The sequence below is a fragment of the Mustela lutreola genome, chromosome 9 (genome assembly GCF_030435805.1).
Source record: "Mustela lutreola isolate mMusLut2 chromosome 9, mMusLut2.pri, whole genome shotgun sequence".
In the NCBI taxonomy this organism is placed as follows: domain Eukaryota; kingdom Metazoa; phylum Chordata; class Mammalia; order Carnivora; family Mustelidae; genus Mustela; species Mustela lutreola.
In genome coordinates, this window is record NC_081298.1 from 84,224,567 (window position 1) to 84,296,655 (window position 72,089).

Consider the following 72,089-nt stretch of genomic DNA (forward strand, 5'->3'; position numbering starts at 1 on the left):
GATATAGACTCTATTATCTCCATATAAAATTATGGAGAATAGAGACACTGAAGAAAAGAGAGATAAACAACTACTGGATCACAAGGGGAGGATTCGAGAGATCACAAATACCATAAAGTGAAACAATATTAAAATAAAGAGATAAAGAGAAAAGAGGGAGATGGTATATTTGTACAGATTATAACTGGGAACTTCCCTAATCTGGGGAAGGAAACAGACATTCAAGTCCAGGAGGCACAGAGAATTCCTCTCAAATATCAATAAAAATAAGTCAACAACTAGATATATAATAGCAAAGCTTTCAAATTTCAGCGTCAACAAGAAAATCCTGAAAACAACTCAGGATAAGAAGTCCTTAACCTACAGAGGTGGAAACATAAGGCTGGCAGCAGACCTATTCACAGAGGACTGGCAGAGCAGAAAGGACTGGCATGACATATTCAGGGTGTTAAAGGAGAAAAATATGCAGCCAAGTATACCAGAATAAAAGAGATTAAGAATTTACAGAACAAACAGAAACTAAAAGAATCTGTGATCACTAAACCAAGCTTGCAAGAAATATTAAAGGGGATCCTTTAAGTGAAGAGAGGGACCAAAAGTAACATAAACCATAAAGGAACAGAGACAACATACAAAAGCAGTGACTTTACAGGTAATATAATGGTACTAAATTCATATCTTTGAGTAGTTACCCTGAATGTAAATGGGCTAATTCCTCCAATCAAAAGACACAGGGTATCAGATTGGATTAAAAAAAAAAAAGGGCAAGACCCATTGATATGCTGTATATAAGAGATTCATTTTAGACCTAAAGACACCTCCAGATTCAAAGTGAGGGAATGGAGAACTATTTATCATGCTAATGGACACCAGAAGAAAGCTGGGGTAGCCATTCTTACATTAGAAAAATTCAATTTTAAACCAAAGACTGTTATAAGAGATGAATAGGGATACTACATCATACTTAAAGTGTCTATCCAAAAAGAAGATATAAAAATTATAAATATTTATGCCCCTAACATGGAAGCAGCTAATTATATAAACCAATTAATAACAAAATTAAAGAAACACATTGATAATAATACAATAATATAGGGGACTTTAATACCCCAGTCATAGCAATAGACTGATTATCAAAGCAGAAGATGAACGAGGAAACAAGGGCTTTGAATGACATACTGGACCAGATGGACTTTACAGATATATTCAGAGCATTCTGTTCTAAAGCAGCAGGATACACATTTATCTTGAGTGTATATGGAACATTCTCCAGAATAGATCATATACTGGGTCACAAATCAGGTCTCGACTAATACCAAAAGACTGGAATTATTCCCTGCATATCTTCATACTACAATGCTTTAAAACTTGAACTGAGTCACAAGAGAAAATTTGGCAAGAATACAAATGCATGGAGGTTAAAAAAAAAATCCTACTAAAGAATAAATGGGTCAACCAGGAAATGGAAGGAGATTTTTTTTTTTAAAGATTTTATTTATTTGTTTGACAGAGAGAAATCACAAGTAGACTGAGAGGCAGGCAGAGAGAGAGAGGGAAGCAGGCTCCCCGCTGAGCAGAGAGCCCAATGCGGGACTTGATCCCAGGACCCTGAGATCATGACCTGAGCCGAAGGCAGTGGCTTAACCCACTGAGCTACCCAGGTGCCCCTGGAAGGAGATTTTTTAAAAATCATGGAAACAAATGAAAATGAAAACACAACTGTTCAAAACCTTTGGGATGCAGCAAAAGCAGTCCTAAAAGGGAAGCATATAGCAAGTAATACAAGCCTTTCCCAAAAAAACAAGAAAGTTCTCAAATACACAGCCTAACCCTACACCTAAAGGAGCTGGAGAAAGAACACAAATAAATCCTAAACCAAGTAGGAGAAGAGAATTAATAAAGATTAAAGCAGAAATCAATGATATAGAAATCAAAAAACAATGAGGGGAACAGATCAAGGAAACTAGGACCGAACTCTTTGAAAGAATAAGACTGATAAGCCCCTGACCAGATTTATCAAAAAGAAAAGAGAAAGGACCCAAATTAATAAAATCATGAACGATAGAGGGGAGATCATAACCAACACCAAAGAAATACAATTATAAGAACATATTATGTACAACAATATGCCAACAAATAAGGCAATCTGGAAGATGGATGCATTCCTAGAAATGTCTAAACTATCAAAACTGAAATAGGAAGCAATAGAAAACCTGAATAGACCCACACCCAGCAAGGAAACTGAAGCAGTAATCAAAAATCTCCCTACAAACAAGAGTCCAGGGCCAGACAGCTTCCCAGGGGAATTCTGCCAAACATTTAAAGAAGAATTAATATCTATTCTTCTGAAGCTGTTTCAAAAAATAAAAATGGGAGGAAAACTTCCAAACTCACTCTATGAGGTCAGCATTACCTTGATCCCCAAAACTGGCAAAGATTCCACCAAAAAGGAGAATTACAGAACAATATTCCTAGGGAACATGGATGAAAATATTCTCACCAAGATACTAGTCAATAGGATCCAACTGTACATTAAAAGGATTTCACGACGACCAGGTAGGTTTAGTCTTGAGCTGCAAGGATGGTTCATCATCTGCAAATCAATCAATGTGATACCCCACATTAATGAAAGAAAGGATAAGACCCATATGATCCTCTCAATAAATACAGGAAAGCATGTGACAAAATACAGTACAATTTCTTGGTTAAAATTCTCCACAGTGTAAGGATAGAGGGAGCATACCTCAATATTATAAAAGCCATATATGAAAGGCCCACAGCAAATATCATCCTCAATGGGAAAGTCTGAGAGCTCTTTCCCTAAGCTCAGGAACATGACAAGGATGTCCACTCTCACCACTGTTGTTCAACATAGTACTAGAAGTCCTAGCCTCAGCAGTCAGACAACAAAAAGAAATAAAAGGCACCCGAATAGGCAAAGAAGTTAAACTTTCATTCTTTGCAGAAGACATGATACTCTGTGTGGAAAATCCAAAAGACTCTACCCCCAAATTGCTAGAATTCATACAGGAATTCAGCAAAGTGGTAGGATATAAATCAATGCATAGAAATCAGTTGCATTTCTACACACTAACAACAAGACAGAAGAAAGAAATTAACGAATCGATCCTATTTATAATTGCACCAAAACCCAGAAGATGCCGAGGAATAAACCTAACCAAAGAGATAAACAATGTATATTCAGAAAACTATAAAACACTTGTGAAAGAAATTGAAGGGTGCCTGGTTCAGTGGGTTAAAGCCTCTGCCTTTGGCTCAGGTCATGATCCCAGGGTCCTGGGATTGAGTTCCGCATCAGGCTCTCTGCTTGGTGGGGAGCATGCTTCCACTTCTCTCTCTCTCTGCCTGCTTCTCTGCCTACTTATGATCTCTGTCTGTCAAATAAATAAATAAAATCTTTAAAAAAAAAAAAGAAATTGAAGAAGACATAAAGAAATGGCAAAACCTTTCATATTCATGGATTGGAAGAACAAATATTGTTAAAACGTCTATGCTGCCGAGATGGGGCACCTGGGTGGCTCAGTGGGTTAAAGCCTCTGCCTTCACCTCGGGTCACGATCCCAGGGTCGTGGGATCAAGCCCCGCATCGGGCTCTCTGCTCAGCGGGGAGCCTGCTTCCCTTCCTCTCTCTGCCTGCCTCTCTGCCTACTTGTGATCTCTGTCAAATAAATAAATAAAATCTTTAAAAAAAAAAAAAAGTCTATGCTGCCTAGAGCAATCTATACGTTCAAAGCAATTGCTATCAAAATACCATCAACTTTTTTTCACAGAGCTGGAACAAATAATCCTAAAATTTGTATGGAACCAGAAAAGACCTCAAATAGCCAGAGGAATGATGAAAAAAGAAAACCAAAGGTGGAGGCACAATAATTTCAGATTTCAAATTCTATTACAAAGCTGTAATCATCAAGACAGTATGGTACTGGCCCAAAAACAGACACATAGATCAGTGGAACAGAAAAGAGAACCTAGGAATGGACCCTCAACTTTATGGTCAACTAATCTTTGACAAAGCAGGAAAGAATATCCAATGGAAAAAAGACAGTATCTTCAACAAATGGTGTTGGGGAAATTGGACAGCCACATGCAGGAGAATGAAACCAGACCATTTCTTCACACCACACACAAAAATAGACTCAAAATGGATGAAAGACCTCAGTGTGAGACAGGAATCCATCAAAATCCTGGAGGAGAACATAGGCTGCAACTTCTTGCTAGACACATCTCTAAAGGCAAGGGAAACAAAGGCAAAAATGAACTGTGGAGACTTAAAGATAAAAAGCTTTTGCACAGCAGTGGAAATAGTCGTCAAAACCAAAAGACAGCTGACAGAATGGGAGAAGATATTTGCAAATGTCGTATCAGATAAAGGGCTAGTATTCAAAATCTATAAAGAACTTATCGAACTCAACATCCAAAGAACAAATAATCTAATCAAGAAATGGGTAGAAGCCATGAACAGACATTTCTCCAAAGAAGACATGCAAATGGCAAAGAGATACATGAGAAAATGCTCAGCATCGCTCAGTATCAGGAAAATAAACTCAGAACCACAAGGAGATACCACCTCACCCAATCAAAATGGCTAAAATTAACAAATCAGGAAATGACAGATGTTGGCAAGGATGCAGAGAAATAACAGTCAGGAAACGACAGATGCTGGCAAGGATGCATCTCTTACACTGTTGGTGGAATGCAAGCTGTTGCAGTCACTCTGGAAAACAGTATAGAGGTTCCTCAGAAAGTTGAAAATAGAGCCACCCTATGACTCAGCAATTGCACACTGGATATTTACCCCCCAAGTTACAAATGTAGTGATTCAATTTATAGCAGCAATATCCACAATAGCCAAACTACGGAAAAAGCCCAGATGTCTATCAACAGATGAATGGATAAAGAAGATGTGGCAATGGAATACTATTCAGCCATTGAAAAATTGAAATCTTGCCATTTGCAACAACGTGGATGGAACTAGAGGGTATTATGCTAAGCAAAATAAGTCAACCAGAAAAAGACAATCATCATACACCTTCACTCATGTGTGGAAATTAAGAAACAAAACAGAGGATCACCGGGGAAGGGAAGGAAAAATAAAACGTGATGAGATCAGAGAGGGAGACAAACCATCTCCCTTAATCATAGGAAACAAGCTGAGGGTTGCTGGAGGGGAGAAGAGCAGGGTCTGGGGTAACTGGGTGATGGACATTAAGGAGGTCATGGGATACGATGAGCAGTGGGTGTTATATAAGACTGACAGATCACTGAACTCTACCTCTGAAACTAATAATACACTATACATTAATTAATTTAAATAAAAATAAAATAAAATCTTTTTTAAAAAAAGGCAAGCAAGAAATATCATCAGTATGTTAAAGCAAAGCTATCATGTCTCTTACTGCCAGGAATGAGGCATAGCGTTATTCGTATACATAACGCTATGTATACGAAACTGCATTGCAAAATATTAGACCTGAAGGGGATTTCTTTGATATGAAGCCTCTTTGAGAGAGAATCATCAAGGTCCAGCATATTTGTGTACATGACAGAAGCTCACATTGAAGAAAAGCTGCAGTGGAATGGAGTCTGTGTTCCTCAGTTCAGAAGACAGAATTAGGAGCTCGGAGTAGCAACTACCTCATCTAAAGAATTTACTCCAAAATCTGAATTAATTTTCACCATTCCATCAGATAAAGGCTATTTTGATTCCGTAGCTACGAAGAATGAGCATAGCAGCATCCTTTGTAAAAAAAAAAAATAAAATAAAATACTTTGGAAGCATTCCTAATTTATTTAAAATGCGAGGGATGCATTCAGCAACAAAATGCTATGACAAATCATGACAAAGAACCTAAAGAATTGTCACCAGAGACTTTCGTGAAATCCAGAGCAGCAGCAATTCCTGGTAGGACTGTCTTTTCCTGCATTGTACCTGACACTGGACAAGGAAACTATATACCTGATCGATTCAGGAAATCAAAGTAGTAAAACTGCCAGCAACAATGCGGCCAAGTGATTAAAAGAAGGCTGCTTGAAAATTTAAACACCCTCTTTACTCATTAATCTCCAACTGCTAAAGACAAACAAAAAGCAAAATTAACATGATTGTAAACTAAGCACTTGTGTCCTGTGGCTACCGTGTTAGCCTGCTGAGAGGGAATGGGCTGATCAAAGCCGGGGAGTCGGCAGAGAACTGTGGATAAGAGCTGCTTCAGGGAGCGCACAGCCAGGATCCATTACCGACCTGGTTCAGGAACAGGTGAGGACCGTAATTAATCCTGCCTTCAATTTGGAGAGAAGCAGGAAACCTACATGCTCTGTCCACCGAGTTTATATGTTAATCCCCCGAGCTCTGGGAAGAAGTTTTTAAATTGGCGTAAAGACTTTTCCTGCCTTTCCGAACATGTAGGAGAGAAACAGCTGGGAGGGGTTGCTGAGGTCCCTAACTTTAGGCAGTTAAGCCGCATCCCAGGAAAGCCATAGATTGCTACCTTGTTTGGTTTGCCACTCCTAAACGCATAGAGTTTAGGTTCTTCCAATGAAGCTAACAGGTTTTATAATGCAAGAAAAAACTTGGAAACACAGGGGACCTCACCCCACAAACATAAACCATGAAAATCCAGATACTTGGAATTGGAATTGCTCTTCAGAGCAAACTCATCTAATCAATGGACTCTTGAATTGCTTAAAGCATATCCAGGACTTTACATATTATTCTAGATACAGAGAAATGAACATGTACCTGCCTTGTCTTATCTTTGGATCAAATTCATATTTAAAAAAATAAATTATACAAACAAGAGGTGCCAGGGTGGCTCAGTTGGTTAAGCGTCTGCCTTCCGCTCAGGTCATGATCCCAGGGTCCTGGGATTGAGCCCCACATCAGGTTCCCTGCTCTGTGGGGAGCCTGCTTCTCCCTCACCCTCTGCCTGTTGCTCTCCCTGTTTGTGGTATCTCTCCCTCTGTCAAATAAATGAATAAAATCTCCTTTAAAAATTGTACAAACAAAATATCTGCACTGGCAATAGATATTTCACATTAAAAACACTGAGGACTTAAACTAGTAGCAAAATAAAGTGGAACCACAGAAAGAAATCTTTCTTCTACAAGCAGGCAACAAATTATGGTTGTAAGCAGAAGATGCTAAAAGATGCCCTCTGACACCCCTAATGTGCAGTAGTAGAGGTCACTCTGTGACAGAAGGCTGAAAGCAAAGAAGTTTGAGAGGTCTGTTAGAAAGGGCAATGCTTGGGTGCCCGTCCCTCTGAGACATCCTCGGTGATGGGCTGAGGCCCCAACAGGGCATCAATTAGCTATCCAAGCACAAGACCTTAAAGAGTAAGGTCCTTTTCCCAAAGAAACTGCACACAGTGGTAGAGATGAAGCTTCACTAGGACTACATCCCCCATTCTTCTCTGCCACCCCCCGCACAATCCTATAACAAAATGATTCTACATTTTTGAGATATCATTACTGCCAGCTTCTTTCCTCTTTATCAGGATCTGATGTCCTACTATTAATAATTTGGTTGGGATCTGTCTTAATTAGTTTGGTCTTTTGTAACAAGACCATACACTGGGAGGCTTAAAACACAGATATTTGTATCTCACAATTCCGGAAGCTGGGAAGTACAAGATTAAGGTAGTGGCAGATTCAGTGTCTGATAAGAGCCCTCTTCCTGGTTTTACAGATGGCTGTCTTCTCACTGTAACCTTGTATTGCAGGGACCAAAGACAGAAGCAAGCACTCTCCCATCTCGTTTTAAGCGCATAATCTCATCATAAAGGCTCTACTCTTGTGATCTAATTACCTCCTGAAGGCTCCATCTCTGGAATTGGAGGTCAGGGTGGGGAGTGGAATCAAAAAGGCACTTTGTAACATGACCCATGTCAATTTCTGAAAACTTCCAACTCCTATTTGTTCAAAATCAATTGAGCAGGACTGGACATGATGAATTCATTGACAGCAAATTCAACCACCTACTTTATTTTTGTTGTTCAACGTGGGTAGGAGTCTCTGCGTGGTCACTATCTACCACAAGACAGGGCTTAGGGTGAATTCCACATGGTCATTCAGCTTAAGTTAAGGAACAGGCGTTAATGGGGGAAATTATAAGCCAAGAGTCAGAAAGAGAAGATAGCATAGTCTAGGGTTTTCCAAACATCCCAGAGAGAGGGATGCTATGGCTAGGCGTTCTGTGTGTTCCGATGGAAGAACGTGTCCCCAAGGTGGTATCTTCTTAGAGTAAACTTGTGAGAAAGCAGCCTCGTCAGAATTCAGAGCCAGGGTAACTGAGCTTAGGGGCTAGCTGCCCAACACCTGGGGATCTCAGGAGCCCTTAAGAAGTTGTAGCCCCTTTTGCAAGGGGTAAAAGCCCTCCTGGGAAGCTGAGTGTGGGCACAGCCGCTCCTGCTGGTAGAAGGGTAAACCCTAGTTCTTTCTGGCACAATATGTGGGCCTCCCCAGCCTCAGTCCCCAAGGTCATTTCTGGATGATCCTACCTGAAGTACCATACTCTTTAAGTTATATTTTATTAGGTATTAGTCATAACCTGCTGATGACCAGTGTGAACAATACTCTGCTACAACCATCTGCCAGGTTGAGTTAATAAAGGTGGTTCAGAGATGAACGCTTTCCAACGGAATACTTACATAACATTCAGAATATTAACTTAGAGACAAAAGGAAAAGTGGAGATTGTCTACCAATTGGGACAAAAAGATGAAGAGATGATGAGATGAATAAAGACATAAGGGAAAATAATACTGGAAATCAATTCCCTCAACAAATCTTTATTAAAACTTAAGTTCTGAGGATGAGCTGGTGAGGAAGACTGATATGCCCTACTTACTTGTTCTACAGGCAGCCCAATAGATGTTTAAAAAGCTAAAATAATAATTTTGAAAGATTTTTCCCCTGAATTACTTGCATGAACATGTTAACATTCTCCCAAGTTGCAATTCTGTTTACCTGAACAAACAAACAAAAGAGCTGACTGATGGATGGAACAGAAGAAATTTTTAAAGTAAAAAAAAGAAAAAAGGACTTAATCTGATCTTTTAAAAAGTACTCAGAAAAAAAAATTTGATGTTTATTATGTTCGAAACACATTTTAGGGAAAAGACAATCATACAAAGGCCTATCTGAACAGAATTTTTAAACTTCAAAAATAAGAATTTTACAAGTGTTTAAGACTCACCAGGTAACAATAAAGCACCATCTACTAAGCTTTGAAGGACATGTTTTCAAATATGCCAAAACTAGGAAAATGCACCTCTTTTCTGAATAACCTATTTTAAGCTCATTCTAGAGCAAGAGATGATCAGAAGGAAAAACTCAAGCAAAGGGAGGTTGCAGCTGAAAGAGACCAGCAATAAGTCACGAGAATATTTCATTTGTAGGGGCGAATCTGGATTACTGGTGTAAAGACAGTTATGCTACAAGGGAAATGGACAAAACATTTGAATTCCCTGAGTAAGAAATATAAATGGCCAGTGATATACCACTGATCAGGGATGTGTGAAACCACAAAGAAATACCACTTTCCAAGCTATCATACTGATTTAAAAATAATTTTTTTTTTTAATACTAGCCAAGGAACCAGCTTGACAGAGGAACCCAAAGAGCAAAGTTGGGCCAATTTTAGCATCAAAAGAACCATGACTGTAATTGAAATATGCCAACATATTAGAAAAAGGAATAAAATAAGCTAGCAAATAAATAAGAACTTCTTTGAAGGTGGCCATTAAATAACAACAACAAAAAAGGAATAAAATAAGCAAGCAAACAAGTAAGAACTTCTTTGGAGGTGGCCATTATACCAAGTTCTTAACTCTGGAAGGGAAAGGACTGTTTTTCCTTTGCAGTAGGAATCATATTGCAGAATAACCTAATAGTCCTAGTCAATGAGGAAAAGCTCTTCTCTCCAGAAAAATGCCCCCTATAAATGTAGACAGAGTTGGAAACTCACAATTTGCAACCCCTAAGGAAATGATTAAGGTAATATTATCAACAGGTGATGAAACCATTAGGTGAATGGTGGATGGACATCAGGATATTCACCTAGTGTCAAAGTTATCACCCCACGGATTACTATGTAGTTCCAAGATGACTATCAGCACATAAACCCTGTGGTCAATCTTACTATCATCAATGATGAGATTACCAGAGGTTCATAACGTGACTCTTGGTGTGATGCAGTGTTTAGCCTGAGTCTAATCAAGTCTTCAGATTCAGCTTCCAATAGGTGGTCCTCTTTAAGCTTCCCCAAATCTCTTGGCCCCAACTATATTTCAATGATCTCTGTGTATGTTTGTCCTCCTCCACTAGACTGTGAACTGTGAAGGGCAGGAATTAAGTATCCCTAGTGCCTGACACACAGTAGGTATTTTTAGTTCTACAACAGAAGAATATCATTTATATTTGATTGTTTCCTCACTAAATTCCAAACTTCGTAAGGTTAAAGATTACATCTGGTTTTAGGCTCCATTAAAGCACTGGTGCCTAATAACGTTTGGTTTTCAATAAATATTTTTGAATGAATGAATGAATGAATAATTTTATAAGTAATCGCCTCTATGGCTCTGAGTCACATTCCGAGAAAAGGCAGCTTCTTGACATCCTTTTCTTTGTAATGATTTAGTATATTAAATTATTTCTTGGATTAATCCTCCTATCGCAAACTGCTAGCGATTGTCCTTTCAACCCCCACCTCAACTGCCAGAATGTCATAAATCAGGGGGAGGTAGAGATGAAATGAACAGATTAGCCTCCCATTTACAAGCTTGGTTTTCCCTGGGATGATTGTAAAGTCACACGTTCCTTGGTGTGACCCTATCACGACAAAATCTCCACGAGTTGATTGATTACGTATGATTATGACTAATTAAAGGTGAAAGATAACGGAAGAGTTAAACTAGTATTTGCTAGGCAAGGTTGTGATCTTTTAAAAAACATAGTCTTTCATTAGTGAAACAAGGAAAATATGTTCCTAATCACATTCCAAGCGGTTTGCTTGGATTGACAGTCCCACGGACAAAGGAGGGAACGAAACGCTCCCTTTCGACCGGCGTTTGCAGCCAGAGCTCGCGCCCCCTGTGGGCGGGGCCACCGAAGCCTCCCGGGACCCAAAGGAGGAGGGGGCGGGGTCGAGGGCGGGTCCAGGCCTCCAGGGGCGGGGCCGCAGCGGGCGAGGGGCAGGCTGGGAAGCGGCGCCATATTGGCGTCGGCCGCGCTGTATTGTCATAAATAGAGCCGGTTTTGTGGTGTTTTCACTACTCGGTTGGATGCCTCGGCCGTAGTAAGTGAGAAAGTGAGCGAGCAAGCGAGCTACAAGCGACCGGGGGAAAGTCGACAAGAGGAGAAGGGAAGAGCAAGAACTTGACTCCAGAGAGAAAGATACTCGCCGGTGTGGGAGACGCAGGAAGCGATGAAAGAGATGTCTGCGTAAGTGGTGGGGGACGGCGGTTGGGGGCGAAGCAGAGAGGGGTGGGTTGGGGTGGTCGGCCCGGGACCCGGTGTCCGTTCCCTCCCCTCGCGCCTTGCCCGGAGCTCGCCCGAGTGGTCTCCTTCCCCGCTTCTGGCCGGTCGGCAAGGGCACCTCCCCTACACCCGGCGGCTCACCTGGCCACCCCTGCACAGACACGGGGACTCCTGGAGTCCCCATCTGCCTTCTCCTGTCCCACCTTGGATGACGCCCCCAGACGGGGGAGCGGCCGGAGAGACGCGGGTGTCCGCGGGGAGAAATTGTCGGTCACTCTCCTGCCCCCAGCACTGTCTGAGCCCGTCTCTGCTCCTGTCTGCATTGGCGCAAATACCATCCCCCTACCTCCCCCTCCTCCCTCCGGACCGGCTGTCTCCTGGTCTTCAGGAGTGAATGACCTATCCCAGCCCATGCGTTTCGTTTTAATAAAAAGCTAGGATCTTTTCGCCCTCCCAAGCTTCCCCCACCGACCCACCGTATATCTACTAGCGGTCTATACCTCCTGCTCACACTTTGATAAGTCAGAAACGGTTTCCGTGTTTGGCAGGATTTTGTTGTCGCTCCTAATATTTTGGTTTATTAGGAAATTATTTAATTTAACCAGAAAAATGCAGAGAATAACATAATCATCATTTGTGTAGCCACCATTCATTCTATTCCCAAAGCATAGAATTCTTTATGTGTGTGGGGGTGTGTGTGTACATACATATCTTTATTTAAAAGAACTCAAGCATTACAGATACCGTTTTAAGCATTCTCTTACCTCCTCCTATTCCATTCACCTCTCTTCCCAGAGTTCCACACAGTCTTGAACTTGATGTTTATTACTGCTTTTTAAAAAATGCTATTACAACATATGTAAGTGTCCATAATAATGGCATTGTTTTACTTGTTTTTAAGCTTTTTATAGCTAGTTTCATACTTGTCATTTTGCAACTTCTGTAGTGCAACATAGTATCTTTGAACTTTGTCCGTGTTAATATTTTCAACTCTCATTAATTCATCTTAACGACTGTATTGTATTCCATTGTAGGGATACACTTTAGCTTAGTCCCTTTTCTGTTAGTGACTGTTTGAGGTTGTTTCTGAGTGTTTACTGTTACAGTATGGCAGTGAACAATCTTGTACATGTTTCCTTGTACACTTGTACTAGAATTTCTCTAGGGTGTTTACTTATAAGTGAAATTGATGAGTTGAAGGGAATGTGGGATTCTTTTGGTCGGCTTTCCCTCCTATTCCCCTCCAGATGAGGGAGGTTCAGAACCATAGATTTGGAATTTATGCGCTATCTAGTACCGGTAGGGTAGGAAGCTTGATAACCAATTTTTTCATCACATAGATAAGAAAGGGGGACCCAAGATCATAGTAGCAGAACAGACATATTTGTTGAAGGGAGAATGGAGTGGTAGAAAGATCTTCGGTCTTGGAGTTCAGATTTTGGCTCTTCCTATCTCTTGGATCTTGGGTGCTTACCTGTAAAATGGCACTTATAATCAGTCTGTCCCATCCATTTACCATACATATTTAAACACACACAGACAATACTAAAATAGCTCTCTTAGAGGCAAAAAGCTAAATCTTTAAAAAGAAGTTACTTGAAATAGCTAATTGAAATTTTGTTTGTTCCACAGGAAGATTAATACCAGAAAGAAATTAAAGTCACTGGTATTGGTGTTTCCCTTTTGTTTCTTTGAATCCTTTCAGAGGATATATAGGTTATTTTATCTTCCATTTGATTCTCCCTCCTTACCTAATGAAATCTTTAGCTAAAGAGCATGCCTAAGAACTTCGTAGCAATAAGATTTTTGACCAGTTAAAAATTAAAAAATAATCACTACTGTATTTTTGTGTGTTATTTATTATTATTATTATTATTTATTATTTTTGTGCTAATTTATTCATTTAAAAGACTTCTTTTATATTTTGAGATTACATTCTTACCGTTGTTAATGGTCCTCAGCATCTAATGGTGAAGATAGATGGTAGGTTTAGTTGGTTATTGCGTATGTTTATTTTTGCTTTACTTTCTTAGCAAAATAAAAAGTTTTACTAACCCATGTTGGTCCCAAAATTTATTTGGAAATTATTGAAAGCGATTGTACTTTATTCAAGACTATAATTTCCTGATAGCTAGAATGTTTTGGAGGTTGGCTTGTATTGTGCCGATAAAAGTATAAAGAATATCGTAGTTATTTAGTGTGAAAATGGTCTGAGTACCAATCTAAATGAAGAGGACAATTAACTAGAGTTACAAAATGTTAGGACTATAAATTCTGATTTGAGCAAAGGATGTTAATATAAGTTTCTAAAGGACAAATAGAGTCGCGATTTCTTTTTAAAAGCCAGGATATTTCACAAGGACCTTCTAATGGGATGTTTTTGTTTCTTTCCTGAGGGGGAAAGAACATTGTTATTACTCAGAGCTTTCTTTCAAGCGGCTGACTGCTTTTCAAAGATTGAATATAGATGGTACTTGACTTAAGTCCACAGGGTGTAGTGGAGGTGGCCCTGGCCCAGCTCCCATTCAGGCTTTTTGCATTTGAGCTAAGTGGTGCTGGCACAGTTGTCCTGATGCCAACACATGCTGCTTTTGGCTTGAAAAGACATCCTAACCATGAAAGCTGGAGGCAGTATGAATAGCCCTTCATCAAAATAAACACAAAATACCCTTTTTTCCCCTTAAAAAAAAAAACGCCTGCTGCAACTGTTAATACTAAGTAAACTTTTAAGGTAGCTAAATTAATGAGTGTATTGAGAGATTAACTATATCAGTATGATATGATACTTTAAATTTTTTTCTGCTGTTTCATTTTTCTTGAACAGAAACACCATGCTGGACAGCCAGCGTCAACAAAAGCATTATGGAATCACTTCTCCAATTAGTTTGGCATGTCCCAAAGAAATTGATCATATTTACACACAGAAATTAATTGATGCTATGAAACCATTTGGAGTGTTTGAAGATGAGGAAGAATTGAACCACAGGTATGTCATTTAAAAATGCAAAATATTGGGGCGCCTGGGTGGCTCAGTGGGTTAAAGCCTCTGCCTTCGGCTCAGGTCATGATCTCAGGGTCCTGGGATCGAGCCCCGCATCAGGCTCTCTGCTCAGCGGGGAGCCTGCTTCCTCCTCTCTCTGACTCCCTCTCTGCCTACTTGTAGTCTCTGTCTGTCAAATAAATAAATAAAAAAAATTTAAAAAAAAATGCAAAATATTTCATAGTACGTTATTTAATCATTAATTCTGCAAATGTAAAGTACTTCCCATGCCCCTGCCAAGGGATGCAAAAAAATGACAAAATGAAGAGAAATTTTGGCCCACTTAGAGCTTATATTTTAGGTGGAGGTTATGGGAAAAGACTGACAATAAGCCAGATAAATAAAATAAACAATGTTACAGATGACATATGCTGCTGAGAAAAATGAAGCTGGAAGTGGAGGTTATTTGAAAGGCCTTATTGACATTTAAGGAAAAATTTCAAAGTGAGAGAGGGAACTATATAGATACCTGAGGGAAGAGCACTCTAGCAGAAGATGAGAGGCAGGAGTGTACCTGCTATATGTAAGGAATTACCTAGTAAGGTAACCTGGGTATCCAGAGCAAAGTAAGTAAACGGGTGAATGTGGGCTCAAAGAACTTGAGGTGGGAAGTTGTTTGGAGGGAGAGCTAGGTCACTTAGGACCTTGTAAGTCACTGTATAAGTTTTGGCTTTTAGTCTGAGTGAAATCAGAAGCCATTAGGTTTTTGAGCAGAAGATTAACATGATTTACTCATGTTTTAACGCAGTCACTCTGGCTGCTATATTGAGAATAGCCTGAGAGGGATTGAGGGCACAAGTCAGGAGACTGGTTAGGAGGCTATGATAAAAACCCAGGGAGGAAAGGATGGAGGGTTAAATTAAGGGGGATATTAGTGGAGGTGATAAGAAATAGAATTCTGGATATATTTTAAAGGTAAGGTTGTTTAATGACTGGAATATATGTGAGAGACAGAGGTTAAGGATGATGCCAAGGTTTTGGATCTTAGCACCTCAAGGGATAGAGTTCCATTACCCGGAGAAGGCTGAGGGAAAAGCAAGTTTGGACATCTCAGGAATTCCATTTTTCATATGTTATCCTTGAGATGTCTAAACTCTACTTTTCTTCCTTCTTCTTTTTTTTAATGTGGATTTAGATATGCTATTGGTTGAAAGTTTGGTTTAATATCAAACTGCTGTTTTTAAGTAATATTTTTTTCTTTTTTTTAAAAGATTTTATTTATTCATTTGATAGAGAGAGAGATCACAAGTAGACAGAGAGGCAAGCAGAAAGTGGGGGGGAAGCAGGCTCCCTGCTGAGGTAGAGAGGCCCAATGCAAGGCTCTATCCCAGGACCCTGACATCATGATCTGAGCCGAAGGCAGAGGCTTAACCCATTGAGCCACCCAGGCACCCAAGTAATATTATTTCTTAAAAATTAGTCAATATTTGAAGCCGGGGTGGCTCAGTCCGTTAAGCGTCTGCCTTTGGCTCAGGTCATGATCCCAGGGACCTGGGATCCAGTCCTACATCAGGCTCTCTGCTCAGCAGGGAGGCTGCTTCTCCCTCTCCTTCTACCCCTCCCTCTATTCATGCTCTTTTTCTCTCTTAAATAAACAAATAAAATCTTTTTTAAAAAATTAGCCAATATTTAATTTACCTGTTTTCATTATCCAAAGATCTCTGACTATAGATGGGAGAATGCTAACCTCTATCACCACATTGAGTTTATTTTATTCCATAGTAAGGGCAAGAAAGTTGACAATTCAGTTGGCCTCTGCAGACTTATTGAAGGCAATTTTGATTTTTTATTAAACTTCTTGAATTTTCAGGGTAGCTCAAAGACCCACATAGTATCACAATCGTCATTTCTTTGGAACTCTTGGGGACCCAAAGCATCAAAGAGATGTGCCATGTATTGACAGATGTGACAGCATTAGCCTATTTATAATGTGCTTTTACTCTGGTGCCAACATAAAGATTCTGCCTACAGTTTAACTACTTTTTTAAATACTGTTTTTGGGTTTTCTTAGTTTTGATCTAAAGCATGTTGTTTTTTATTATAGGCTTGTTGTTCTTGGTAAATTGAATAATTTAGTAAAAGAATGGATTTCTGATGTCAGTGAGAGTAAGGTAAGACTCTAAACTCGTTGGATTCAGTTTCATTATGTCCTGATCATTAGTCCTAGTAATAAGATGCAGGAGTTGAGAATAATCTGAAATAGACTTTTTGGTATACTTGGTAATGAATTGTTCTAGACAGTTAAGTCTCTAAATAATGATAATGAGATAAATAAATGAGAATTTACCCCAGTGTCTAGCTACAATCCTACATAGATTTCCTGCTTGAATTACATGTGGTGTACCAAAATTTAAATATCAAGGGATTTTACTTTAAAAGCCAGATTTCAGACATCTTGTGAAATACCAGATCTGGCAACATTGGGCCTGCCTTGTGCAAGGCAGGAATAGGCTTGAATGGTTTTGGGCTCCTGCCCTCCAGTCCCTTGTGGCCCCACCAGTCCTGCTCTCTCTGACATAGCACCTGTCATATATCAGTCAGTTTCTGGGTTTCTTATGTGTACCCTCCATTTGCATACTTGCCTGACCCCTGAGATATAGGAGTTTGCAGATCCTAATTTATAATTATGCAACCTTTTTTCCCTCTAGTAGCTTATTTTTCTTCTAAAACAAGTTACATATTTCCTACTTTCTTAGAGATTTTGGATGTAATTGAATTTTCATATGTTTGGGAATCATCACTGAATATTATTTTAGTGGCTGTACTTAATCAAAGTAGGGTGTATGCAACTGGGTGATACCATTTGCCCCTTCACTGAGTGACCCAAACTGTTGTATTTTAAGTTTTGTTTGCTTTTTATCATTTTTATAGTTTTCCCATCTTTTTCCCTTAACAGTTAGCTGAAAGTTAATATATCACAGCAGTCAGTGTGTCTCTCTGTAAACTCTCTGCTCCTTAATCTACCTGGATTTAGAAATTAAATAAACACCTGTTAGAATTCTTTCTTTTTCAAATTTTAGTATTTCTTTCTGTGCCTATGGCACATGTTTAAAATTGGTTCTTTTCGACAGAATAAGGTCATGAGGGACTCTGCTAAGTCTGCAGTCATCAGGTTTAAATAAATGGTCTTTATGTTGTTTACTTTTGCTGCCAAACAGCTCTCTGACTCATTTCTGAACTCTCAGCAGGGTTATCAGTAGTTGAGATTTTCAGATAACTTGAATTCTGAGCAGGTGAAATGCTAGTCATGAGAAACAAAAAAAAATTCATGTTTGTTTTTCTGCTACTAGGTAATCAGCTCCATAAGAAAAAAACCTGTCTTGGTCACCTACATAATCTCAGGACAGAGCTCAGGCATTAAATAAATGTTAAAGAAATCTGTTGTCCCTCTCTGATCAGCCCGTAAATACTATGGGTGTGCAAACACTCAAATTGCTAGAATTATTTTAAAATCATAAGCTTTATGACTTTGTGTGGTCTTTATGTCAACTATTTTGGTTCTAGCAAGGTCTTTGCTTCCATCCCTATTCTAGAATGCATTTGAAATAAATGAAGTAGTATTATTCACAAAAGAGACTATATTAATTTGTTGAGAGATGTACCTAACTAATTTTATTCAGGGTTTCTTCACACTTAACAGAAAATTCTGGTAATATTCTGTTTCAAGGTCAAAAGGTGGTTTTTTTTGTTTGTTTTTTGTTTTTATTAAATTGCTTTTTCTCCCATGTTACTCATATTAATACTTTAATCTGCAGAAGGCAATCGCTGGCTTACATTTAGTTTCTAGGCATAAAAATTTAAGACTTTGCCATAATTTGGATTTTCTTTTTAAGCAAAGTGAATAAAATATCATTAAAAATATTTTTTTGTTTTTTAATCTTCCACTGTGGATAAAGTCATTTTTTTTTCACTTTCTGTATCAACTATTCCTTTGATTTGTGCATATTTTAGTCCAGAAAATATCAGAAGGGTTTGAGTTAGAGCAAAGATCATTTGACTGTTACATGTACAACTGGGATATTTAAGCTATAAGCCATCTACAACTCAAACAGATCATTTTAGTTAAATACTGTGGTTTGTGGTAAAAATATTTTACTTTGATCGGTGTACCACTTTCTCATTAATTATGCAAGAATCTTGCTTTTCAAAGTAGGAAAGTAAACTAAGATAGAAATTAGGAAGGTAAACCAAAAGGTCCTATCTTCTCTATCCTTTTGATTCATATTAATACATTTACTGACTTCTTTCTAGTTCTAAAATCATGTGTGGTAGTCATAAACATTAATATCCATTCAACAGAAGAAGTAACAAATATAATATCCTGTTACATAGTTAGTTTTATTAAGTTAATTAAGGGATATTATTCTTTGAAGCTCGCACTGGGCATTATAAAAAACAAGTGAGATAGTAGATACAGTTCTTATTTTCAAGGAGTTTAAATATAGTTGAGGGGATGGAACATGTATTCAGGGGGATAAGGTCAGTAATAAATGTAGTATAAAAAAGTTAAAGATAATAGTGCAGGAGCACAGAAGGAAAAGAGCTTCTTACGGAAGGGGTGGATCATCAGAAGGCTTCATGAAAAAGGTGGAACTTGAACTTTGAAAAAACAGATGGTATTGAGATACCCAGAGAAGATGGGCAAGCATTTGAGGTGGGGAGAATGGCAAGTGCGGTGGAAAGGATACTGGATTATGTAACTTGTCGGCAGTTGGAGATTCAAAAGGGAGTATCAGGAGACAAGGCAACAAAGATCCTGTAAGAGTACATTGTGGAGATTCTCAGGATCCAAGGATCAGTTAGTCAGAGAAGTAGTCAGAGAAGAATGTGTTAGCAGTGTTTGAGCAGAAGTCAGAGAAGAATGCATTAGCAATGTTTGAGCAGAAGAGTTATATAATAGAGTAAGAACATCAAGTGAATTTTCTAAAAAATGGAATAGGAGAAAATAAATGAGGTCAAGAAGGTAGCTTAAGATTCTATTAAAGCCTAGAATTAAGGGCACAGTAGTTGAATAAAAAGGAGGTGACATGTAGGGATATAAGCTAAGAATTGGTAAGCCAATAAGAATAATGACTAGGTACAGGTATTAAGGAAAATGAGGAACAGAAAGAGAAATCAGAAGAGATACTTGGTTTATCATAGGAAGAATATTTTGTTTTAAGCAGGATATTGAAGTGGACCAGGATGTATGAGTAGAAAATACCTGATGGGAAGTTAGAATTGGCTCCAGAGAAAAATGAAGAGTAGCCTTATAGTTCTGGTACAGTCCAAAAGCTTTCATTAAAGATGTTAAATTACCTCGTACAAGGAGGTCTTTTCAAGATGACCACTTTCTTGCAGAAAGGTTGCATAAGTTCAATCAAGAAATTAAGTGTATTTTTCCCAGAAACTAATGGGGAAGTGGAATGAGTTAAGTGTATGATACTATAGAGAACTGAAAGTGCATTAGTTTGGTAGTTAAGAGCTCCTTGGTGACAGAAGGATGGAGTCAAAGACAGGCAATTGGAAGGGGACAAGTAGGGTCAAGTGATAAAAAATGGTTTTCTTAAGAGAGATGTGTACATGTATAGTAGGTATGAATTTGTTTTGTCTTCCCTCTAGGAATACTCTCATTACTTCAAGCTGCAGCCCAAAGAGCTCTGAAGTACTTTCAGAAATCTCAGTTTCCCAAAGTTGACAAATATATTATATATTGGTAGTATTTAGGCAATTTTTATGCTAAATAATTTCAACAATCAAATGCCATTTGTTTAATTTAATTTAATTTAATTTAATTTTAGAATCTCCCACCTTCTGTTGTGGCTACTGTTGGTGGTAAAATTTTCACGTTTGGCTCCTATAGGCTTGGAGTACACACCAAAGGTAACTGCTTTTCTGTGTTCTGATAAAAACTTTCAGTAACAAATTCTTGTTATTCATAATTAGAAGTACAGAAGAAAAACCCATCATCTCACTACTCAGAGCTAATCATTGTTAATATTTTCCTGTATTCATCTTACATATTCTGAACATAATGTTTTTATGTGTTTTAACAAAAATATAATGCATACTTAATATAGTCTTAATTAGAAATACTTTGATTTACAGGAGCTGACATTGATGCACTTTGTGTAGCTCCAAGACATGTGGAGAGATCTGATTTTTTTCAATCTTTTTTTGAAAAACTGAAACATCAAGATGGCATTAGAAACTTAAGAGTAAGTATCCTCTGGTATTTAATATTTTGAACTTGTTAACAAAAACTTGGGCTTATGATTTTTGATATACTTAAGAAGTTGCTATATCTTTTTAAAATAACAGATGGTTAAGAACATGGACTTTATAGTTAATACAGACCTGGGTTTGAATCTAGAATCTACGACATATTAGCTCTTAGATTTTAAGTTACCTGTGTTTTTTGAGCCTGGTTTCCTCAAAGCTGTAAGATGGAGATGTAGTGATAAATTTTTTAAAGGTTTTTCTGAGGGTCAATGAGATAATTGACATTAACATTGACTAATATTTGATAAGTGGTTGATGCATATCAAATGATAGCTATTAGTATGTGTAAGATTCAGTTACTCACTCTCTGTGTGCATATCTAGCCATTCATTTAGTAAATGAAATTTCAACACCAGTGATTTGTCAGATACTGTCCTTAGTCCCACAAATACAGTAATAAACAAGACATAGTTTATGGGAGGGAGAGATTAGGGAAACTAAACAAACATAGCTTTAACGCAGTCTAAAGTGCTAGGGTAAGTTGAAAGGATCTGCATTATTTGGGCATTTGGGAATGGAGAAGGAGGTTAAGAATTTGTTAGGTTGGGGGATTAAGAAAGCTCAGAAAGAGGACATTTCTACTGATTCTAAATTACATTGTATTAATAGATTAATCATGAGCTCTGATTATATTTTAATTTCCAACACTATTTTTTTTTGTAAATATTTGGTGTTCAGGTTTAATCTCAACAAATAGTGAGTACCCAAATGATAGCAGTTCTGTCTGCCAGTTTCTGATGAGTATCTTTAGGAGGATAAATAAATTAGTTAATTACTGACATGACATTTTCTCTATCTGAAGTAACACAGTCACAGGGTAAAAGCACTTATTTACTTGGAATGTGATACCAAGAACATTTTCTTTTTAGCAAAGGTATTCACATCATTGGCAGTTAGGAAGGATAGAGAAAGGATTACACCTTTAGAGGATTATTTACCTGTTTTAATTGTTGTCTTCTTTTGTAGGCTGTAGAAGATGCCTTTGTACCTGTTATAAAATTTGAATTTGATGGAATTGAAGTAAGTGTTTAATATTTTTTCTGACTTTGCAACTGAATTAATACATAAGGCTTTTTTCAGTTTTGTTTTGTTTTTTTTTAAATCAGACCAACAAAGACACATATTTTAAGGAATCAAATTGTTTTTAAATAGTTTCTTACCTTTTTTTCTCCTGTATCTATTGACTTCTCACTATAGAAAATGAACCAGCTTCCATCCCTACCCCATGATTTTTATAGACACCCTTCTGGTTCCTATAATCTAAAATAATTGTGTTATAATTTTGATTGGATTAATATTCAGTGTTTACATTATTATCTTATAAATAATGTTTGAAACTGAGCACAAAGTATACTAGATTATTGTTCTTTGTGGCATTTTGTTTCTTGGGAGTTAATAATTGTTTTGCCTTTTGTTTGCTTGGTTTTTATACGTAACACTAATTAAAAGTCAGTCTCTGCTAGCTGTCTGAATCTTCTCTAAATAGATTTAGATTTTTCAGGTGTTCCATCATTATCATCTTAAAAAAATATGTGAGTCTTCTCACATGTTGGATTCCACACCAGTTGTTCTCGATGAAGGAGAAACAGCTGGCATCCTGGATCTTTCTTTACTATCATCCTGGGATTTCATTTTGCCTTTGTCTAGAGTTCTCTTCTTTTTTGACTTACTGTCATTTTAATGTCATTCATCCACTAGCTTCCTGTGAAAGGCACATATTTTTGAGATCCTGTGTGTTTAAGTAAAATGTCTTCATTTTGTTCTTACACCAAAATAATAGTTTGGCTGAGTATAGAGTTCTAGGTATCAGAATTTTGAAAGCCTTGCTTCATTGTCTTCTACCTTTCATGCTGTGTGGGAAAGTGTGATGCCATATTGATTTCTCATCTTTTGTGACCTGTTTTGTCTCTTTGGACACTTAATATCTTTTTATTCCTGGGCTTCATAGTTGTAAAATTCATGGTAACGTACGTTGGTATATGTCTTTTCAGCCAAATATGCTAGGCACTCAGTAGTCCTCTTCCACTTTGGAAATTCCTGTCCTTTCAATTATGGAAATTGTATTGAATTCTATTGGATTTCCTGCCTTTCTTTTCTCTCTTTTTTCTATATATTGAACAGCCACATCTCTATATTTCTGCTTTGGGGGGTTTTCTCATCTTCCAAGCTTTCTAATGTTTTCCATTTCTGCTGTCATGTTTTTAATTTCTAAGAATAACTTTTTTATTTTTCTAAATGTTCCTTTCTATTTATGTATGTATTTATAGCTACCTATCCTTTCCTGGATATAATATTTTTTTATCTCTGCTTTCTTAAATCTGCTAAGTCTGTTACCACTTATCCATCTTCTTCCATAGTTTTTGCTGTCGTCTCCTTTTATTCCCTTCATCCTAGTGGGTTATGCCTTTAGAAAACAAAATTAAATTTAAAAAAAAAAAAATTTTACTGGTGTTTTAGTGGGGTTTCAAGAGGGAGTGAATGTAAATGTGTGTTGGATCTGCCATCTTTATCTGGAAATTCATTCATAAGATTTTGATGTTCTTTTTAATGCTTGGCATATATGCTAAAATTAAAATGCTTTCCCTTAATTTGTGACTTTAATTACTGTCACACAACTTTGCAGTGATTTTCCCATGTGAGATTGCCTACATAATCTTTTTGAAGTTTTGTTAGAACTTCCCAAACTAATAATTAGAACTTTATACTTTTGAGGTTGGGTGGGTGGGGGGAGAATGGACTAGAAGGAGAAAAAGTAATATTTTTCTCTTTTTTTGCATCTTTCCAAAGATTGATCTAGTCTTTGCAAGACTGGCAATTCAAACCATATCAGATAATTTAGATCTAAGAGACGACTCTCGACTGAGAAGCCTTGATATAAGGTGTATTCGCAGCCTAAATGGTAAGCTTCTAAAAAGAAATCTCAGATATCTGCTTGAAAACAATTAGATCTATTTTGCAGAACTATTAATGGACTTTTTAAGGGATTGGATTAACTCAGTTAAAAAATGATGTGATTTTCTTTATATAGATAATCTGAGCACATTTAGGCATTTTAAAAGACACACATTTATTTGAAATGTTTATGTTTATAGTGATGGTGCGCAAACTAAAAGGTCTCAGGATGCCTTTGCGCTCTAAAAAGTTTATTGAGAAACCCCAAAGATCTTCCATTTATGTAGGTTCTATCTGTCAATATATACCATATTAGAAATGAAAACAAAATTTTAAAGCATTTATTTCAAAATAACCCATTCTAAGTGAATATAAGTATGTTTTTGTGTGAGACTGGCTTTTTTCTTTTCTTTTTTTTTTTTTTGGCATGTTTGCAAAACTCTTTGGCTTAATGGAAGATAGCTAGATTCCTGTATCTGTCTTTTCAGTCAATTCATTTCTTGTAATGTTTTGATTGAAGCACAGGTAGAATCTGACCGCTTAAAGATACATAATTGGAAAAGGGAGGAGAATTTTAATAGCCTTTTCAGAAAATTGTGGATATTCTTTGATAATACAGCAAAACTTGACCAGTGACAGTATCCTTTTTCTTTTCATCAGCTTTATTGAGGTATAATTACATGTCATAAAATTTGTTCTTTTTTAGAGTCGTATTCCCAGAGTCGTATGCTACAATGCAATTTTAGTCGTATTCCCAGAGTCGTATGCTACAATGCAATTTTAGAACATTTTATCTTCAAAAGATCCCTCTTACACATTTACAGTCATTCTCCTTTCTAACCCCAAGTCCTAGGCAACCACTATTCTACTTTGTGTCTATAGATTTGCCTTTTCTGGACATTTCATGTAAATGGGATCATGCAATATGTGGTATTTTGTGTCTGGCTTCTTTCACTTTACATAGTGTTTGTGAGGTCTGTCCATGTTTGTAGCATATATCAGAAGTTTGTTCCTTTTAATTGGTTAGTAAAAGTGTTTTTTTAAAGGTTAATTTGAATATTGACTCTAAAGCCACATCAATTAACTTTTTATACTCTTACGTTAAAATCTATTGGTCTCTCTTGTTCTTTGAATAGATCTTTTACCCATGCGTGATTTTGTACTGTCATGCCTTGGTCATTAGGAAATTGCTGGTTTACAAAGTTATTTGGATCTTCAAAATGTTAACACACATTTCATTATAAAATATCCAGGAAAATCACATTCATTAATATCACCCAGTCTCATCAGAAAAATCTTTAAATATTAGAAAGATGTCAGTCTCACAGTAGCAGATACTAGTTGTCCAGAATTCTAATTTTACTTGAAAGCTCAAATTTTATTGGTAACAAGTTTTGTCATTTGTTTTCCTTGAAGTGAGGGGCTCACTTTGTTCATTTTTTAGGATTCTTCTAAGTAAAACTGGTGTTCCTTGAAAAAAACAGGTAGTTCAGCTTTCTTTAACTTGCTCAAACATTGGATGGGTTCCTTTCCTGTTTTCTAACTTAAAATGTGTGGTGGTGAAAATAATTATTTACTAGTACAGTTTGTTGCTAAAGCTTTGGTACCAGTAAGTTTTAGCTACCACTGCTTTTGCACCACTAGCGCAAATGTTAACACAGAAAAGAGGCAAAGCTTTATTGTTATTATAAAAATAGGTTTGACAAACTTAAAAAAAAAAAAAATAGGTTAACCTAGCATTCCCAAGGGTCCAAGACTTCTCTCTGAGAACAAAACACTGGCTTAAAGTGTCTTTTATCACTGCATTTTTATTGTACTTTCAGAGTACAACAGTAAATCACAGTGTTTGTGAAATAAGGTGGATGTTAAAGCAATTGTTATTGCTTTATTGTTTTGTTTTATAAGTTGGGGACATTTGATTAGCAGTAAAGACAAATGGTGAAAAAAGTGAAACTTACTCAGATCCATCTCTTATTTTAATATTGAATTACATTAGCCATGTACTTTTTAATTCTTTAAAAGCAAAGTAATTTCTCATATATGTGCTAAATTTCAAATACATAGATAGAGAAAATAAGCCCAAATTTTATTATCTTTGGTAGTTTTAGCATTTGAGAATCTGGAAATTAGAAGTATGTCTGAATTAACTAGATTTTGTTGCATAATGATAAATGAATGCTTTATCTTTTTCAGGATGTAGAGTTACTGATGAAATTTTGCATTTAGTGCCAAATAAAGAAACTTTTAGACTCACCCTAAGAGCAGTCAAATTATGGGCAAAACGTAAGTATCCCACATCTTTTTTAAGTTTGCACTATAAAATTACAGTTTTCAGTTACTAATGATAGAAGCACATATGGAAACTCCTGAGTCTTTTTATACTGTTGGGAATTGAGGTCCAGTAGATTTTGGAGAATCCTGTTTTTCACGTACAGTGGTTATGGTCCTCTGAGGGGTGACTACCCTCTTATTCCTTGGTTGAAAACTAAAACCTCCTGACTTTTCATCTCCAATTTTATTTTATTTTATTTTATTTTTTTTTTTTTTTAAAGATTTTATTTATTTATTTGACAGAGAGAAATCACAAGTAGATGGAGAGGCAGGCAGAGAGAGAGAGAGAGGGAAGCAGGCTCCCTGCTGAGCAGAGAGCCCGATGCGGGCCTCGATCCCAGGACCCTGAGATCATGACCTGAGCCGAAGGCAGCGGCTTAACCCACTGAGCCACCCAGGCGCCCTCATCTCCAATTTTAGCCAGGCAATCAGAAGGAGTTAGAACTGAAAGAGTGAAACCCTTACTATTCTTCAAGTCCTCTGTGGGCAGGACCATCTTACTCATTTTTGTCTTCCCATTACCAGCAGCATGTAGTTTGTAGTAGGTATGCTGTAAATTTATTAAATGAAGAACCTACAGTGATAGTTTCAACTTTTTTTTTAATGTTAAGACTTTTTTCTAATAAAGCCTGGAACTAATTTATATACACACATAGGATATGGTTCATAAAAGGCCCAATCCTGAGCTGGCATAGCACATTTTCTATTATTTGTAACTACATTTAAGTAGTGCTATACTTCTGGCACCAGGTTTTACCTAGTCTAAAACCACACTCTCTAGTAAAACTTTTTGTGATGATGGAAATATTTCATATCTATGCTATCCAAAAGTAATCATGTAGCTATTGAGCACTTGAAATGTGCAACCAAGGAACTGAATTTTAAAATTTAGAATTTAAAATTAAACAGCGTCTTAGAGAAGTAAAAGCATATGTCCACACAAAAATTTGTGCACACATAGGGCTTATGGGTGGCTTAGTTTTGTTAAGCGTCTGACTTCTTGATTTTGGCCCAGGTCGTGATCTCAAGGTCTTGGAATCAAGCCCTGCTTTGGGCTCCATGATCCGGAGAGTCTGCTTCTCTCCCTCTGCCTGTGTGCCCCACCCCCACTCACATACACACACACACACACACACACACACACACACACACACTCTCTCTCTCTCTCTCTCTCTCTCTCCCTCTCTCAAATAAATCTTTTAAAAAAATTATGCACAGATATTTTTAGCATTCTCAAAAAGAGACAACCTTATGTTTATAAACTGATGAATAGATATCCATTATATGGAATGTTGGAATATTACTTAGCAATAAAAGGGACTGAGGTAAATCCATTTATGTGAAATGTCCAGAATAGGCAAATCTATAAAGATAGAAGAATAGTCCTTGCTCTCAATCCTTGGGAGGATTGAGAGCAAACAGGAGAGGAGTGACTGTTAACGGTTTCCCTTTGGGGTGATGAAAGTGTTCCAGAATTGATTATGGTGGTGGGTACACAACTCTGTGAATATACTAAAAGCCATTAGTTTTTAACATTTTACGTTGATGAAACCTGTGCTATATGAATGATATCTCCATAAAGCTGTTAACCAAAAAAATGCTACATGTGATTTGTGGCTACCATATTGGAAGTACATATCTAAAAAGACCTTTAAGCAAGTAGGATTTGTCCTTGGGCTCAGTTAACCTTATATAGTCAGGATAAAGTAATTTGCAAGAAAGGGATATCACAATTTTTCTTCCCTTACAGATTAGATTAAATACCATGTCTTGTCAATTCTTAGATGCATATTTTACATACTTTAACATATCTGAAATTGACATTTTTCTATCTTTCTTGATTAGTGGGACATAAAATAATGCTGTATTATGTAATTGAGGACCCAATAGGTTTGATGAAATATGGTAATACTTTTTTATAGATTGCTCTAAGAAACAATTTAAGAGAAATGACTAATACCAATGGTATATTGTACTTTATGGAGAGAGATTGAAATTGTGCAAAATACTGAAGTTAGTCCAGCTTTACGCTTGATTTTAAAATGCCCATGAATATGATTACTAATGAAATGTTTATTCCTTGTACTTGTAAACCCTCTAGATATCTTTCCTCCTTTCTTTCATTTCTTTCTCAACCATAGCTATTGAAAAGAGGGAAATTCCAGTGTTATATCAATAGAGCCTGGTTCGGCAGTCAGAACTGAGGCAGGGAACTGAGGTGTCTGTTTTGGAGAAGTAGGGGGACGAGATGCAGCTTATAGTTTACTAATAAAAGGTCTGCTTATTGATTGTATAATGTTATTTCCAGAGGGGAAAGGATAACAAAGAACAGTTGTAGGAACTAAGTTATCCCATTACTTGTGGTTGAATGTCATGGATGGTAGATCCTAACAATAATTAACAAATATATTAATTTTCTAGGACGTGGTATTTATTCCAACATGCTGGGATTCCTTGGCGGTGTCTCCTGGGCAATGCTAGTTGCAAGAACTTGTCAATTATACCCAAATGCAGCAGCTTCTACTTTAGTTCATAAGTTCTTTTTAGTTTTTTCCAAGTGGTAAGTATTCATATGCATACTTTATTTACTAGTTTCTGCCTTTACATAAATTTGTTCAGCAATTTAAGAGAGATGCATAGACTTTTTCTCTTGTCTTCCGTTCTTCTTAAATTAAAAGTTTAAAGACATCAAATTTGAGACAATGATGAGACACCGCATGGTGCTTTCTCCTGGGGTTGGGAGGGATCTGTAAATGTAGGCTTTTAGCTTGAGAGTGGTCGCAATTTTTTGCCTTTGATGACTAGCTACATATAGATTAATGTCTTATATGTAAAACGGAAGTGATAATCATAGCTACTATGTGGATTTATTAGTATTTTCAGTAAAGTTAGCCCTGTTGCTATTAAGTTATCAGAGTTAGATCCATGTAAGCAAATAGAAGGAAGGGGAAAACTCAGATTTTTTTTTTTTTAATTTATCTATTTATTTTAGAGTGGGGAGTGGGCAGAGGGAGAGAAGGAATCTTAAGCAGTGTCCATGCCCAGCGCAGAGCCTCATGGGCTCAATTTCATGACCCTGAGATCATGACCTGACCTGAGCCAAAATCAAGAGTCAGACACTTAACTGACTGAGGCACCGAGGTGCCCCTGGAAAATTCAGATTTAAATTAATTACAGCTTAATGAGCTAAACAGTATTTGCCCTTTCAGAAGACACATTTAAAATATAACCACTTTGTATACTTGCTTCCCTTGCCTGTTTGTTTTTTTCAATACCAAATACCCATCCACAATGTTTGCTCTATGAAAGTTAAGAGAGATTCTGATGATTTTTATGTTTCATAGAGTTCCTGAAGTGAGATCCTTTGTGAATTAATTTGCCTTATTTATGTTAGGGAGTGGCCAAATCCTGTGCTGCTGAAGCAACCAGAAGAAAGCAATTTGAATTTGCCTGTTTGGGATCCTCGGGTATGTGACTTATTACTGAAACTGAACCTTCTAGGCAAAGGATGATTCTCTAAATTGCAATCTAAAAATAATTCTTCTTATTCCTGCTCATCTTCCTTCTGTATAGCTATAGTTCTTTCTGTCTGCTGTGTTTTTTGGTGCAAGTGATTGGTATTTCAAATTCTGATCCAAATGTTATGTCATTAAAAATCACCCATATGAAAGTAGATGAGTGGGTGTATCAACCAAAATGTCATAATCCATTGTTAAAAACTCTTATAAGTAATTAGAACTAATAAAGTGCTGAAGTATATAAAAGATTTACTTTGCCCTGCAATTTAAAGCAGACTCGTGGTTCTAAGCTAGCATAACTCTCACCTTGCATTTCATTTGCTTTTAGAGTGCTCCTTCCTCTGAGTTACCTATAGGGAGTTGCACATTGAGTGGGTGCAGAAAGAAGATTAAGAATCATTGGATTAATAATGCTTTTTGCAGCTATGATACTGTATTTTCTTGGTTCTAAAAGACCATTATGTATAAGATACACCATCAGTTTAACAGCTTTTCAGAGGAAAAATGCACTTTTACAGAGGTGCCTTTGAATATCAGACATACCTGACTTCAGAAATAAATGTAGTTGGGGAGGGAAAATGTACTTCTTAGAATTGGGGAAATGTAGTATTAAATTTATATTTCATATTCTTCAGACTTTTGGGGAAATGAAGTGAGGACAACTGAAATAGGAGAATAGATCAATTATTCTGCTTCTAATTTCACAGGTAAATCCATCAGATAGGTATCATCTCATGCCCATAATCACCCCTGCCTACCCACAGCAGAATTCTACGTATAATGTGTCCACCTCAACTCGAACAGTAATGGTAGAAGAATTTAAACAAGGTAAACCTGTTGGCCCTTTCCCACAAGTTTTTGATTTATAACAGTTTTATTCTAAAGTGCAGTTATGCCTGTTATTTCTAAAAATTCTTTCAAATATGTATTTATTCTTCCAATAATGGTTTTCCAAAATATAGTAAGTCCAAAATGGAGCCAGCCGAATCTGTTTGAAATTGATTTTTGTGTTCTGAGAAATATATATATATTTTTTTCCCTTAAGAGTTTGGTAGAGTTTGATTTTGGGATAGAGTGATACAGAAGCTGGTAATAAAATAGCCCGTTTTCAAAATCAGTCTCTCTCTTGTTTTTAATTTAGGTCTTGCAGTCACAGATGAAATCCTTCAAGGAAAATCAGACTGGTCCAAACTACTTGAGCCACCAAATTTTTTTCAAAAGTATAGGTATTTGAAATTTTGTATTTTTTGTTTGTGTGTTTAAAGAAGAATGCCAAACTTACAAAGTTAATATGTGGTGGGTGACTTGGTCACATATATTTCTAGTGAGGTAGAGAATAGGTTAGCAGAAATCCTAAATGTTGAGTTTGTGTTCTCTAGTAGTATCTAACCCAGTATTAGTGGTGTTTGTTTTAGTGAATCGTTTTTAATTGTAGGGTCTAGAATTAATTTTTTGAAAATTGAAGCATGTTCTAATTTTCATAAGCTGTGTGCCTGCATTAGTTCTTTTGTTCAGTGGGAGGAAGAAAGAACAAGTAATGATGGAAGAGCAGACCCTAACTATGTTTCTGGCTTTTTTTCCCCTCTAATTATGGCTAAAAATTCTTCATAGACATTATATAGTATTGACTGCCAGTGCATCAACAGAAGAAAACCATCTAGAGTGGTAAGACCTTGATATTCAAGTTGTGTTCTTACTTTGTAGTGATAACATTTTTATGATGTTTTACCATTTACAAAGCATTTATCCTTAAAATTATTAAATCATATTGTTTACATGACTGTGTAGCATCAGCGTTTAAGAAATGCTGTCAAATCATGTTTCAGACTTAGAAGTAACATAAAATAACGGTATGTGTATAGTCTTTGCCTTTTGCCACTTCTCAGTCAGATTTAAGCAAAATTGTGAGGCACTTCGAATGATTCTGTTACCTCTTACTGACTTCCATCCTTGCCATCATGTTTCCCCATCGAAACTAGAAGGAAAATACATTTTTTATATTCTTTTAATTTAGGAGATTAGTGGCATGAAAGCTTCTGTCAGCAGATAAGGGAAGCATTTTTGGTCAAGCAGCAGTGCATTATTTCTAGTGAATCCAAATTCATTCCCTCTGCCTCCAGTGTACTGACATCCCTAACTCTTTATCAGGCAGCTTTTAGGCAAGCCAGCAGAAATGGTTTTGCTTTCCTCAGGTGTGACCTCTGGGAAGGGAAACATGATACTGTTTTATTTTTGATTCCAAAGTTTAGTGCTTATTTTATTGGTAATTAAAGAGACACTGAAAAGAATCCTTTCTCCAAAATGGAGTATTTCATTTGTAGGGGTGCCTGGGTGGCTTAGTTCGTTAAGCTTCTGATTCTTGGTTTTGGCTCTGGTCATGATCTCAGAGTCATGGGATCAAGCCCCTGGTTGGGCTGCATGCTCAGTGTGGAGTCTGCTTATCCCTCTCCCTCACCCCCACTTGAATACAGCACTCTCACTCTCAATAAATAAATAAAATCTTAAAAAAAAAAAATTTCATTTGTCTATATTGGAAATTGGGAAACTATGGTCTGGGCCAAATCTAGTTTGCCACGTGTTTTTAAAATAAAGTTTTATTGAGAGGGTGCCTGAGGGGGCTCAGTCGAATGAGCATGTGACTCTTGATTTTGGGCTTGTGAGTTTGAGCCCCATGTTAGGTATAGAGATCCCTAAATAAAAAGTAAATGAACTTTAAAAATTTTAAATAAAGTTTTCTTGAAATAGAGCCATGCTTACTCATTTATATATTGTCTGGCCCCTTTCCTGCTATATGGCAGAGTTGAATAGTTGCAACAGAAACTGGCCCACAAAGCCTAAAATATTTACTATCTGCCCCTTGTTAGAAAGTTTGCCAACCTCTCATTTAGATAACACTGAACAGTAACCCAACATCCCATATATGTGCTGTTGAAGCACACACAGTTAAAATGTATAGGCTTTTTCAAGCGTTTGAATAATGTAAAAATGTCCTTGTAGTTATTCTAATTAATGAAATTATTGTAAGTTAATATAACCGACACTAGTCCACTTAGAAAACAAAATTGCAGAAACCTGATGAAACTTTCCATGTTTTAGTAGTATCTGATCTGATTTTACTGAAACTTTTATAAGTGTAATATCTAGTACCAATTTAATGAAAATATGAGCACATTTATCATGAATTAGGTGCTAGTTATTAGCGCTTTTCCCCCCCATGTTATTTAAACATATCTTAGTTTTAGCATATAGACATAATATTTGAAAGTGAAAAAGTATTTAGAACCAGATTAACCAACAGTTTTTCTTCATGCTCCAATCATGACTATTTTTATGGTCTTAACAGTTTAGATCGGGAATTCACTGAATAGAGCAGTTCTTTTAAAAGGGGAAGGGGAAACACAGAAATTGACTATGTAACTTATAATTTACTTAAATGGTATTTTAAACAGTCCGTAATATATTGGACTAAATTTTTTTAATGAACATGTAAAGCATCATAGCTAATATGCTTTTTGGGTTACTTAGATGTAGTTTCCAAATTTAAAAAGAAAAATTTTGTTCACTGTTCTATTTCAGGGTTGGATTAGTGGAATCTAAAATTCGTGTGCTTGTTGGAAACTTGGAACGAAATGAATTTATTACTCTTGCCCATGTAAATCCCCAGTCATTCCCAGGAAATAAGGAACATCATAAAGAGTAAGTTAATTATTAATTATTGTTTAGTACTGTATTTCTTAGATAATGTTATTTAACAAAATATGCACGGTTTCAGATCAGTTGTAAGATTGACATTTAACTAGCACTGATGGGGGAGGATGATACATTATTTGAGCATGAGTGGTGATGCATTAAAACTAGTAGATGCTGTGTTGGTAGCCCACAGACCCCAGCAGAAAATCCATCGTAAAATTTGGAGCATCTTTAAGTAGAATTTTAGTATGTAGTTTACAAAGCCATTTAATCCTCTTTATAACAACACAGGATAACTGATTGGTACTGCTGTGGTCAGTTTTAAGAATTTAGCCAAACCATTACAATTTGTATTTATGGTGCCAAGTTTGAATTACCAAATAACATCTGTAAAACTGTGAAAAAAATTAATACAAATTTAAAATTTTTATTTTATAGCAACAATTACATATCAATGTGGTTCCTTGGAATAATTTTTCGGAGAGTAGAAAATGCAGAAAGTGTTAACATAGACTTGACCTATGATATACAGTCATTTACTGATACAGGTAAGACTTTGTCATCATGGAGCTGTGGTTCTCAACCTCGGCTGTATCTGCCATGTATCTGCCAACCTCTAGGTATCTGCTATGGACCTGGCTAGCTCTGTTTTTCATTGGTTAAATGAATATGGTACATCCCTATTATGAAAACCTGTGCTGCTATTTAAAAAAGTAAAGGCATGGTGAAACTATCTCTAAGATATTAAGTGGGGGGAATGTTGCCAAACAGTCTGTATGGTGCACTACCATTTCTATAAATAAGTAAAAAAAATAAATAAATAACATACTTGTGAGCATGTTTGCTTATAAATACATAGAATACTTCTGGAAGGATATATAGTTTTTAAAAGAGAAGCTGACAGAACTGGTTGCTTTAGGTCAAGGGGCCAGGTATGTCTAGGGGATAGGGCAAGGAGACTTCACTCAGTGCCCTGAACTGTTTGAGTTTTGTACCAAATGATGGTATTATCTATTTAGAAACAAACAACAAAAAAAAAAACTCATACAGGTGATTTTTATTCTCATTCTGCACAGATAGAAGCACAATCATAAAGATGATTTTTGTATTTATTACATGTACTAACAGTTGTACAGCTTGCTGATTATGTTTCAGAATCAGTGAAAGAGTGTCTTTCACGTGTAGCTCCCTAATGACACCTTTCTGGAATATCTTAATGTATCTTATAAATTTGGAGTTGTCTTAATCTGGAATAGTGTACATTCATACTATTAATATTTTTGGCTTGGCTCATCTGAGTTTTCTAAATTCTTCTAAACTAGCTTTCACATTTATCATGAAAATGCAGATTCCTATACATCACATCAGCTCTACTGTGTCCCCCACTCTGGGAGTAGAGCCAGAGAATCTTCAAGTTGAACAAGCACTCCTGGTGATGCTTTTATACGCAATCTGGAATGCAAACATAAATTTTTCCATTCTAATTTGGGCTCACTTTTCCAAAAGCAGGAGGTTGGGAAGCTCTGTTTATTATAGATTTATAGAATGTTCTTCTTTAGAAAACTAAAGATAACTGAGACCCCCAAGAGATTAGATAATTTACCACATGTCACAGTAGTTACTGTGCAAAAGAAGCCTCTTATATGTGTCTTCAGTAAGCTTATAATCTAATTTGGTATTCATGGTTGAACATACATTACACATTATGCATGCATACATAATTTGTGTGTTAGTAAACTGACATTCTTACAAGATCTGAAAAGCACTAGAAATGGCACTCTAGGTCAGTGTGTGTTTCAGTCTCAGTAAGTTGTTCAGGGCTGTTGAGCCTCATTTCCCTGCTTGTATAATAAGGATGTATTTCTAGGTAGTTCTTGACAGTCTGACATCCTGATTAGTGTAGTAAAAGAAGCTTCATAGAGGAGAAGAGCTCAAATTGCATCTAGGATATTTAGTGTAAGGATTAGCTTAGACTTGGGCAAGTAATTATGAGAAAGAGATGGTCTTTTGGGAAAAAAACAGAAAACAGGATTTGGAAGAAATTCATGGGTTTATTTTGTTAATGAGATTGAATTATTGGAAAATTTTAGAAGTTGGACATGAGAAAACTAGTTGGTTCTTATATTTTTCTAAGACTTTATTTCTTTAGAGAGAGAGCGCGCACTTAGATGCACATGTGCACTAGCAGGGAGCAGGGAGGGAGAGAGAATCTTAAGCAGGCTCCACACCTGACACAAGCTCAATCTTAGGACCCTCAGATCATGACCCAGGCTGAAAGAGTTGGATGCTTAACCAACTGAGCCACCCAGGCGCCCCTAATTGGTACTTAAATAGGATTGGGATATGGTAAAAATGTTTGAGAAATAGTTGTTTGAGCAGGGTGGGTATGTGTGTTTGTGAGATAATGGGGAGATACCAAATGCATTTTAGAGAAAGAAAACAAACCTTTCCGTTCAGGAAGAACTTGCCCATTTAACATATTAACATTGTTACAGTGTACAGACAGGCAAATAATATAAACATGCTAAAGGAAGGAATGAAAATTGAAGCAACTCATGTTAAAAAAAAGCAGCTTCATCACTACCTTCCAGCAGAGATTCTTCAAAAGAAGAAAAAGGTGAGTTTGTAATCTTAACTTTCCAGTGTATGGTTCCACTCAGACACATGATCCTAGGACTAGATTTGCATTTATAATAGCCTCCCAAACCTATTGAGAAAAAAGGAAAGAAAGGTACTATTCAATCAAGAACTAAAATCCCTCCTTTATTAGTCACAAAAGCTAATTCATTTTATGTACTTCTGAATTGAAACCACTAATTATTTTCATTTGCTTTTTGAAATCCTAACTGCTTTCCCCTCTTCCAGCAAAGTCTGTCTGATGTTAGTCGAAGTTCAAGTGGACCACAATCCAAAAGATCATCTCTAGATAGCAATTGTTTGGATAGCTCCAGGGACACTGATAATGGAACACCTTTTAATTCCCCAGTGTCTACAAACAAACCTTCCAAGCCTGACGTTCCTCCTTCAGGAGAAACAGAAAGGTCTGTCTTTCAGAATTTTCAGTCTTCAGTTTGGGGATGATGTAAACTTTTCTGTACCTTTAGCTAAATATCTTGTTAATATATTTTATTTTACCAAATGCTAGTCACTTTCTGGCTAGAAATACTTGGCAATTTGTTGTAATCCTTGGGACATGGGGTAGGCTTATGAAGATATAGGATTAGATCAGTACACAGAAATGCACAGGTTTTTCTCTTTTCTCACTTTTTACTTGGTCCTCTGCCTTTCTTCCCCTTTTCTCATCCTCCAATGAAATGTTAAAGTGGAAGTACTTGAAGAAATAATCCTGAATGTTAAGTGTTTTCAATAAGTAACACAGATTATTCAATGGTAATTCAAAACTTTTAATAGGAGTAATGCTGAGCCTGCTGCTGTCATTGTGGAAAAGCCACTGAGTGTCCCGCCAGCACAAGGACTATCTATCCCAGTCATTGGTGCAAGTAGGTATCTGTACTTGTGTTAGTAATTATTTTACTACTACATATACATTTAAGGACTAGAATTTTTCTTTCCTTTTCAGAAGTTGATTCTGCAGTAAAAGCTGTATCACCCCCAGCTGTGTGCACCATTCCTACTGTAGTGGGACGAAATGTCATTCCTAGAATCCCGACACCCCACAACCCTGCCCAGGGACAGCCACATCTTAATGGAATGTCAGCTAAGAATGTTACACACAAGAGATCCCGTTCGCCATCTATAGATGGGTCTTCTAAGAGGTTGAAAGACATAGAAAAGGTAAAGCTACAACCTTACTGGTAATTCTGTAGTTCTTTTATTGTTTGTTTGTTTGAAGTTAAACTAGCACTAGAGAAATTAACAATTCTCCATAGCTCAGTGCTCCTTAGGACTGTCTAAAAAGAATATTTGCCCAAACCTTAAAGGAATAATACTGATTGTTCGTCCTAAATTGAAATTAGTAATAGATCTAATAGATCTTGACTGATTGGTCTGAGTTTCTCCTTGACTTACCCAGAGGTCACTGTTGGTAACTAATGATATTTATTAGGTTAAAATGTTGAGGTCTTCTGCCTCCAGTAGGTGGTGGTAAAACTACTTTGTTACCATCTGCTTTGAGTTAACCAAAAAGATCACTCCAGAAGTTAATGGCAGCAGCTGAATTTAGTCTAATTTAAATTCTTTTCCCTCACCAGCCCTTGTTTGCAATATTTTTGACGAAAGCCTTGTCACTAGTTTCTCAGCTTATATAGATTATATGGTTTTTGTAGGTAATAGTCGCAATTCATCTTAACGTTTATATTTTAGTTTATTCGGCTTGAATCAACGTTTAAGGAATCACGTGCTCCTGAAGATCGAAAAAGAAAAGCAATGGTAAGTGTATTAATAATGTGCCTCAAAATATTATTTTCAGAGAGCTATGTATCAGGAAAAGTACTGCATTTGAAAGAGGATCAGACAGGTCTGTGAAGTTTGGGTTGTGTTTTTTGTGGGTAGAAATAAGCGTACAAAGGAAAGAAAGTTTTCATTTGAATATAATTTTGTTTTTAGGATGCCATTGGAGGAGAATGCATGCCTATTCCAACAATTGATACATCACGCAAAAAGGTAACAAAGTCTTATTCATAGGTAATCTTTCTACAGTTACAAAAAGCTTATGATCCTTGTACTGAGTGAGACAACAGGATAAGATTTTGTCCCTGTCCTCAAAGATCAGCAGTATAGTTGGGAGTTGGGGTGGAATTGCAAACAGTGTCTGGTCATTAAATATATGTATCTCAAAAGGGAGGAAAAGAGGAGGTAGTTTAAGACTTCATTACTTATTTAGCCTTTATTTTTAAAGAAGTTTAGTGCTCAGCATAGTAATTGCTTACCAACACTTGATGGTATATTTTTGTTGTACATCACTGCTTACTATTAAAACTTGGGCTTGGTACTTATTAATATTTTGGAAGAGCCAAATATATCAGTATTCATAGTAAGTATCTTTAAAACATGAGCTAAAGAGTCCCTAAATCTCAATTTAAAAATTTATTTTTCAAAGAATTACCACTGAAACTAATAACATGCTGTTATTAAGCATGGTAAGTTAATAAGCAGGTGCTCAAAAATCAGCTGTGTGTGTATGTTCATGTGTTCAGAGACAGCTCTTTTCTGAGAGTTCACAGTGAAAAAAAATGGCTTGTTTTCACCCCGTTAAAGAGTAATGTACTTGTCAACAGTCAACTTTCACCCTGCCAGGTACCTCATGATGTATTGGCCATTTTATTTATTCATTTTTTTTTTAAGATTTTATTTATTTGACAGAGATTACAAGTAGACAGAGAGGCAGGCAGAGAGAGGAAGGGAAGCAGGCTCCCTGCTGAGCAGAGAGCCCGACGCGGGGCTCGAACCCAGAACCCTGGGATCATGACCTGAGTGGAAGGCAGAGGCTGTACTGAGCCACCCAGGCACCCCATGTATTGGGCATTTTAAAACAAACAAAGTATCATACTTCCTAATAGTTGTAGAAGTCATAAAATTTCTTTTAACATAAAGAGTAGATTACCAAAAAAATGGATGTGTAATTATATATAATGGAAGAAAAAAGTTTGATGTGGGTATTAAGTATAAAAGCATGAAATAACATGCCTGGGTCTGGATTTAAAATATTTCCAGTATAAAGGGCAAGGGTATAGACCTAACAAATGTAGCAAAATTTTAATGTCTGAGTCTTGGTTGTGGTATTGAAGTCTTCATTGTCCTCTTTTATGTATGTCAGACATTTTTCATGTTTTTTGAATGGATGTGGGTAGGATGTAGGTTTAGCTAATGTAACATAGGAGGGGAATTAACTCACATACTGCTGCCATCACACAGCTCTCTGTATTTAGAGGTCTCTGTCTCAGTTGCTCAGCATTGGCCTTCATTGTGTAATCATTTTAGTATCCTCGACCCCCTCATCTAGACGCCTCTGAATCTCACCATCCCAGAAAAAACCTGGTCTGGCTACAAAGTCCTGAAAACTTAAGTATCTCACAAGTAGGGTTTACAGTGTTTTTCTCCATGAATGTATTACAGAAATTAACTGGATATCCAGTTTTCCTCTGTAATACCCATTTTTCACTTAGCACCCCAAGAGTTTCCTGCTTAGTGACCCTGCTCTTTGAGGAGGATCATGTTCTTTTGCATTTCTCAATCCAGAAGGGGCAAGTAATTTAACAAAGTCCTTTTTCCTATACATACACTCCTCCCACTTGCACCTTTTCTCCGTACCTCTGCTCTTCACCTCCAACTCTATTTAAAAAAAAGTCCCCCAAACAAGGAAGTGTCTGTGAATGTTGGAAGAAAATATCCAACACATAAGTGAGTGTTTAAGAGCCTAAGGGATATGGAGGAAAACTCAGTTTTGTGACTGATTTACTAGTTGGGACTTGATAATATATATTTGCTTTTTCTTCTTTGTTTCTGTCCTTTTCTAATAGAGACTACCCAGTAAAGAACTACCAGATTCATCATCTCCGGTTCCAGCAAATAACATCCGAGTCATCAAAAATTCCATTCGACTGACCCTTAATCGGTAAAAGCAGTGCCTCCTTACTTAAGTGAATATGCAATCATTTAGTGGCATAGATGCAGCCACTCTTTAAAATAGATGTGGCTGTCATACATAAAATAAGGTGAAAGTTTCAGTCATCGGACTAACGACCTTGAAGTGGTTTTTGAACTCTCACACTTTGACCTGCAGATGCCGTAGCATTCTCTCATTGATTGCTACATGCACTTCTGTGAGGATCACCTGCTATCAAATTGTCATCTACAATATTACGGCTTTGCGTTGGAGGTTTTACTGCCTTAACTTTCGATGCTTGTTTCTCTGTTGTGGGAACCAGTTCTTGGCTCTTTGGACACGGATAAAACAAGTCCTGAACTTTTTCTTTCTTTCTTTCTTTCTTTTTTTTTTTTTTAAGTCTTATGTTATAATCATTGTATAGTACTGAAAAAGTTGAAAACGAAACAAAAAAAATTGTCTTGTAATTTTCCAAATGTTAACACATTTACTTTAGCATTGAAGCCACTTTGTGAAACCTGAGATAAATGAATGTGAGGTATCTTTTCTGCTTTTTTCATTTGTGTAGATGTACTTATTGTCTATTCTGTTGATTTAAATTATTTTTTTTCCAGAATGGCACATGGAATATTTAAATTTCTATTTTTTTTGTGTGCCTTTCTGTCCAAGTGTTGCATAGTTACCAGGGAGGATTAGTCCACTGATTACATAAGAGTTGGGCACCATAAATTCTCTGTATTTTGCCTCCCATGGAGGCCTTTGAAATGCATCTTTATAAAGAATCAGAATATAACCAAGATACTGAAAGTCAGTATATGAATGGTAAAATTGTTACATATCCTAGCTCATGCCATTCTTGTTAGTTGACTGGTATTTTTTACTGAGGAGCAACTCATTCCAGCACCAACAATAAGATACCTTGAAGTATGGCAAAATTGTATTTTTAAGGTGTAAAAATAACTTGGCATGGTAATTCTTGACCATTACTTACCCCACAACTTCAAACAGTTTCTTCATGGACTAGGCATGCAGAAATAAGCAGTGGATTTTACTGAAACCTAAAGGCATTTTTGAATGACATTGTTACCAACCATTAATTGGCTCAGGACCTTTGTAATTTTTATTTAACTGTATGAGTTGTCTTTTTTTACACTGCTTTTTTCAATGCATTTCTTAATATTTTTTAAGTTTCATGAACGCATGCTCAGTTTATTAAAATCCATAACCATGTAATTCTTGTAATATGTTGATTCAGTGTTTTGTAAATGAAGTCGTATGTATTTTCAGAGTATTTTTGTATGTACTGTAAGATACCATCTTTTCAAAGAGAAAACTTTAAAACCTTTACTGTCTCTCTTTAGTCTAATTTTTTAAATATGGATTATGCTTGAATTATTCTTAAATGTATAGATTGCACAGCCAGGAATGCTAGTATTTATTACCTTCTTCAACTGTCACTCGGCAATTTAGTAGGTTCTGGTAGGAAAGACACAAAATGGTACATTTGAATAGTGCAGGGAAAATACTCGGTTATATATTTTATAGGACTTGTGGGACTCACTTAGCCCAAGGAGTAATAATCTGTAATCTCTTGCAGGCCCCTTACCACTGAGTTGAAATGCTTGGAATTCTGATAGATCAGTATCCTTCACCCTTACCTGTTCCCTGATCCCTAGGTTGCTGAAATGGAAATTCTAGCTTTTAACTCTTAAAAGGAAAACTTAGAAGAGCAAGGAAGAAGTAATGATTGTTCCATTATTCACTTTTTACATAGCAAAAGACAAGAATGAAATCCTGTAAGTCAAGGTGTAGCTCACTAGGAAAGTTCTTTTAGCTGACTCTTTTCCTCTCTTCAGATATTCTAATATTTATTCCATAAATACTCCTTAAGCAAAAGTAAATGGTTATGAAAGGACTAATAACTGTCACCTGACTTCAGACTTTGAAAAATTCTTAAGATTGGAGTAAATTTTATATATGTGATATGTTTGCATTTCTCTGTTTAATATCTACATATTTTCCCCTTTGATTATCAGTCTTCAGGGTCTCTAAGAAATTCTGTTTACCCTCCTTTTTTTTTTTAACAAATTCTTTAGAGTGTTTAATAAGAAAGCTACAAGCCTAACCAAGAACCCCAGTATCACCTTTTCTCTTGTTTTAAAGGTCCATTCAGCATGGGGTTGAAACCTAGCCAAATGGTTCTGTGTTAAACACCTCAAAGATCTCATTCTTCAACTGTTTGGTAACTGGGGAGTTGATGAGATGCTTTTTGAGATGGTGGGTTTGGTCAGAAATGAAGTGTTTCCTATCCTAAACAGGAGGTAGGACTTTCAGTACATTTTTGACCGTAGTAGGAGAGCTCCGCTGTATTGGTTCCAAATAAATAAAGGGGCTCTGGGATTGTATATTATGTTCAGAGGCACTAAGTAAATGTGACTACGAGTTTGAAACTATACCTAGAAATATATTTTATAAAGTCAAAATAATTTCCAGTATGTAGACATGTTCATTTTCATGAGGGTATTAAATTTTAATCTTAGAGTTCAGGACTGGCTCTGAAGAATAGTATTTATCAGAGGAAAATAATTGTCTGCTAGCTTAACTCATTTGAGGGGGTACCTGGCTTAAAACCTTGTAAAACTGGGACAGCAGAATGAATTTTAAAAGACTATTGGTGCTTACAATGAGTGTCTTAAGGCAACAATCTAGTAACATTATTAAAATGCTTACTTGACTACAGTAGCAATAAAGTGAAGATGGACAGTGGCCACTTGGGCTAACCTTATTCTGTGTTCCTCAGCTTTGAAGTAGGAATTCCTAACTTGGGGATCATGGGCCTTTGGGAGGAATCCTTTTTAAATGTCTATTAGAAATTTTAGTTTATATGCATTTTTGTGGGGAGGGAGATTCATAAATTTTATCAGCTTTTCAAAGTGGTTCATGACCCCTTTAAAAAAGGGGCGGGGGTGATGGGGCATTGTTAGATTCCATAGCTTTGCAAGATTGAATAATCCCAGACTCTGAGGTTTTTTTCCATAAGATTTTTCTGTGGTACATTTCTAAAAATATACTATGGCTCTAACTAGTAAAGTGGGCTGTTGGAGGATTCTGGAACACCAAATTTCTCTCTTGAGTTTCTTTATATATTACAGATGAACCTTAATCAGTATTTTAAAAAATACTATTGAATTTATAAATGTCCTCATGTTTACTTAGATTAACAGGGTCAAACTTCAACAAATTTCAGCCTAAGATTGATCAGACTAGAATAGTTTAGAATGATAATTAGAATCATTAAGGATCTTTATCCTTTTATTTCAGTAGCATTAAAGTTCTCTCTTGTTCCTTCATGTTTATGGTTAGAGCAGAATGGATTGAACAGACCAATAAATAGAACTTTAATTTTAAAAAATGGTGTGTGTATGTGTGTGTGTGTAAATAACTACCTATTAAATCTCCCAGAACTTAGAATTTAGGTCATGATGATAGTGGTAAGTAGTGCAAATGATGAAAGAAAACAGGTCTTAATAAATTCCTTTGAATTTTTTAAAAAGAATTGTACAAGATCAGATCCTTCCCAAATTCCCAGGTTTTTCTGGATTTTTCTGATAAGATTTTATATTTGAGGTTAGTTGAACAGAATATTATCATCAGACTTACTACAGTTTTTAAGCTACTGCTGCATTTTCGCAAAGACTTATGCAATTACCTTATAAAGTACTTAGGAGATCTTTGAGGTACATGGTGCTACATCATTCCACAGTATTATGTAAAATGAATGCTGCAGCCGCTGTTCCTTTCTAGATAGTTCTTTGTGTAGTTCATATTAATATTTCCTGCCTTTTATTTGGATTGTCTTAGTTGTACACACAAGCCTCGCTTATCTGGAATAAGTAATCAAATAAACTTGCTTTGCTAAATAGGTGTTGATTGGTATTATTGGGGAGTAACTCAAGATAACCTTAGTTATTTCTCAAAAAACTGATAGCCAATTTGGTCATTTATCACCCAGACTCTTTTTAGCAGATAATGGTATCCAGTATCTGCTTAATATGAAAGCAAAGCTCCTACTCAATTTGTATCACAAACATTAAACATTAGCAAGCAGTATCACATGGTGTCATCTTCCTTGAGTACAGGGGCAAAATCTGTCACTTACCCACAAAAGGCAACCAGAATTCTCTATTAATGTCTGGACAGAGGTGCATTTAGCAAGCAGGCCTTGGGTACTGTCCACAAAAGTACAAGTTACAGAGTACTACATTCCTGTTAATTTAACAGTGATTTGTTTTTAGCCAATCCACGTATCTTGAATACTAGTACTGAATTCGCAAATAACCTGTGTCTACATCATTTAGATTATTAGCTAGCCATTCATGGCTCCGATAGAAACACATTTGACATTAAGCTAATTAGCAAAGCCTCCTGTATATATTGAGCTATGGATAACAGAGGGGCTTCTAGAACTTTAACAGAATTATCACACTATGCCGAAATAGTTTTTTTTGTTTCATGCTGAAATGTTTTAAAGTAAATTAGGTGCTTTATGGATCCCAATGCACGAAGTTATTAAGGTAAAATAAAATGTACTGCTTTTAAAGCACATGTTCTAAAAATTACCTTTCCAACTATATGGTCCCCAAAATAGCATACTTCTAAACCCTTACTTGCCGTCTCCCCACTGCTGACTTTTGGGGCCTAATGGCTGCACAAAGCCTTCTGATAACCTGGCCAGAGTAAATCATTCTACCATCCTAACATGTTACTTTCACCTTTCAGTATTTCAGTTATTCTAACTTTCATATTCAGTTGTTTCCCCTGAAGAGGTTGTAGGTTTGAGAGTAGTAACATTTACCCAAGAATCTTTATGTAGTGTTGCTCAGATGTTCAAGAAGAGAACAAGGTCCTGTTTGGTTGGCTTTGTTTTGTTTTTTAATTTGATTATCTAGGAGACCTGATGATCTAAGTTTTAGAGGCAAACAAAATTCAGTGAAAATCATTAACACACATTTTACAAACCATTTCAACTGTAACACTTAGTAAGAAATAACATTTTATATTGCAAGCCAGCACATGTATACATATATACATCAATGTGTGTATATATGTATATATAATTTTGATATGTGTGTATGCACATTTTATAATTAAATTTTACACACAAAAATGCTTTCCTTACCAAGTGTAGCACGGTTATTTTGAAGTGCTAATGGTGATTTCACTAAAGATTCATGACCTCTCCTGAGTCAAGATCTACGGTTTGAAATATATTGCATAAGGTGTTCTCTATCCAAACAGTCGTTTCTTTTTTTTTTTTTTTTAAGATTTTATTTATTTATTTGACAGAGACATAGCGAGAGAGGGAACAAAGGGGGCGGGCGTTGGTGAGACGGGGAGAAGCAGGATTCCCGCTGCACAAAGAGCCTAACACTGGGGCTTGATCCCAGGACCCTGGGATCATGACCTGAGCTGAAGGCAGATGCTTAACAACTGAACCACCCAGGCACCCCCAGAAGTTTATTTCAAACTTGTATCAACTTTCTTTATTCAGTCTATCCGTACTAGGGATGCAAACTGTTCTAGCAAAATAGTACTGAAAGGACGGCATAAGTCATGGGAGAAGTAGGTGAAGTACAGATACTCATTTCTCCCAAGGAAAAAATCTTACCCTCCCCCAAAAATCTTTATATCAAATTGATAATAAAGAAAAAAATATAGAAGTTAAAACTCAGAGTAAGAATTGAGACATCTGGTTGGTATTTACTTTAGTATTGGTCAGTTGACCTCACCTGGCCAAGGACTGCCTTCAGTCCCTGGAGGGTGTACTGGGGTAAAATGAAGGACAAACATACCTTATAAACCAAGAGTCACTCAAGTAAGGTGTATAAGTTACCAGTTTAAAAAATTCTGTTATATGATGCTGGGAAAACTGGACAGCTACATGCCAAAAAAATTGAATCTGAACCACTTTCTTACACCATACACAAAAATAAACTAAAAATGGATTAAAAGTCTAAATGTGAGGGGCACCTGGGTGGTTCAGTGGGTTAGAGCCTCTGCCTTTGGCTCCGGTCGTGATCCCAGGGTTCTGGGATCAAGCCCTGCATCAGGCTCTCTGCTCAGTGGGGAGCCTGCTTCCCTCTCTCTCTGCCTGCCTCTCTGCCGACTTGTGATCTGTCAAATAAGTAAAATCTTTAAAAAAAAAAAAAAAAAAGTCTAAATATTAGACCTGAAGCCATAAATCCAGAAAAAAACAGACAGTCAGCAGTCAAATCTCTTGGACATCAGCCTTAGCAACATTTTTCAGATATGTCTCCTTGGGCAAGAAAAATAAAAAAGCAAAAATAAAGTAAGGGGACCACACCAAACTAAAGTCTTTACACAGGAAACCATCAACAAAACAAAAAGGCAGCCTATGAAATGTGAGAAGTTATTTGCAAATGATATACCCGATAAGGGGTTAATATCCAAAATATATAAAAAACTTATACAACTTAATACCAAAGTGGGGGGGGGGGTACTAATTCAGGGCTCCTGAGTGGCTCAGTCATTAGGCGTCTGCCTTGGGCTCAGGTCATGGGCCCAGGGTCCTAGGATCAAGCCCCACGTGGGCTGCCTTGCTCAGTGGGGAGCCTGCTTCTCCCTCTGGCTGTGTTCTCTCTCTCTGTCAAAGTATTTAAAAAAAAAAAACAAAAAAAACTAAACTGATTCAATTTAAAAATGGGCAGAGCACCCAAAGAGGCATTTTCCCAAAGAAGACATACAGACTTCACAGACACTTGAAAAGATGCTCAGCATCACTCATCATCAGAGAATTGCAAATCAAAACTACCATGAGATGTCACTTCATACCTATCAGAATGGCTAAACCAAAAAACACAAAAAACAAATGTTGACAAGGATGTGGGCAGAGAAAGGAACACTTGTGTACTCTTGGTGGGAATGCAAACTGGTGCAGCCACTGAAGAGAACAGTTGGAGATTCCTCAAAAACATAAAATGGAACTACCATATATATTGTAATATATATACCATATACCAAGAGAACTACCTAGTAATTGCACTACTGGACATTTATCCAAAGAAAATGAAAACACTAGTTCAGTATATGCACCCCTATGTTTACTGTAGCATTATTTACAATAAACCACTCTGGAAACAACCCAAGTGTCCACTGATAGATGGAAGAAGAAGATGTGAAATTACACATACACACAAAGATATAGATAATGGAATATTACTCAGCCATAAAAATTAATGAAATCTTGCCATTCATAACAACATGGACGGAATCTAGAGGGTATTATGTTAAACAAAATAACTCAGGCAGAGAGAGGCAAATACCGCATGATTTCACTTATACGTGGAATCTTAGAAAAAAAAAAAAAACAGAAAAGAAGAAAGAAACCATAACTACAGAGAACTGGTAGTTGTGAGAGGGGAAGGGGTGGGAGTGGGCAAAAGTGGGTGAAGGGGAGTGGGAGGTCCAGGCTTCCGGTTATGAAATGAGTAAGTCACAGAGATCAAAAGTATAACATAAGGAGTATAGTTAATGTAAGGGAGTGATGAGTGGTGACAGATGGTAGCTGTACGTGTTGTGTAGTGTAACATACAGACTTGTCCGATTACTATCTTGTACACCCGAAACTAATGTAACATCATGTGTCAAACTATACTTCAGTAAAAATAAATACCCCTTCGGCAGGGAAAAAAAAAAAAAAAAAAAAAAAAAAAAAAAAAAAAAACATTCTATTGTACACAGCTGTCATATAATATCCCAACACAGACCAGGAAATCAAGGATATAAGGGACTGGGGATTAAATAGTAAAAGCATTACTATCTCCTGAGAAATTCCAAACCATTATTATGAGAGTGTTGTACATTTTGTAAGTATTTAGGATATGCCTTTTAAAATATTAATGGAGTTTGGGGCGCCTGGGTGTCTCAGCAGGTTAAAGTCTCTGCCTTCCCCTCAGGTTATGGAGATTGAGCCCTACATCAGGCTCTCTGCTCAGAAGGGAGCCTGCTTCCCTTCTCTCTCTGCCTGCCTTTCTGCCTACTTGTGATCTTTGTCTGTCAAATAAATAAAAATAAAATCTTTTAAAAAAAATTAATGGAGTTTAATCTTTGCGGTGATCCTATGAGGTAGCACTGTTCGATATTTTACAAATGAGGACATTGAGGCTTTGAGAGATTACGCAGCTAGCTCCAAATTGCATAACTCTTAATTGGCAGACTCAGGAAGCATGACTCAGAGACTAGTGTTCAACTTTATCTCCCGCTTACGGAAGAAGTTAGGTGGAGGTATGGATCAACTCTCCGCCTCCTTGCGGAGCAGAGAGCCTGAGTTGGGGCTCGATCATCCCCAGACACTGAGATCACGACCTGAGCTGAAACCAAGAGTTGGACACTTACCCGACTGAGCCCCCCCAGGAACCCCAAGTCTGGAACTTTTGAGGTTTGCCTGGCCAGCAGCAACAATGGTCATCTGTGCCAGGCTGCAGGGAACCCACAGCCAAGGCAGGAAAGCCCAGTTCTAGCCCCGCTCAGCCACTTCCATCGGTATAAGTGACACTCAACCCTGCTCTGTTTGTATTCACCCATCTGAGACACTTGCCCTTCAAACCTCACAGGGAAGCTGCAACATGAATGTATTCCAGCAGACTGGCAAGGCTCTACAATGGGAGAGATGGACACGTTCTCCCAGAATAACATCCGTGTAGCCTTCCTAAGCCATCAGTCTAGGTTGTAGCAGAAAGAAAAGGGATCCAGGAGAACTATCAGTAAGAAAAGAAAAAAATGAAAATGAAGGTTTATCTGATAGGCTCATCCATAGAGGAGGCGAACATTGCTCTGAGAGGTGGAGAACAATCAAGTAAACTTTTTAAAATGACACATTAGTTTCAGGGAAATGAAAAAGCTAAATGAAAATGAAATGTGACTGGACTATATCACAGGGCTCTATTGTGAATATTCATAGTCCTAATAGTATCAACAGAGAACACTGAACTAGCCCCCAGTTCTATCGACACTGAGAAGCGGGGTGAGGTAGGGGGGAGTGGGTAGAAGACGGTGACATCCTCACCTTTGGCGGTAGTAAGTAGGTAATTCCTAAAACTGAAAAGTCTAGAATACCGTAGGCATAGGATTTAGAAATAACAGGAGAAAAGTCTTAAAAAGTTGCAAACAGCTCCCTCTGGGGAGCAGAAATCAGGAATGGGGAAGAAGGAGAAGGAGGACTTTCTTCGTTTCTTAAAAGGAAGACGGACAGAATTTGGTGACCTTCTAACCTGCATGCAGTAAGAGAACGTTGTGGGCTTTGGAACAGACTTCTGCTCTGCCTCCGACTGCGTGTGGGACCTTGGGCAAGTTGCTAAAACTCTTTGGGTTCCAGTTTACTCATGGGTGAGGTGGGAATATCAGTACCTACTTCACAGGAGATGAAGTAGAGGGAAGCAGTTAGGAGACTCTGTGGTCAGACGGCTCGGCTCAGAATCCAGCTCTCACTGACGTAAGTGTGAGAAGCTGTGAAAATCACTTCATTTCTCTGGGCCTATTCTCTCTCTTGAAAAAATGGGGATTAAAATAGAACTTACCTCAAAGAGTTCCTAAATGAACTGAGAGAGACAAACCAGATGCTCCTGGCACATAGAGGAATTGAGTAACACAAACAAAAACCTGTGAAGCATGAGGAGGGTTATGCAGAATAACACAACAAGCCACTATGCATGGTGTCTGGTCCCCCAGTGGGCACCTTCTTCTCCTAAAAACACATCAGAAGAATCCAGGAAGAAAGCCACTGCTGGTCTCCCCAGCCAACGAAGGTACTAGATCTCTCCCTCCCATGCAATGATGTGGGGTAAGTGGTCCCTGCTGGGCCACCAAGCCCATCTCCAAAAATATTTCTCACAACAGCCGTTTTATTTGGAGAAAGTGTGTAAGACGCATTTAATTCTGATGGAGTTTTACACGCGTGACCTTTAGTCTGCTTCCGGGTGGGCACAGGTCAGGCTGAGAGGAGAGCCCATTAAGGCCGACCCTGCCAGCCCAGGGCCCAGAGTGCCCAGCAGAGAGGGGGCACTTGCCCTGCGTCCAGCCCTGTTGAGGAAGGCCTCAACAACCTTCCTCTGACTTCAGATCAGACTGCAGCTGTAAAGCCGGCCACAGCAGGGCTCTAAAGTCACACACAACCCCAGATGCCCCTAACCCTCCTCATTACTCCCACCTCCCTAGGGGAGAGAGTGAGGCCAGCCCGTCTAAGCCGGATCCCAAGTCACTTCCTGCCCGGGCTTCTCAGCAATTCAAAGAACTTCTAAGTGCAGGTTCTTTCCAAATAGATTGGTTTCTTGAAACTCACAAGAAGCCAAACACCAGAAAAGAGGGGATTTCTGAAAGCCACCCACTAGGATGGCAACTGGTACTTGGTAGTTTCAAACATGAAGACAAGAAGAAACAATCGTCGTTGATTAGGCTGTATCTCATCTCCTTGAGCACAGGAAGTGAAGGCGAGTGAGTCTGATTTGCAGGAGGCCCTGAGGTTGCACCAAGCTGCAGCTCCTCCAGCGAGGCCCACTCACTGTCTGCAGAGACAAGACACCCGCTGGGCCTGCCTCCCGCTAAGCACACCAGAGGGAAAGCACCACTAAATTCCCTGTGAGCTCTGAGCCCATTAGCAGCAACAAGGTCACCAGGTGAAGGGGATGGGGAACGGGGGAAGGAGGGAAGACAGGAGGACATTGGTTTGACAAGGCTCAACTGATGGGGCCAGTGGGAGACAGCAGCCAGGAGTCCGCTCACTTCTCAATATTTACAGAGATATTCACTAGGCATCGAACTAGGCATCTAGGACACACACAAGAATTAAACTTGTCCCTATGCGGAAGGACACTGCAGACTAGCAGGGAAGCTGGCTGAGGTCTTGGTTACACTTGGATGAATGTTGCAGGGCAGTTAGGAGTTGTCCAGGCAGGCAGCAAGCTGGGGGCGGTGGGAGGGCAGCAGGAGAAAACCTCAAGTGCAAAGGACGAAGGTTCTGGAGATCAGCTGTTGCTGTAAGGGTGTGTGAAGGGAGTACTGGGAACATTTTCAGGAAAAGGTAGAAGAAGCTGGAGATGGGGGCAGAACACCCCCCCCCCCCAACCTGGGGATGGGAGAGGCAGAGGCAGGGAGATGGGTCCTGGGAGGGTACAGTGGACCAGAAGAGTGGACGGTGAGAAATACTGGCCTGGAGTCCAGGAGGGAGGCCTTGTCTGGATGTCCAGATTTCACAGTGTGGCAGGGTTCTGTTCAGAAATATTTGTTAGGGGGCAGCTGGCCTCGTGAGAGGTGTTCTCCAACTACAGATACAAGGAGGAGGAGGCTCATGTGCTCAGTCAACACAGGGAAGGAACAGAGCACCGCCTGGCTCCCCAGGGCTCAAGCCCTCTTGATCGGTCTGGCCGGTCTGGCCGTGCTCACTGAGGGGCTTCCCTGGGCCTACAGTGGCTTGATCTGGAGAGAGAGCGCCTTGGAGCAAACCCAAACCCACGGCCTCTGATCACCTTTATTTGGAATAAAGTGAGTGTTTTGATCTCCATCCGTCTTCTACAGACTCACAGGGGAGAGAGTGTTACTTGTTGAAACCACTTCCAAGCTTTCAGCGATATTAATGTAGGTTTGGTTTGCGGTCCTTTTCCATCGCCTGCATTCCAAGCAGGCGGTCGGGTCTCTAGGGCTCCCTTTCCTGACACATTTTTTGCAGGCTGGTTGTCTGTGCTTGGTGTCCTGGGGTGAAGGCGATGCCAGCATCCTGAGAAGGGATCAGAAAATGGACCCTGGGGCTGGGCCTGAGAAGAGGGGAAATATCAGGTCCCCGAAGGCTGGGGTCTGGATGCTACTCTGTGTCAAGTCTCCAGAGAAGGCGATCGATCAGTGCCGTTAGGAAGGCTGAACCCCGGGTCCAGGAGCACCTCCTTGTCCAAAGATCCCTCTGTTCCAAGCTGCAAGGGCACTGGACCTGAAGGGACCATGTGGCAGGACCAGGGAACATCTCAGCACTGATCTGCCAGAACCAAAGTGCAAGTTTCTGCCTAGAGGGACCTCCTAGGAGGCCAGGAGTGGAAGGGCGGGCATTCCACAACTACTGAGTTTACTTTCTTGCTAGCTCAGTAGAAGGGGGGGCTCCGTGCAGGCTGAAGCTGAGTCACACAACGCCCAGAAGTGTGCTTCCTTCACCTCGGGGTCGGACGACCAGGATTCATGGCTCCAACCGTCGGCTTCGGAATATGGAGGTGCTGGGAGGGCTCAGTATGGGAATTCCGGAGTGAAGTCAAGGGGTGTGGATAAAGCCCGGACAATCTCAGACTTGGCGGTCCGTGAAGAAAGAATGAGCAGTTGGCAAGGCCGGAGCCCCTGAAGAGGAGAGTGACCAGCATGAAATACTGTGGAGGTCAGCGAAGAAAAGGATGGAGACGTAGGCCTGTGATGTGGCATTTAGGATGACCTTAGCAGAGAGGGCTGTGGAGGTGGAAGTCAACGCAGGGAAGAAAGGTCACGTTCTCAAGAAGAGCAGCAGAAGGAGGAGAGATTAGGGGTCACAGATGAAGGTGGAGGAAAGGCTTATTTTTAACTCGGGAGCTTTCTGAACCTGCTCTCTTGTTAAGGGGAAGGAGCCGACGGAACCACGGCAGAGCCGGATGGAGAGGACGGGAGTGTTTGCACACACGGAGAACCAGCTCAGGCAGGAGGGAGGAAGGAGCGGGGGACGTCGTGGTAGGCAGTTTTGGAGGCTGTTTCTTGGTGACCTCGGCCTCCTGGTACGCGTGCCCTCGTGTCACCCCCTCCCCTGTAATAGGGGCTGGACTGGTTGACTCACTTCTAACACACGGAATGCCATGGAGGGGACGGATTGCCACTTATGATATCAGGTTACAAAAAGACTGTGGCCTCGGTCTTGTGCCCTCTCATCTCGCTCTCCCTCGGATCATGTCACACACACACACACACCCCCGCCCAGGGGGTGATCAGCTGCCAACCAACCTGTCAGGCAGTCCTCTGGAGACGCCCATGGCGGTGACCTCAGAAGATGCTTCTTCCACCCGGGCAAGCTTCAAGGCGACTAGAGCCCCAGCCAATCACTTGATTGCAGTCTTACGAGAAACCCTGAAGGAGAGGCAGCCAACTAAACCACAGCCAGAGTCCACAAACCGTAAGATAGTAAATGTTGCTTTGAGCCACTGTGTGTTGAGTGCAGCAGAAGATAATGAAGAAGAAGGAGATCATCTGGTGTGTAGGGACGACAAACGTCTGAGGGAGCATGAACCCGAAAACCTTTCCGTGTTCTGTGCTGAGAACAAGCTGACAGAGGAACAAAGGTTTGGTGTGGCCGCCATGGAAGATGGGAAAACTTAGCTGGCTAGTGACGCGTGCGAGAATGGACCACTACGCTTAAAAACCCATCTGGGACTGGGGACCGCAGAGTTGAAGCTACTGCGATAGGCAGTTAAGGAACTGCTGTCCAGCTACCTCCGCGCTCTGAAAGAGCAGAGAGAGAGGTTGTTGAAGAGGCCAGGATGGGGAGTTTATGAGAAGACGGAGCAGAAAGCCAAAGAGGCAAATGAGTTGCAGATGCCAGCAAGAGCTGGACTGCAGTGAGGGAACCACAGGAGCCAGGGGTGGGCGGGAGACAAGAGTTGGTCGGAAGGTCACGGTTAGACGGGCAGAAGATGGTGGTCTCAAGGAAGCCGATGAGCTGACTGACAGAGTAAAGAGTGAGAAAACCAAAAGGCCCCAGGCTTGGGTTCAGAGGGGAGTGGTTCTAGGTAACTGGATGACTCAGGATGTACCCAGGAGTGCAGGGAATGCCCTCTGCCAGCTACCCCCACCCAATTCAAGCCAGCCTAAGCTCCTGCCACCCTGTCCCCCTGAATGCCATGCTTCCCCCACTAAGCACACCTAGGGTTCTGCTCTTCCATGTCTGCCTGGATCGCTCTCCATTCCTCCCGGTTTATCCCCCAACATAGCCCTTTTATTTCTCCCCAGTGCATTGCTTTTCAGCTCTCAAGCTCCAGCTCACGTTCTGCTTCCTTAGTGAGGTCCTCACAAATATCTCCAGTCCGAATCAACCCCTCGCTACCCCCAGCCCGCGCTGCACCTGGTACAGCCCTATGGTTCAGCAGACATTAACCTTCTGTTGATAGGGTTTTCAGTTTTCGCCACTGGAAAGTCCGTCCTTGGAGGGTAGAAAGCAAGAGCCAGGATCTTGAAGTCACTGATGTTCTTAGCAGAGCTGCTGATTCACAGTCCACGCTCAGCTCTGAACTGCTGAAAGCAGTTAAATTATAAGGCTGAAGACCCTGAGCAGACAGTTGAGTCTGCTGGAGGAACTGTGAGGTCAAAGAGGCAGTAGGAGGCTGCCACTCTCTACTCAGCACGGTAGCAACCATGGACCAGGGTAGACCTTCCGCAGTTTGGGAAACTAAGGCTCAAAAGTTCAGACACTTGTCCATGACTTGTGCCTTCACTCCTCCCTAGACTCCCAACCAGTCTCAAGTCTAGGTTCCATGGTTGTGCTGACGACCCTGAGATTTCCTCTCCAGCCCAGACGGTGCCTACACTGAGCTCTAGAAACAATTCCCAGACTGCCTAGGCAGCATCTCTACTGGACTTCTTAATTGTCAACATGGTCACAAACAAACTCCTGATTCCTCCCAAAAATGTGTTGGCCCCACTCCCAGTTGTCTTCATCCTGGTGAACAGTGAGTGACTTCCCTCTGTCAGGACTAAAAAGCGGACTCCTCTTTCACACACCCACACTCCAGCCCGTCAGCACCTATGGATCCCACCACCGCAGGGTGTCTAACTGTGACCACCCCCTCCCTCCTGCAGCCCCACCCACCTGGATTAGTAAAGCCCCTGCCTGTCTCCCTGCTTCCACACCTGTGCCCTTCAGCCTCTTCTCAACACAGTGCAGGGGGATCCTTCCAAATGTAAATCCAACCCCTTCACCCTTCTGCTTAAAACCTCCCAGTAGTGCTCCCCATCTGAGGAAAAGCAGCCATGGGCCCTGCACGATCTCACCTCCTGTCAGTTGCTGTTCTGATCATTATAATAGCTTTTTCAGATTTAATAACACATATATACAATTTATGTAATATGTACAGTTGAGTGGCTTGCGGCCTGTCCACAGAGCTGTGCAGCCATCCTCTCAGTGAATTTTGAAGCACTCTCGTCCTTTTGAAGAAAACTCTTTATTCTAGCACCCGTACTCCTCAGTCTCTCCTTTCCCTATTTTCTGTCATAAATGCGCCTATTGTGATATTTCCTATAAACGTGTCTGATTTTTATCTCCTACTCCTGCCCCCCTTCCTCAGACATCTCCTTTCTACTTCTCCCCCACACCGCCCGACCTGAACACTCCCAGCACCCTATTTATCTCCGGGCCTTTGCACAGCAGCTCCTGTGCCTAAAAGCCACGCTCCCCTGATCTCTGCGCAGCCACACCTTCCCCTCTAAAGGTCTCTGCTTGAGGGCCACCTACCTCCTCAAGGAAGCCTTCCCCTAACCTCCACATAAAGCAGCCCTCCAACCATTCCCATACCTCCCACACTCAATTTTTTCCATATCCCTAATAATTATGCATAATATATATCACAGTATATATCATAACTATAAATATCACACATTTGATACATATACTTTTAAGTTATGTCTCCCTGACACCCAGAGAATAGAAATTCCAGAAGCAGGAATGTTATCACTTTTGTACCCTTAGTACATTGAGCAGCATGGGAAATACACTCTAAAAATATTGTCCAACGAATGGCAGAAATAGGATTTGAATAGGAGTCGGCCAGGCTTCAAAATCTATAGCCTTAAATAATATACTCTGCAGATCTTGGAGAAAGGCAAGGATTTGAGCAGGTGGACAAGGCAGAAGGTCTACGGTGCACGTCAGTGCGGTGGATGCTGAGGTAGGTCGCCTGGCTTTCCTGTCAGGATGCGGCATGCCTTACCACAGCTGCTGGGAATGCTGGCAACCAGCAGCCCACAGCTGCACCCTTGGGGCTCGCCGTGACCTAAAGAGACCGCCTCACCCAAGACCACTTCCCCTTTCCAGCTCAGCCTGTACCCAGTGGTCAGTGTAGGGGTTACAGGCTGCCTTGAGTGCCATTTTTTTTTTTTAAGATTTTATTAATTTATTTGACAGAGAGAAAGATCACAAGTAGGTGGAGAGTCAGGCAGAGAGAGAGGAGGAAGCAGGCTCCCGCTGAGCAAAGAGCCCGATGCGGGGCTCGATCCCAGGACACTGAGATCATGACCTGAGCCGAAGGCAGCGGCTTAATCCACTGAGCCACCCAGGCGCCCCTTGAGTGCCATTTTTAAAGGGCCATTCCAGGGGCACCTGAGTGGCTCAGTGGGTTAAGCCTCTGCCTTTGGCTCAGGTCATGATCTCAGGGTCCTGGGATCAAGCCCCACATCGGGCTTTCTGCTCGGCAGGGAGCCTGCATCTCTGCCTACTTGTGATCTCTCTCTGTCAAATAAATAAATAAAATTTTTTTAAAAAGCGGGGGGCTGTCCCATATGATCCAGTAATTCCACTACTGGGTATTTATCTAAAGTCAACTAAAACTAAAAAGAAATATATACACCCGTATGTTTATTGCAGCATGATTTATAATAGCCAAGATATGGGGAGCAACCCAAGTGCTTGTTGGTAGAAGAAGATGTGATTGATATATATACATACATATATATATATATATATATATATATATAGAGAGAGAGAGAGAGAGAGAGAGAGAGAGAGAAAGAGACAATAGAATAGAATATTATTCAGACATTAAAAAAAAGTGAAATCTTGCCATTTGGGACAACATGGGTGGACCTAGAGAGTATTATGCTAAGTGAAATAAGTAAAAAACAAATACCATATGATTTTACTCATATGTGGAATCTAAGAAACAAAAGGAAAAAGGAGACAAAAACCAGAGACGTGGTGGTTGCCAAGGTAGGTGGATGGGGGGAATGGGTGAAATAAGCGGATTTAAGAGTACCCTTATCAGGTGCCTAGGTGGCTCAGTTGGTTAAGCCTCTAACTCGTGATTTTGGCTCAGTTCTGATCTCAGGGTTGTGAGATCAAGCCCCTCACAGGGCTCAGCGCTGGGTGTGGAGCCTGCTTAAGATTCTCTCTCTGCGCCCCTACTCTCCCCCACCAAAAAAAGAGTATACTTATCATGATGAGCACTGTGCACTGTTCAGAATTGTTGAACCATTATATTGTACATCTGAAATTAATACTGTATGTTAAGAACTTTTTAAAATGTGGGCTATACATACACAATGGAATGTTATTCAGCCTTAAAAAGAAATGGAAGTTTGATACACACCACAACATGGACGAACCTTGAAAACCTTTTGTTAAGTGAAATAAACCAGACGCAAAAGGAAAAATAATAATAATAAAAAAGAAAGGCCATCCCAGCTTCAGAGCTCTTGCAGTATTAGGTGAAGCCTTTGTGACAGCATCCAAGTTCAACTTTCCCCATGTCCATGCTGCTTCCTTCCCTCCCCACGGGTGCTGATCTTGAGAGCGCTCCCCAGTAAGATTTGGGCACATCAGTCTCACAAAGCCTGCTTCCTGGGGAGCTCAACCTGTGATCCTCAGAACAAATCATCCAATAGCTTTTTTTTTTAAGATTTTATTTATTTGACAGAGAGAGAGGAGAGAGAGAGATCACAAGTAGGCAGAGAGGCAGGCAGAGAAAGAGGGGGAAGCAGGCTCCCTGCTGAGCAGAGAGAAGGCAGAGGCTTAACCCACTGAGCCACCCAGGCACCCCATCCAATGGCTTTTTTGCAAGGCAGAAGGATCTTTGGGAAATTGGGTGCAGAAAAAATAAGCTGGGCCTCTGAAAGTCACAGCACAACCAGATGAACCAATCCTACCCGTATCCACCAGAACCCAGCTGTCATATCCCTTTTACCACAATGACATGGGAAGGAAGAGAATGTGGTACACACAGCCCTGGTTTCCCTCCACAGGCCTGGAGCATCCCTCACGTGAAAAACAACCCCATCTTGGTCAAGTAGACCTGAGCTTCGGCTGTGTGTGCCATGACCTCACCCTGCTGAGCCGAGCATACAGTGACTCATAAATCATCAGGCTCAATCAAAATTTCCTCTGGGCTACATACCCCGCCCCCACCCCAAGGCCAGTGGTTATCTCCACCTTCCCCTTCTGGAGAGCGGCTGCTGAGTGGGAGAGAAGTGGGAAGGGGGAAACAAGTCAATCAAGAAGTGACAACCCCAAGGGGGCAGTAATATCCCTGCCTGAAGTCTAGAGAACTTTTAAAATCACACTTGCCTGTCAGCAGGGAGCCTGCTTCCTCCTCTGCCTGCCTCTCAGCATACTTGTGATCTCTCTCTCTCTCTCTGCCAAATAAATAAATAAAATCTTTTAAAAAAGAAAAAAAGAAAAAGGAAGAGGAAGGAAGGAAGGAGGAAGGAAGGAATAAATTAGGGGACTGCCTGGCTGGCTCAGTTGATGGAGCCTGCAACTCTTGATCTCAGGGTTGTGAGTTTGAGTCCCACACTGGGTGTAAAGATCACTTAAAAAATTTTTTTAAATAAAAATCTAAAAGAAAAAAAAAGAAATTAGGGGTGTCTGGCTGGCTGTCCATAGAGCCTGCAACTCTTGATCTCCAGGTTGTGGGCTTGAGTCCCACCTGGGTGTAGAGAGAATTTAAAAATAAAATGAATGAAATTTTAAAAAATAAATATATAGGGGCACCTGGGTGAACAAAAAGCCTCTGCCTTCGGCTCAGGTCATGATTCCAGAGTCTTGGGATCAAGCCCCACATCGGGCTCTCTGCTCAGCGGGGAGCCTGTTTCCTCCTCTCTCTCTGCCTACTTGTGATCTCTGTCTGTCAAATAAATAAATAAAATCTTAAAAAAATATATATATACATATATATATATATGTATATATATATATATATAAAGAAACATACTGCAATGTGATATAGTTCTATGTGTATTGGTTCTTCTAATAAATAATTTCAGCTTGTAAAAAAAAATATAATGGATGAATGCAAGAAAGGGAAGGAAGAGAAGAGAAGAAAAGAAAAAGCAAAGGAAAGGAAAGAAAAGAGGGTGAGACCCTCCCTAGTGTGAGAGCAGCTTGAGGACAGGTATCAGTTGCCCTGAGTAACAGTGAAGGTCAGAGCTCACTTTGGAGAGACAGAGGGCCAACCTCTGGCTCAGAGCACTTTATGCACACTCACTAGTGTCCCCACATAACCCGCACTATGAGGTAGGTACATAACCACCCCCATTCTGCACCTGAGGAGACTCAGGCGCAGAAAGCTTGAGAAAGGGTAGGAAGCTGGCTACAGCCACACAGCTCAGTGGGTAGAGCCCACGCCCGGCCTGGGGGTGTGAGTGATTCAGGGCTGCAGGCCACCCCAGGGGCTTGGCGGGTTGCACTTGAGTCCCGCTGACCACACACCCCTCAGGAGTGAGCAACCCTGGTGACAGAGACCACAAGTGAAGAAGGGCAGAGGCTTCTCAGCAAGCCTCCCTCCTTCCTAATTGCCAAGGCCCCTGGCATCTCTGCCTGGCTCAATTCATGGTGTCTGCTTTCTCTTCGATGCATTCATTCTTTCCAGATTTTTTACTTTCTTTCCATTTGCTCACAAGGGAAGGCCTGCTGGGGCGGAAACATCACGCAAGAGTTCCAAGAGCACAATGGGTGCTGGGCTGAGGAAGCTGTGAGCGTGGTGGCTATATTGTGGTTCCTTAGCTTCCTCCAGGCAAGATCTGATCTTACATTACGCCCAGCAGGGTGATGGAGACATTCATCACTTCCGCCTTCAACAAAAGGTGCTAATAAAAGAAACTTTTCCTCTCAAGCATGGGCCAGTTGGCCCCTGTATTGATCACAGCAAGAGCTCTACGGACTCTGGTTACTGACTTGTTCTTTCAAGTCTAATTGTGTCCTTACAACCAAGCCCCGGCCCCTCCCAACACACACACAGACCCTCAGCTGTTCTCCTCTGGGCGTCTCCAAGCAGCTTTGCTTATTCCTGACTTACCCTCCTTGACCAAAAAGCAAGGAGACCCCCTGAGGTTCCAGATTTTGGAGACAGGAGACCATCTAGGTTTAGACTAATGTTGCGCAAGCTGTTTTCATGATCACTCCCTAAGGAGCCTTGTCAGATGTTTGTTTTTTTTTTTTTTCCCCTAATCACCTTTCTCCCCCCGATGTTATTATATATTGGTATATCTCAACTATTACAACATTGTACCATCCAGTGAGAGCTTATGTGCCAGGCAACAGATCAGATACTGTGAGAAACTTGAGAATGACTAAAATAGTCCATGCTCTCAGGAGGCTCATCCTCTGAATCAAGCCCTCCCAAACCACTCAGGTGGTACAAAGCATGGGATGAGAATTACACGTAATTTCTATTTGTCCTATGTTACTAACCAACAGCTAGTCCTGAGAAGGTAGTGAAGACGTCGTGGGTGCCTTTATGATTTGCTCCAGTGTTCTGGGGACAGTCTCTGACGATGGAGGGAGTCAGCCAGCCGAGCTAACCAGCCACTTCCAACCACCTCCATCACCCTCAGATTAGAGCATTTAGGAGCTCCTGCTCTTCTGAAAGCCAACTTCCAGGAAACATTCATGAACAATCAAAATCGCACCCCGTCTCAGGTGGGTTAGCAGCATCTTTTTCCAACTATCTCAGGATCCAAAGCCACCATATCACTTGGTCATAAGCCCAACCTTTTCAAGAAAACTTGGAGGGCTTTTTGAAATTAGGTAACTTTTGGAGGGCTGTGAGAGGTCATTCATGCTCTATGGCATGCTGGTAAATGTTCAAAATCAGCTCTCCAGGAGAAAAAATTAAAGCCTTGATGTGTTTCCCAATTTTTCTAGAGTAAATACTTCGACTGTGACCAATTTCAAAGTACCAACGTGAGGCCACTGAACACAGAGCTGGGGGAGGCATGTATCATCAGCTGGCCAACCAGAGAGCAGCTGGCCCTGGCACACCACTGCATCACACTCTACCTTGACCCTGAGACAATTTACCAGAATATCTGCAAATGTTACCCCAGTGGTGAACAATAGCATATTTTTTTAACTTTTTAATAAGCTCTACCTGAAATGTGGGGCTCAAACCCCGACTGAACCAGCCAGGCACCCCAGTAACAGGATCATCTTACAAGCTCAAAAGCATTGTATGGGCACTACAGTGACCTGTACTCAGGGCTGGGCCCAGGTCCTCAGGTCCCGTCCTTTCTCTGCCAGGCCAGCTCCTACTCAGCCTTCCATTGTCGGCTTGAGTCACTTCAAGGAAGTCTTTCCAACACCCCACCCAAACCTAGGTCAGATCCTCTAACCCTGAGCTCTCAAAGCCCCCCCCCCTTCCTGGATTCATCACAGTTTGATGGTAAATCTTTTTGATGTGACTTTTTGATTTGTATCTCCTTCCCTCTAGACTAACTAACTTCCCTCTAACAGATAGAGGCTGGTCACCACTAAGCCCTCCCTAGCACATGACAAAAACTCAACAACATATTCTTATGAGACAATGAAGATGTGATGTGAAGAAGTGGCTAATCCAAAGAGCACATACACTGGGCAGAGTCAGAACTACCTTTCAGGGTTATACCATGGCATTCACTCTCCTTCACTTTCAATCAGTTTGAAGGTTTGGGGCTCAGAGTGGGGGGTCAATTCAGCCACAGGGTCATCATGTACTACAGATAATTTTCCATGGGTCATTGCTAGCCAGCCTTACATGGCTGCATTCAAAGTAAACCAATATCTCCCCTCTAGCCAGATACAACCCCAAGGGCTCTTGGATTTGCTACAAAATGCTCTTTGGTGATGAAAACGGCACCTCTTCTCAGACCACACAGCTTGGTTGGCAGCACTGGGACTGAATTTTGAACATAGTCTGGCATCTCAGGTAGACTGTTTGGTGTTCATAGAAGCCCTGCTGGTTCAGCCTCCCTGGGAGCCAGCCTTGCCACGATCTAGGACCACAGAGTTCCAGACAGAATGGCAGTGCAAAGTCCCTGAAGCAGAACTGAGCTCAGGCATTGAGAAAAAGGAGGCCAGAGTGGCTGGAACTCAATGAAGGCAGGAGGGGCCATGGGAAGGGGTTGTTCAGAGAGAGAGAGAGAGGAGCCGGAGAGGGCAGCAGGGCCCGGGAGGAGAAGGGCTTTAAGTGAGGAGCTTCTATTTTAAGTGTTTGTTGACTTGAATGGAAGTCGTAAGACTGGATAAAACAAAGTTTTTCATTCTTATTGTCATTTTCCATTGAAAGCAAGTGGAGAATAGGCCCTGAGGGAATGTACCAAGGTCATTCCCTCACTACATACAAGAGTTTGGGGAACAAACCCTCTCCCAGAACATGCAAGACCTGAGCCAAATTATACTGTGAACCTTCCTTCCTCCACCTTCTCCTCCAGATAAAATTAGGCTACCGTAAGCATCAATGATGGCCTCAAAGGGGTAAGCATTTATTGTTACATGTATCTATCTCCTCCCCTTTCTTTGGGGATTGTTCCTTTCCCTACTTCAAGCATGTAATTTGAACAGAGGCTGCCTTGTTCCCCCAAACCCTGCTCTCAGCCAGAGTCCTGAGAAACTTGGCCCAAGCTAAGCCATCAGAATTCTTCTCTGGGATTTTTAAAATATGGCCAGGAGGATGGGGGCTGTTGCTGAGGAAATCCTTTCTGGTGCCTTCACTTAGTTGTTTTTCTTTGGGGAGTGAGCACTTATACAACTGTGCTTGGGTATTAGGGATATGTTCGTAATAAAAGCAAAGGGCACAGTCCCTGGCTCCCTACAGCTTGTAACCTGATGGGAGGGACAGAGGAGAATCCAGCCTGCTAGACTATAAACTTACAGTGGGGACAGTTACCACAAAGGAGAGGCTGGTGATGCTTTGAGAACGAACAGGGGAATTGGCGTGGTGAAGCAGGTCAAGGGTAAATCCCTGGAGGAAAAAATGTTAAGGCATTGGGAATGGCAAGCTAGAAGTCTAAGTGGCAGGAGAGAGCATGGCAAATATACAGAAAGGGGACAGTGGGGGGGGCGCCTGGGTGGCTCAGTGGGTTAAGCTGCTGCCGTCGGCTCAGGTCATGATCTCAGGGTCCTGGGATCGAGTCCCGTATCGGGCTCTCTGCTCAGCAGGGAGCCTGCTTCCTCCTCTCTGTCTCTGCCTGCCTCTCTGCCTACTTGTGATCTCTCTCTCTCTCTCTCTCTGTCAAATAAATAAATAAATAAAATCTTTAAAAAAAAAAAAAAAAAGAAAAGAAAGGGGACAGTGAGGAAAGGAAAAGGGGAGAGGGTGAAATGGGGTCTGGTGCCCAACAAGTATGGAGATATAAGGAGGAATGCATTCTATCTGCTAGAAATGGGGTTTGGTTCAGCTTAGAGAGGCCTGAAATAGGAGGGGCTTCAATAAGAGAAATGTATCATTTCCCCCCAGAAAGTGGTCTATAGACAGTAGGCATCTTTATCCCAGGCCGCTTTCACCATTTTCTCTGCCATTTGTAGTGTTAGTTTCCAACTTCACATTTTCCGCATACTCTCAAGATGACCACTGTAGCGCCAGCAGTCCTATCCTCATTCCAAGCAGCAGGAGGAAGAAGGCGTAAGGGCAAAACTTCCAGCAGAGTCAGCCTTTTGTAAAGGACTTTCCCAAGAAGCTCAACTTCATGATTTCTGCATACATCTCATTGTCCATCCTACGCTGCAGGGGAAGCTAGAAAATAGTCTTTTCAGCTGGGTACATGCCACTTTCAACAACATGGAAATTCTGTTACCAAGAAAGAAGGGGAAAGTTTCAGATGCCTTTGGGTTACCCAAGGGTAGACGCCGGGTGGGCATTTGGATACACTGGAGAGCTTGGAGAAAGGTGTGTTATGGAAAATAAAGTAATGAACCCTCTAAGTTGAGATGGTGGTCAAAGCTGTGGGCATGAATGAGATCTCTGAGAGAGGGAGTAAGAGCACCATGGATACAACCTTGAACTCCACCACTGGCTGAGCCTGGCAGGGAGACAGAGAAAGAGAAGGTTGGAAGCTATGAAGTGCAAGGCTGTGGCACCACCATCATGGGGGGGGGGGGACCCCTGTCTGCAGAGAGAAAGAAGAAAGCCTCCTTTGCAAAGACTTAGCTGGAGAAGGAAGATTGTAGGATGGGGAAGAGGAATAAGGGAGACATGGATTCCCTGGTTCCCTCATAATTGATGCCCTGCCCTTCCTGCCACCGAGCTGTTGAACTTCCTGTTATCCGACCCTTCTAATAAATCCCATCTTTTGTCTAAGTCACTGGGAGTCTGTTCCTTTATAGTTCAATACTATAGGCAAGTTGGGCCTGAGGAATATGGAAAATAACACCACCTGCTCTGTCATGTGAAAAGAGAAAGCAGCCGCTGACTGTCGATGAGCCTCAGGCCTTTTCAGCACCTTTCCTGGGCCCAATTTGGGAGGAGTCTGAAATGTGAATGCTCAAGGTCAGACCTTATTTCTTCCTAATATACGGCTCATTAAAGTCTCCATTTGTTTGAATGAATAATTTTTTATGGGATGAGAATCATCATGCATGATCATTGTTCCAGTGTTCTTGAAACCATCAGCTGGGTCAGGGTTGGTCTCCTATAGTCATCCACTTCCCCTCTCCTCCACTCATCACTCTTTCAATGACCCCAAGGCAGAAGCACCACATCATACTTCTTCCAGCTACAGTGACAAATAGACCCAATCGCAACAGGGAAACAAACAAGGGTAAAGGTTTGTTGCTAATGGTTGTATTTCTGATTACAGTATAAATCTAAAAGGCAGGGACAGCCTATGTCCCTATGGGGGGGAAAAGTGTTAATCATATAAATGACATTCCTGAGATTTTTTAAAAGATCTTATTTATTTTTTGGAGAGAGAGAGAGAAAGAGAGAGAGAGAAGTAGAGGGAAAGGGACAAGCAGATTCTGCGCTGAGCCCAGCACTTGGGCTCGATCCCACAACCTTGAGATTATGACTTGAGCCAAAATCAAGAGCTGGATGCTTAACTGACTGAGCCACACAGGTGCCCCAAGATGGGCATTTTAACTCAAGCCAGTCTTGGCAACTAGAATATTACCTATCTCTGTCTACTCTCTTGAGAAGGAAATAGGCAACTGGGATGAAACTGGAAAAGTAGGCATTTGATTCAGGAAGTTGTATAGAGTCCCTTCCAAATTGAAATCTTTTTATTCTGGGAAGAATCTGTCATAAACAAATGCTGGGTTTCTCATTGGTTCAAGATTTAATCTAACTAGTAGGTAATTGTCCATGAGAAACTATCTGGTCTTAAGAAGTCTTACCACGATACACCATGCTTGGGTGAACTGTTCATACACTTCACCACTTTGAAGAATTTGCTTGGAAAGTTTATGGCATCAAACCCCTTTGGGTCGTGCCTTAGAGGGATATGAAGCTGTTGTTTGTTCTAGTTTAGTCACTGAATTAGACAAAACTGAGCTACCTCTGAACAAGCCAACTCACTTCTTGAGTCAATTTGAGAAATTTTCACGTATGTCATTAGTATTTGGGGGTGGGTTGGGGAGGGACATTCTAATGTGCAGCTTTCAAAAGCTTAAGTCATTCCCTAATTAAAAAAAAAAAAATTAAGAGTTTAGTGGTCCATACCAACCCCTGCTGGGTTGCCTCTGATATCATGAGAGGCCATCCCTTATATAGTTGTTCCCTTAGGGGGTACAGACTAGGATCCTACCCCAAAAGGTTGCCCTTTGTCCCACCCTACGAGATAGGGTACTCAAAACTTGTTGTCTACCCTCCTACCCTCCCCACCCCCATTTAAATGAAAACTCTCCCCCGAAGAGCAGTACCATTACCTTAATCTGATTTGCAGAGAGTAGAACATGAGGGAGGGCAGGCTTTCTTCGGTTAAGATTTCCACACAGACTCCCCACTAAGTATCACTGCCTCAACCCACTCTTTTCTTTTGGGACCTCCAAACCATTGCTGTGAAGGAGTTTGGAAAATGATCTCAAAGGCAGGATGGGAGGCAGAAATGTGTCAGTTAAGGACACACACACTGGGTTGCATTGGGATCTGCTACAGACTGGCGGATGACCTGGGCACGTTACTTTAAACTTCCAGGGTTTCAGGTCCCACGTCTGTAAAATGGGGATGGCAACAGCACCCACTTCATGTACCTCAAGTATTAGCTATGATGATGATGAAGGTCTCTCTCCAGTCTCCTCTTCTGATCCAATAAGAATAAACTTCTTTCTGTTCCCTAAACCTCTCTCCTTTCTGTCGCTAGTTCTCTTTCTCTCTTGATATGAGTCTTCCAGAATGCTTTCTCTTTTATTGGGACAACCCCTCCCCTAACTTTACCCCTCCAGCTCCACCTAATGCCATTAGGTTTTACCTTAAATATTACTTTCTCCTGGAAATGTTCTCTGACCAGCCACCCCCAAGACTGGGGGGGGGAGTGTCTCTGTAAATATTCTTACCACATTGAACATTTATCTTGTCCTGCACCCATCATACTCATGGGTAAGTGCCAGATTAGACTATACTTCCTAAGGTCAGACACTATCTATCCTGTCCAAGGACTAAGCAGAGTTTTGATAAGTATTTGTTGAATGAAGGAATGAACCAATACAGATGAAGGTTAGAAGCTTACTAATACCAGCTTACAGAAGTTCCTATAGACATTTCAGTGGAGAGAGCAAAAAAATGGAATTACAGAGAAGGGATCTTTGCCATCAAATACAGATTTCATGCCCAGATTTTCTTTACTTGCTTTTTGAAAACTGATGGACATTTGATGCCAACAGCTCAAAAATTATTTATTGTTTAACTCAGCTCCATGTATGTAGTAGTAATATACTATCAGGATAACAATAGCGAGAAGTTTCTCTTAGGTATTTCTTTTTTTATTTTAGCAGAGGACAAACAGGAAGAAAAAACAGGAATTGAATCCCCTAGCTTGTAGTCATGTGTTTCTGTTAATCAGAGCTTTGGTTACAGTGAAGATTCGAATGACATTTAGATATGAAGCTAGTGACTTCAGATCTCAGTCTCTGGTGAAGTAGGGTATTTCCATTTGGTAATCACTGCTCTAAAAATGGCAATAGTGTGTCGTCATTATACTGAACAGAACTCCAGCCCAAAGGAATTTCCCTGGGAGCCCTACTTTAGCCATCTCTCTGGCCCCTGGGAGGGTTTGTCTTGTTTTGGTCCAGTTCTCAGTGTGAGGTCATGACCATCACTATTTGTGTTTCAGGATGCGGTCCCCAACACCAAGAAACTACAGGGTAAGAGGTGGACATAGTGCCCATCCAGGAAGGAAAGGGGACCCAAGGGAACACAGAGCCAGGGAAGGGGACTAGAGAATAGGTGACTAGAGGGGTCAAACTGAGACATTCTTCCTTTTAACAAGTTGACAGTGAAGCAAAGAAGATGAGACAGGATTGTGTAGGGAAAGCAGGGCTGTGGGAGATGGAGTGATGTGCAGTGGGAAACAGGAGAAATCCAGGATCAAGACTGAGGAGGAAACTTTGGGTTGAAAGAACTTTTCTTCTTCCAAGACCTAGGGATCAAGACAGAGACAGGACACCTGAGACAGGCTGTCGGTCAAGCCGCTGCCTTCGGCTCGGGTCATGGTCCCAGGGTCCTGGGATCAAGTCTCACATCGGGCTCCTTGCTCATCAGGAAGCCTGCTTCTCTCTCTGCCTCTGCCTGCCACTCTGCCTGCTTGTGCCTTCTCTCTCTCTCTGACAAATAAATAAAATCCTTTAAAAGGAAAAAAAAAAAAAAGAGATTTGCAAAAGAGAGAAGTATAGGAAGTTCATACTGGAGATGGACAGGCCTGGGATCAAATGCTCATACTGTGACTTGGAAGAGTGAGAGGCCTCTACTCTGGTTTCATCATCTGCAAAGCGGGGTTAGCGACATGCCCCTTGAACACCTCTTCTTCGCCAGCCTGGTGCTTGCAGCTGTGGAATAAATAGTAGCAGCTGTAATTATTGTGTTACTCATCTCAGGAAAGCAAGAGGCACCGCCATCTGCAGAAGGGAAATAGGGAGAGAATGGTTTGGGGCCTTGGAAGGGAGCCGTCATAGGAATAAGGCAGACACACAATCAGAAGGTGACCTGAAGGAAGGCCAAGAGACAGTGGAGGACCAGCTGAGGTCAGAAGGCAGGGATTTGGAGCAGTCCATTGGGAATTCTGGGATTTGAACTAGTAGGGTTAAGCAGCCTGGAGAGGGTATGGACATTTCCATCAACTTGCATTAACATTCACGGTGTTGGGGCGCCTGGTTGGCTCAGTGGGTTAAGCCGCTGCCTTCAGCTCGGGTCATGATATCAGGGTCCTGCGATCGAGTCCCGCATCGGGCTCTCTTCTCAGCAGGGAGCCTGCTTCCCTCTCTCTCTCTCTGCCTGCCTCTCCATCTACTTGTGATTTCTCTCTGTCAAATAAATAAATAAAATCTTAAAAAAAAAATTCACGGTGTTGAAGTAAATGGCTGATGCTTTTAGACTGCAAAGCCCCACTCCAGTGCCTGGGATTTTCCCATAACCCTGAGGCCATATACAGCCCAGTCCCTTGGTGAGAGGAGGGCCTCTCTCTCCCATATGACTGCCGGAATCAGGTTTTCACCAGGGCGTTCATTAAAGCCACCAACCTCACAGCCTTTGCATATGTGTATGTGGGGGGCAGAGGGTGGGTAGGAGTGAAAGTCACTAAAGAGGAGCCAGATACCTGCCACACAGTAGCTGACAGGGACGACGAAACTGCAAAACCTCTCCAAGAAGTTACCTTATACTGTTTGCTCGTTGTTCATTTTGACAACCTGAGTTGTCAGTGACCTGCAGGAAAAGGAGCACTCTGGAACAGGATTTCTTAACATCAGAACTATGGAGCTCTGGCGCCAGATCCCGGTCTGTGGTCCTGCAGGGTGTTTAGCAACATCACTGGGCTCCACCCACTAGATGCCAGTAGCATCTCCACAGCCCAACCATTTGGAGACAACAAAGCATGTCTACAGATACTGCCAAATGGCGTCTGGGGGGAATTACCTTCGACTGAGAATCACCACCCTAGAAGGACAAGACAGGAAACCCTTGAAGAAAGCCATCCTAGTCTCTACAATGCATCACTTTGAACCCCGCTGTGGTGGTCTCTCCCCTCCCAGCCATTCTCCAAGGCCCTCCTTCCCGTGAGCACATCCCGTCCTTGTTGCACCCCCTGTCTGGGGAGGCGGAACGAGAGGATTACAAACGTTCTAGAAAGCCAAGAGCTACAGAGAGAGGCATTTCCTCAGGAGCAGACCTGGAGGGGCTGATGCTTATACAGTTTGAGAAGTCCATTTATGAGCACGAACGTACCATCGCAGACACAAAATTGCCAGCGGCCATCTTGGGGCTTGGGAAGAGTCTGGTAGTTCAGGGTGGAGCTGTGAGTCTCAGGCTTTGCTAGTTTCACCGTGCGCCCACTTCTACACATCATGCAAATCCGAGTCCTTCCTCAGTTTTCTTCTCTGGCCTGAACTTTTTCCAGAGTACTAGGTCAGGTGACCCCCACATATGACATCCAGTGTGTTTTTTCTGTAGTCAACAGATATGTAAGACATTATCCCTTTTGCTTTTTTCCCCCACAAGTTATTTAAGATGAAACCGTACTGCTTTCTACAAAAGAGGTACAAATTTGATCAGAGCTGGTGTAAAAGAAACCATCTAGATCTTAATTTCCTAGGCTGCATGGAAAATGAAATTGTTCTACTTATTAAAATAGCCTTTCTTCAAATTCTTATGACTTACTAAAAATGACCATTAACATTTTCAGTTGGTTCCATTTTGGTTTTGGTCAGAGTTTCTTCTGAATTGAGTTTCACTGACACTTTGGTGACATCTATCCTTCACTTCCTTTTTTTTTTTTCTGATGCCTCCTGGGACGGGGGCGAAGGGATGTGCTCCCCTTGTTGGCACAACAGCTTCTCTCTCTCGCTAGGATTGACTGAGACCTAATGCTCCAACTGTGGCAATAAATCATACTTTTCTTTCCAAAGCTCTTATTTACTCTCCTTAAAGTTATGTGTAAGAACCTCTTGTGAGGACAGCATAAACCAGGCTTCCTTGGACTCCATCAGTAGATAAAGCCCTCTCCTCACTTGAGATCTAACAGGAATGACATGTAAGTATATATAAACAACAACAACAACAACACTAGTAGTAGTACAGTTGACCTCTGAATAATGTTGGGGGTAGGGGCACAATCGAAAATCTGCAGGTAACTTGACTCCCTAAAACCATAACTACTGATAACCTACTGTTGACCAGAAGCCTCACCAATAACAGAAACACTTCACACATATTTTGTATGTTATATGCATTATATACTGTATTTACTGTGTGTGTAAAAAACACATGTAAGGAGACCCGCACTGTTCCACCCTGCGTCTTCCAAGGGTCAACTGTAATCTGAGTATGTTCTATGTTCCTATACTCTTCAAGCACTTTACAAACATTAACTCACAAAATACTGGGAAATACTTGGTATCTGTGACGATGACAGAAAACAAATACTGTTATCAGAGGTCGTGTTAATTACAGCTGGTGGAGAGCTACCAGGAAAGCTTCATGGAGAAAGAGGGTTTTGAACTGAGCTCTTGACATCATTAGGCTTTATAAAGGCTGAGAGGCTTCCAGGCATCAATCACATACTTTTATCAACCCCTTATCTTCTCACAAAGTATTTGAGGCCACTTATAATAAAAAAATGCAGCCATAACAGAATTGTTACCCCAAGACTTAAAATGCAAAGGTCCCTTACAGGAGAAGGGAGAGCTGTAGGAGAGAACTCAGACTAGTTCTCTGAATTGAGGTAACAATCAAAGCATCCTGCCATCTTACAGAGGACTTTCCTGACTCAGCTCCTATGTAAAACCAAAACAAAACAAAACAAAAACAGACACTGCAATTGCTCTAAAGAAAATTGGCAAGACGAATCTTTACCCGAGGGGGTGGGAAGTGGCAGCATAAATTGTCTTCCACAAATACAGAATGATAGTAACTTAAGTGTGAGAAACACAGGTATGAACTATCTTATGACGGCCTTTCTGGGGGGTGCTAAGAAGCCGCAATCTAAGAAGGCACACTGATGTTCTGGTGTTCTACCACTGATCAAGGGGGAAAGCTTCGAGCTGGGCTTTTCAAACTCCAGCGTGATCCAGGAACCTGGGATTCTAATTCCGCTGGCCTGGGTTGGGGCCCGAGGTTGGGCATTTCCCACAATCTTGCGAGGCACCGGTATGGAGCGGCAGTGGTCAGACGTGAGGACGCCATCACTACAACACACAGATGGCCGCACACCGTCTTCTGAGTTTCCGACACAGAAGTTCTGGGGTGGGGCCCAAGAGTTTGCATTTTTTTGAAAAACAAACAAACAAACAAACAAAAACAAAAAATCCTACTTTATAGACGTAGGACTGACATACAAAAAGCTATAGATATTAACATATACAGCTTGATGCGTTCAGAGAGAAACATACGTTCATGGACCTGTATCACCACACTCTGTGCCAGAAACCTCTTCATCACCTCCAAAAGCCTCCTCTTGCCCTCTCTCTTGTTATTACACCTTGTGGTGACAGGAGTTTGCATTTCTTATATGTTCCCAAGTGATACTCATGCTGCTGACACATATCCCCCCAGCCACCACATTTTAAGGACCACTGGCTTAGAACATGCCTCATGAGTGTGTTGAGTGTCCCTCCTGGCTTCGCAGGAAAGTTGGGGGGGGGGGTAGGCATTTCAAGATAAAACCACCACGATGGGCCTTCCAAGTAGGTATTTTGTGAGCTGGAAATGAAAAGGGGACCTCAGGGTTTAGGTAACGAAGATAAGGATAGCTGGCACATGTCGACATTTTCTCTGTGCACCAAATAAAGTGCTTACCTCACATTATCTCACTCAGCATCCGGCCTGGGCAGCAGAGCTGGGGTTGGAAGGGGAGCGGAGGAGCCCGCGGCCCGAGTGCGTGCCAGGAGGGAGCGTCGCGCCTCCGGTGCCGTCGCTGTGGTCTGCGGAGATACCTGCGAGGCAGGGCCGCCTCGGCCCTCAGGAAACACCTTTAGGTCCAGACAAGCAGAGGCTGGAGGCCTGAGTTCTGCTTCACAGGGCCTGCAGGAAATAAGCCAAAGAATTGGGGGGCAGGTGTTAACAATCATCTGTCTCAACCACAAAAGTACCTGAATATAGAACAGAGTTCATCAACCCTGGCGC

At 40.3% G+C, this 72,089-nt stretch overlaps 1 protein-coding gene and 1 long non-coding RNA gene across 3 annotated transcripts in view; one reads left to right on the top strand and one right to left on the bottom strand.

The window, feature by feature from the left end:
• The first annotated feature begins 11,211 nt into the window (after window positions 1–11,211).
• On the top strand, window positions 11,212–41,140 carry PAPOLG (poly(A) polymerase gamma). Its single transcript, XM_059187749.1, has 23 exons — window positions 11,212–11,462; window positions 14,323–14,484; window positions 16,583–16,649; window positions 20,319–20,400; window positions 20,626–20,735; window positions 21,766–21,819; window positions 23,587–23,698; window positions 25,885–25,974; window positions 28,444–28,582; window positions 29,417–29,489; window positions 30,248–30,368; window positions 30,682–30,766; window positions 31,152–31,205; window positions 33,117–33,236; window positions 33,669–33,778; window positions 35,726–35,847; window positions 36,096–36,271; window positions 36,642–36,730; window positions 36,811–37,025; window positions 37,554–37,619; window positions 37,797–37,853; window positions 39,710–39,804; window positions 39,973–41,140. Exons 1-23 carry the CDS (start codon window positions 11,446–11,448, stop codon window positions 40,217–40,219), a joined length of 2,463 nt encoding a protein of 820 aa, XP_059043732.1. The 5' UTR covers window positions 11,212–11,445; the 3' UTR covers window positions 40,220–41,140.
• A 25,452-nt stretch (window positions 41,141–66,592) lies between these two features.
• LOC131840163 (uncharacterized) overlaps window positions 66,593–72,089 on the bottom strand; it is a 20,027-nt gene continuing 14,530 nt past the window's right edge. For both annotated transcript variants that reach the window (XR_009357228.1, XR_009357229.1), the window contains 2 exons: window positions 71,763–71,987; window positions 66,593–69,413 (listed from right to left, as the gene is read on the bottom strand). This is a non-coding gene — a long non-coding RNA (uncharacterized LOC131840163). The remainder of the gene's footprint in view (window positions 69,414–71,762; window positions 71,988–72,089) is intronic.

Coding starts and splice junctions, on each gene's coding strand:
- PAPOLG (XM_059187749.1), top strand. Junction 20,736..21,765: donor ATGGCATTAGAAACTTAAGA/GTAAGTATCCTC, acceptor CTTCTTTTGTAG/GCTGTAGAAGATGCCTTTGT. Junction 29,490..30,247: donor TGCCTGTTTGGGATCCTCGG/GTATGTGACTTA, acceptor CTAATTTCACAG/GTAAATCCATCAGATAGGTA.